We start from the raw sequence: 70,364 nt of genomic DNA, 5'->3' as shown, positions 1-70,364 counted from the left end.
GCTGCTGAGACACCAAACCTAACAGCCAGGGGTCAGTCCCCTTGTTCTAAGACTTGAACTCAAAATGTTATTTCACAAATCTTAAGACATGTAGCCCAGTGGTACAAATACACTGAGTAGTTCTCTGGAAGTTCCTCTTCTGGCAGAGCTGTAACATGAAACACCCACCTCCATCCCCACCAGTGCAGTTTGATATCTCTAGAGGCCTCTCCACTCAGGCTTATTCCACTCAGCCTCAAGGTTACCTATTGTGCTGCACACATGAACTTGCCCAGACTGTTCTTAGTTTGCGCCAGAGAACCTAGCAGAGCAATGAGGGCACGTTAGTGGGAGGAGGAATCTGGATTTAATGATGGTCCCTGAGATGGGCAAAACAGCTGAACTCAGCTCAGGCCTGGCCTTGTGACCAGAACGACAGATGACAAGTCTGGATGGTGAGAGCAGGACAATGCCATGTGTTCCCCGCCTCAGGCCCAGTGAAGTTCTGTCGCTTTTCCCCGATGGCTGCCTGGTTGCCAGTTCCTCCTGCGACCACACTGTACGCCTGTGGGATGTGGGCAAATCCAAGTGTCTACATGTACTGAAAGGTGAGTAGTTGGTTTGGCTGGGAACCACGGTGGCTACTTTGTGGATTGTGTCCTGTCTTCTTTCCCACCTTCGGGCTGGTGTCTGCAGGTCACCAGCGGAGTGTGGAGACAGTGAGCTTCAGCCCTGATTCAAAACAGCTGGCATCAGGTGGCTGGGACAAGAGGGTGATTCTCTGGGAGGTGCAGGTATGAGGATGGGGCCTGGTTTAGGTTTGCCTACTCCCCACAGCCAGTCAAGTATCCCAAGTTTCTAGGCCTCAGGTTCCAGCCTGGATTGCCCTTCCTCCTGCTGTAGCAAGTCCCAGGAAGACATAGGTCAGCAGTAAAGTAGGGAGCACCTGGCTCCCTCCACCTCTGCAGCTCAGACTCTCTCTACAGTCTGGTCACAAAGTACGCCTCTTGACTGGGCATCATGATTCCGTCCAGAGCAGTGACTTCTCCCCAACTTCGGACTCTTTGGTGAGCCTCACCCCGACTCCCTGCATCAGTGGCCAGCAGATAGAGCTATTTCATAGTATTTATCACTGCCCACAGGCCACTGGTTCCTGGGACTCGACTGTGCACATCTGGGACCTGCGGGTGGCAAGCCCAGCTATCTCCTACCAGGAGCTGGACGGTCACACAGGCAAAATCAGATGCTTGTGCTACTCAGCATCTGGCCTCTTGGTAAGCTAGGCTAACTGTGCCCCCAAACCTTCATCAAGGGTGTAGGCTACTGTCCAGTCCACTGAGCTCAGGGATGTCTGTTCAGGCATCTGGCTCCTGGGACAAGACCATCCGCCTCTGGAAGCCCACAACTAGCAGCTTGCTTTTCTAGCTCAAGGGCCACGGCACCTGGGTGAAGAGCCTCGCCTTTTCTCCTGATGAGTTAAGGCTGGCCAGTGCCGGCTACTCCCGTATGGTAAGCCCCTTCCTCCAAACCCCAGCCTCACCTTTCCGGAGGTTTCAGCCATACTAGAAATGTCCATGCACAGCAGAGGCAAGGACTAGATCTGACCTCTGATGACCTCAAGGAAAGCACAAAGAAGCAGACTGCCCCACACGTGGCACCAACACCACTGACCTATGAACTCTTCACATTTCTATGCTGGAGACTATGTGGCACAGCAAACCTTGTCTGCAGACAAGCCCAGGCCACGTCCCGGCCTTGGAGCACACTACCTCCCACCTCTTATGCCTGTTTTTACTCCCAGGTCAAAGTCTAGGACTGTAACACAGGACAATGCCTCGAGACGGTAAAGGTAAGGCACTACGGGTGCAAACCAAACCCCTCACACCCCACCCACTAGAAGGGGCCCAGGAATGGTAGGATCCCCTGACCCTGACTCTGACGCTGTCACTGACAGGGCCTGTTGGATGTGGCCCACGCCTGTGTTTTCACCCCAGATGGCAAACTTAGTGTCAGGGGCTGCTGTGACAAGATGACACGTCTCCTGCTTTAAAGTCTCAAGAACCCACTCCATGTAGCTTATCACAGGCCTAAAGTAACTAAGAAAAAGGCCACCAGATCTCTCCGATGCAGGGGCTACCCTATCCTGTCCCATAACAAGACCTATAGGCAAGTGGTCACCTGGTCCCCCACCTCTCCCTACCGGCCCCAGGTGGCCAGTGTAAAACATGAAACAGAAAGACAGCCAGTTTTGCACTTTATTGTCGTTGCCACCTCAGGCCTTGACTGCATACTTGCGCAGCGGGTATAGCCTCTCCTTCCGCTGCTGCTTCTTGGTCTTCAGCTTCTCTTCGTGCTTGGTGAGCCGGCGGCGCATGGCTCTAGTCTTCTTGGGCCGCAGGTCCAGAGGCTTGTATTTCTTGCCCTGGGACAGAGATGACAGAGTGAATCTGGGCACCAGGGGCTACTGGGAAGATGCTGAAGCACGAGAGCCAGAAGGGACAGGAAGTTGGACTTCTCTGAGCAATTTGTAGGGCATCCAGGGCCTTTTAGCTGGAGGCTCACAATAAGGTTCACAAAAGTTGGCAGGCCAAATATTTGCAGAGTCTAATTTCAAGACTACAGGGCTAAGAGGGAGGCTAACCTTCAGTTTTCCTACACACCAATCACCAGTAACTAAGTAAAATACCACAGCACAGAGTGGGCATGGTGATGCATGCCTGTACTTCCAGCACTTGGGAGCAGAGGCAGGCAGATCACTGTGAGTTTGAGACCAGCCTGGTCTACAAAGTGAGTCCAAGACAGCCAAGGCCATAGAGAAACCCTGTCTTGAAAAGGCAAAAAAAGACACGGCACAGTCTAAAGGACACAAGAGACACACTAGGTCCTGTGGTGGCTACTACTACTTGGCTACAATTAACTGGATGTCTCCAGGGCAGGGCTCATTAATGCTCTAGGTAACACTGAACAGGAAGAAGGCCTGGCCAAGGTCACCCCGACACAATAGCCAATAGCTTAAGACCCTGAGCTGTTAAGGGAACCATTACCCTCCTTTATGTCCTAGTCCTTCCCAAATGCTCTAAAGCAAGGCAGTCCCTTAGGTCCCTGCCTGCCCCCCCCAGCCTATGGGTCACGCCCCTACATGGGGAGGAGCAAAAGCACCACCAAGAATCTCAAGAGGCAATAACCTCCGAAGCAAGCCCCTCAGTTGAAAAGCAGAGAGCAGGGGTAGAAAAGCCTTTAAGAATGTACAGTCAGAAGCTGGACATGGTGGTGCATGCCTTTAATCCCAGCATTGGGAGTGTAAGGATAGCCTGGTCTAAAGAGTCCCAGGACAGTCAGTGATGTACAAAGAAACCCTGTCTCAGAAAACAAAATCACGCTCCATGTACGTGGCTGCTGCTGCCTTCAAAGGGGCAGGCATCATGAGGTCACAACACCACGCATTAAACTCCAGCATGTAACAAGAAGTAATCAGAAAGCTGTGGTCAGGATGGGGCAGGGACACAAAGCCACCTCAGGCCGGCCCTTATCCACGCCAAGTTCATGTATCCATTTAGCGCTCTGCCCACACAGCAGCCACTAAACATCTCTATTCATTCTAAAACCAGGGTGGGCAGGGGTAGAGGGACAGCTCAGAGGTTAAGAGCACTGGCTCTTCTTCCAAAGGTCCCAGCAACCACATGGTGACTCATAACCATCTATAGCGAGATCTGATGCCCTCTTCTGGCATGCACTACAGGCACAACACTGTATACATAACAAATCTGTTCTGCCTGCATGTACACCCCATGCCAGAAGAGCCATCTCTCCAGCCCCTAGTAAATAAATCTTAATGTAAGTTGTCACAAAGCATGATGCCTGTAATCCCAGCACCCAAAGAAGCAAAGACCCTGTTCTCAAACAAGCAACCCAAAACCCCATAATCTGGTTCCTTGTGGCCTGCATGCAGCTCAGTGCTGGTTTTACTCACTTGCCTGATATGTCAGACCTCATGGTTTAAGCCCCAAACACTGCCTAGATAAAAAGCCTACATCTCCAGCCATATCACATGTTCATTAGTGTTGAAAAGCTCTCTGTACCAGCAGTCACTGGGAAGCAGAAGCAATTCCACACAAGTTCCACTGCAGAGCAGCACTGTTAGGCCTGCAATCAGTTCCCTGACAGTTAGCTGGATCCCAGACTCTCAAAAACTGAGGGACACTGCAGACCTGCCCAAGACAAAAATCCCCTCACATGCGAGGCCCTCAAGGGCGCGAGTGCAGCCACACCATGGCAGTTTTCTGATGTGCCTTGCAGAGGTAATGAAAGACTCTACTAGATGGCTTCAATTAAGGGTGACTACCTTAAAACAAGGCTTCCTGCTGCCATGGTCACAGGAGCCAATTCCCAACAAGATGTGTAAAATTGCAGCCTTAGGACAAACCTCTCACAATTATCCCAGCAATGCTCCAATGTCCTGACACGGTTCTGAAGAGAGGCTGTTGGACCCTCAGTTTTACCTACTGTGCTGTCTCTGGGCAACCCAACCTCTCCAACCCTTGGAACAGCAAGTGCTTGGCTGTGAGACAGACACATTTTCACAGTGAGCTGACACCGAACAGCTGGTTTTACCTCATGGGAGGGTTCCAGTTCCATTTTACAGCAAAGCAACCCTACAAGTACCACAACTGAGAAAGCTGGGTTCAAAGCTCATGTTCAGACCCTTTAACACCAGCATCATGCCAGTTCAGGAGGCTGACAACTGGGTGAACTCAACCATAAAATGGGAGCCTTGAGGGCCCGAACCCCAGTCCCATGACATAATGCTCACATGATACAGTGCTGGACAGGGCTCACCTTGTAGAATTTCCTGAGGTTTTCTTTTTGAGTCTGATTAATGACAGTGAGGACACGGGCAATGGATTTGCGGACGACTCGTCTATAAAAACAGATGACAGTGAATACCAGGAAGGCACATAGCGCTCACAACACATGTCTTTTATCTATAGTCTCTAGGAGATCCAGCCCGGGGGTAAGGACAAGTTTGTCAACAGGCTCCCCAGGGACACATGTGTGGAGACTTAGTGCAGATGAGAAGATGAGGAAAAACCTTTAAACCCAGGCCAAGGCCTTAGAGCAAGGGCTACAAGGACTAGTTCAGGTTACAGAATCACAAATTGGAGAAATGGAACGGGCGTCGAGAGAGAACCCCGAAAGACAGGTACAGGGTGAGAAAAGTTGCTTTTAAGCCATGCTGATGGCAGGATCAGTAGAGGTCTCAGAACATGGGTAGCCGATATTTCCCTAATCATCTCAAGGTTGTGTGTGTATGGGGGTGCTGGTGGCATCCATTAAAAAACCCAAGTTGACCCTTCGAAGTTGACTTTCTGGTCCTTACATGTGCCTCCAGTCCCACTACAAACTACCTGAGAGTCCCGGTGGATGGCACTACCATGGCCCTCCAGGAACGCCCAGTTCTTTCACCACAGCAGTTGGCCAAGGACGACCGGGGGAAACGGCACCAGGGGTAAAGGCACGGATAGTTAAATACACAGGTGGGTCACTTTGAGAGTTACCTACATCTTGGACAGCTTGGACGCGGCACCGCCTGTCACCTTGGCGACGCGAAGCTGAGACAGCTCCACCTTCAGATCGTCGAGTTGTTTCAGCAGCTCCTCCTTCTTCTTGCCGCGCAGGTCCCGAGCCTTAATCTTGGCCTGCACAAGAAGAGTTTCTGTGGGTCACTGAGCGGGAACTCCCGTTTCCTCCGAGGCCGCGACGCAAGCAGTGTGAACCGGCCAGAAGCACGCACAACCAGAGCCAAGCCACAGGCCCCGACTGATCCCTGGGTTCCCCACGTCCGCCCCCCGCCCCGCTCCGCTGTTCCCACGTGTTCCTCGCGCCCGATGGCACCCGATTCTTTTGGCCTCACCATGGCTGCGCTGCTCACTGCTGAAGACGCCTGGTTCGAGAGAGAGAGCGAGAGCGAGGAAGGGGCGAGGCCGACCTTTACAACTACTTCCGGGTGGCGCCGAGCACGGCCAATAGCATCTCGGCGTGGAGGGCCCGCCCCACCTGTGCGCAGTGGAGGTGCCCTCCGCTTCCGGGGTATCCTGCCCAAGCTAGATTGGCTGGTTCCTAAGCAACGCATGTGCGGAACCTGAGGGGTGAGCTGAGCCTCACGCACCCGCCGAGAGCTGAGGGAAGCTGTTCATCCTTTCGGTTGTTTTTTTCGGGAAGCCTGACGTTCCCTGGCCTGTGCAGCTCTGCACTAGCCGCGGTTGGTCTTGGGTGCGGAGGGCAGGAAGTGTGAGGGCTTTATTTCTTTAAAAGTTAGAGAAAGGGCCGGAGAGCTTGCTCAGAGGTTAAGAGCACTGGCTGCTCCTTCCAGAGGTCCTGAGTTCAATTCCCAGCAACCACTCGGTGGTTCACAACCATCTATAAAGAAATCTGGTAATGAGATCTAGTGTCCTCTTCTGGCATGCAGGTGTGCATGCAGGCAGAAATTGTATACATAATAAATCTTAAAAAAAGTTAGAGACATGTTCTCACTGGAAATCCCTGGCTGGTCGGGAACGTTCCCAATGCTGAGATTACAGGTTGTCTTGGCAGTGTGTGCTAGAGCGAGCCAGCGAGCATGTTTGGTGGTAAGAACAACCGTGGGAGTTGGTACTCTCCTTCCACAATGTGGGTCTCGGGGCTCGAACGCAGGTGGTTAGGTTCTACCGAAACATCTCGCTAGTCCAGTTTTTTGTGTTTCTTTAAATACAAGATATACATATATATTCTGGGCTGATCTGGGGTGCCGAGGCTGGCGTGGAAAAAGTGCGCCACCACCGGTCATGGTAAGAATTTCAAGGATCACAGTCTCCAGTGAGAACTGATGGAGACAATGGGTTTCCGATTATTGTTCTAGGTGTGAGCACGGTGTCACACTCCTGTGACTCCGGCGCTCAGGCAGTGGAAAAGAAGAATCCAGAGTTCAAGCCTCCTCTACTGGTGTTGAGACCCTATCACAAAAGACTCAAACATAGGGGCTGCGAGTTTGGTTCCGTTTCCCTGACTGCACAAGGTTCTGGGTTCAATCCTCAGCACCAATACACGAATAAATAAAAAACAACTCCAAAAACAAAACCAGATTCTTCTTTTATTGCTTTGTTATCTTGGTAAGTCCATGTGTCTTTGAGGATTAGAGGAACTAACCTGATAACTGGCAAAGCCCTCAACCAAGACCTGATACGTAAAGATCGAGGAAAGAATCGTTGGTATTTGGTTAAAGTGGACACTGCCCTTCATCTGCAATCCCAACAGACCACCAGCATCTAGGCTGGAGCAAAGCAGACTAGATCTGCTAGGTTTCTGTAATACGTGACCAAATGGACTTATTGGAGCCCTTTCTTTGCCAAGCTCCAGTCACACAGCTGCCCTTGGCAGCAGTTTCTCAATTGCTCAGTACACAGTGCTGACCTAAATTGGAGAACAAACGGGGACCCAAAAGGCAGTGTGTAATAAAGGTTTTTAAGCTGGGTGTGGTGCACATGCCTTTAATCTCAGTACTCGGGAGGCAATGGCAGGTGGATCGAGGCTAGCTAGCCTGCCCTACAAAGCAAGTCCAGGACAACCAGGGCTCTGTTACACAGAAAAACCCTGTTTTCTAAAAACAAAAAGTTTTTAAAGTCATCTCTCACCCCTACGAGTAGCAGCCTACCCTTGTATTCCAGGTGTTCTGTACATGCTTTTAAGCAACAAATTGAGTTAAGTGGTGTTTGTGTACCTACCTGTTTCCAGAGTCAGTCTGGAAGGTCTCTGACAGCAGAACTGCTTATCTGGTTTTCTGCTCTCCAGGCCCAGGATGTGGATACTAGCTGGAGAGATGAATTAATGGGCCTTGTCCCAGACCACTGTGAAGTCAAGGAATATGTAGAAATGAGCAGAGGGTGTGAATTAGTTTTAAATGGTAAAGGTGCAACTTCCCAGATGCCCAGAATTCTACTAGAGTTATGATTATGCATATTTTTGGAAAATTTTTGTGGTTCTAGGATTAAACCCAGGATTTCTAATATATTGGAACTTCTGGTGTATTGGGTTCCATTCACAGACCTGCATCTTTATCTGCTAGTTTTCTATTACATGTCCAATCTAATCTAACAGCAAATCCTGTAGGCTCTATATGGACAACACCTGATACATTCCTAGCACTCTCTTTTGGTACCTTCCTGGCCTGAGCTACTATTGCCTACAGCTTACTCCTATTTTTATTTTTTTTATTATTTTTTTTTATTTTGAAACAAGGTCAAGTTGTATGGAGCCAAGTTGTATGTCTTGGAATTCACTATATGGACTATTCTGCCCTCAAGCTGAGAAATTCCACCACGCTCAGCACACCTCACAACTTTGGATCTTGTTCCCAAATTTTTGCTTTTTGAGACAGGATTTCTTTGTGTAACAGCCCTGGCTGTTCTGGAACTCTCTTTGTAGACCAGGCTGGCTTTGAACTCACAGAAATCTGTCTGTCTGCCTCCTGAGAACTGGGATTAAAGATGTGCACCACCATTACCTAGCGTAGAAGTCCATTTTTCATTTCCCTTTAAGAAATTTAAGGCATAGTGGCACACTTTTAATCTCGGGGAGGCAGAGGCAGGTCACTCTCTGAGCTCGAGGCCAGCCTGGTCTAAAGAGTGAGTTCCATGGAAACCAACAACAAAACCCAAACCAAAACTGAGTAATATTCTCCTCAGCAGTTTGTCATCCCTGACATAATATCAGACAGCTTAAATTTTTTTTTTTCTTTTTGGTCTTTTGAGACAGGATTTCTCTGTGTAGCCTTGGCCTCAAGCTCAGAGATCTGCCTGCCTCTGCCTCCTAAGTGCTGGGATTAAGGGCATGTGCCAACACCACCTGGAGTAAAAATTTTTATTATTTTATATTACCATAGTTGTGCCATGCCAGCAGAGCTGACTGGAGGTGGAGTTGCAGAGCACTCTGAGCTGCCATGTGGGTGCTGGGAACTGTACCCAGGTCTTCTTGACAGCAGCAAGTACTTTGTTTTTGAGATAGAGTTTCACTATGTAGTCTTGGCTGACCTGGAACTCATTATGTGGACCAAGCTATCTAGAACTAACAAGAACCCTTTGCTGCTGCCTTCCGAGTGCTGGGAGCAGAGTCATGTGCCAACATTACTAAGCTGTACGCAGCAGGAGATCTTAACCAGTGGGCCATCTCTCTAGCCTGGAATTTGTTTTGAGGCAGGATTGCATTTAGTGAATGCATTCACTAAATGCACACTCTTTATCCTCTTGCTTAGTCTCCTGAGGATCAGGATTACTGTGGTGCACCACCATGTCAGATTTCACATCATGGATTTAAAATCCTTTCTGACTGATAAAGGTGCATGAACACAAGCTAGAACATTATTTCATTATCTAGACTATCTGAGGCTATTTCCCTGTCAAACTCATATTTCGGATATTAAGTTCCTTCTCACCAAGATGTTCTAGGGGAGGGACTGGAGAGAAGGTTCGGCAGGTAAGAGAACTGGTTGCTTTTCTAGAGTTCCATGACGTGGTTCCGTGACATGGTGGTTGTGTAACTGCAGTTCCAAAAGGATCCCACGCCCTCTTCCGGCCTCCAGCAGGCAACACACCCACGTGGTGCCCAAAAATACTTGCCGGCAAAATACTGATACAAATAATTTAAAAAAATTAAAGATGAGCCCGGTGAGGTGGCACATGCCTGTAATCCCAGCGCTTTGGGATGCAGAGGCAAGTGGATCTCTGTGAGTTCAAGGCCTGGTTTACAAATCGAGGCCAGCACGGCCACGCCAACACTACACAGAAACCCTGTCTCGGAAAAAAAAAAAAAGATCTTCTGGGGATATTAATTTCTGCTCTCTTGTGACCTGCTTGCGTTCCATATTTCTTATAAGGAACAGGCAGGAATACGGGTAGGTTTTGACTAGTTCCGTGATTTGAGATTATTCAGCATCTATCTGTCCTCGTGGGAGCCTGCCTTTAGGATCCCAAGGTTAGGCTGCATCAGTCTGGCAAAGCAAACCCATGTTTCAACTACTGGTTTTTTGCTCAAGAGTTCTATTAGGTGAAAATGTAATAAAGTTTCTGTACAATTACAGGAAAGATCCATTTTACCCTACGGCTGAAATAAAGAGAAACCAACGTCGCAAGCGTCCTAGAAACTGCCTGCCTTCCACCATATCCTGGGAATCCTGCAGCTTTCGCCTCCTAAAATGCGCCTCTTCTGTGAGGATCGGTTCAGGAGTACATGTGGTCACGGAATCATCTTTTTCTGGAATGCCCAGATGTACTGAGTCGGTACATTCTCAAGGAAAGATGTCATCAAGCGTCCTGTCAGCCTCTGGGTTACACATTAACGCCTTTCAACTCTTTATTCCTTTAGCAAAAAAGTCACTGTGGTCAATGCGGTTCGCGTTCGAGGTTGCGAGGCACCGGCACTGCGCTCCAGCCCGCTCTTCCCTCAGCTCAAAGGTTTCTTTCTCAGGAGCGGACTGAGGCGCTGTCTATGACAGTAGCTGGTTTTTGCGAAGAAGCAGTAACGGCTGCGTAACCGGACCCCGCCACACCAGCGACCCACTGTCCCGTGGCGCTGCCCCGCCCCCGGGGTGCTTCCGGTTCCGGCGCAGCCCGGAAGTGGGCGGGCGGCGGCGACTGCGCGCGGAGGAGGTGCCGGGCGGCCGCTTCCCGCCCCCGAGCGGAGCCGGTGCGCAGGGGAGCCGGTGCGGAGCACAACCGAGCCGCCTGGGCGGCCGCCGAGCTCCCACGATGGCCCGGAACACGCTGTCCTCGCGCTTCCGCCGAGTGGATATCGACGAATTTGACGAGAACAAATTCGTAGACGAGCAGGAAGAGGCGGCGGTGGCAGCGGGCGAGCCAGGCCCCGACCCCGGCGAGGTAGACGGGCTCCTGCGGCAATATCCTTCCCGGCGCGGCGGCCCGGGCTCGCACCCTTACCGTCCCAGCCCCTGTTTCCCTGTCCCCCGCTGGCTCCTGCCGGTCCCAGGCTCCGCCGGTCAGTCGTTGGTGGCTTCACGCTTCCTCAGCAGTGCGGCCCCGGAGCTCGTCTCACTCCTCCGCGCGGCCACGCTTCGCATCCCTCAGGGTGGCCCTGCATCGGCCTTGGTATCCCTCCATTCCTCCTTACAGTAAACGGGGCCATTCCCGGGCGCTGGTCCTCGGGAGGGCCCGAGGTGAGACTCCTTGGATTCACTGAGCAGCTAGGGCCACTGCCCTCCTGTGCCTGTCTAACTGGCTTTCTTGGGCCGGAATGCAGTCCAGCGCGAAGATAGGTGGGCGGATGGTTGGAGGAAGGCAGACTAGAGGGCGGAGGTGGGAGGTGATGCCTTAAGGCCAGCTCTCAGGTGTGAGATTGTAGTACCACCTTTTCTCACCTCTCGCCACTTTGCTCTGAGCACGTTGGGTTTTCGGCCTTTATGGGCCGAGTCACGTTCAACAAGTGATTTGCGACTCTCCCATTAACCGCCTTGTGCAGAAATCAGGTAAAAAGCTAGTGATTCAGAGCTAAGCAACACGTACAGTGTCAAGTGTAAAAGTGGCTCCCTGCGACTGAAAATGGGTGCTTGTGGTCACAGAAAACAAGCGTTTAGAACAGAAGAGTAAAAATAGAGGTGATTGTCACAGCTGGCCTGGACTCTTAGCAGTTTGAGCACCACAGGAAACTGACTTATTCTCACAGGAAGATTTTTTTTCTTTATTCAAATGGTTTGAAAGGAAGTGTGCACCCCTCCCCCGCACTTTCAGGGTAGGGTTGTATGCCCTTGCTGTATATAAATCAGGTTCTGGGTGTTTAATAGTTGACTAAGCCTGGGAAGTAAGGCCCACTGCTTTTGGGAAGATATCTTTAAAGCAACTCTTCTCAGACTGAACATGTGTTTTCAAATGTGGAGATTTCAAATTTGTTTTTCAAGCATCATCAGATGGTTAAATGGGGAAGATAGGCTTTTAGTATGGTGCAGGGTACTGACTGGTTTATCGGCAGTCACTGTTGTCAAGGCTCCAGAATGATGCATTTGGCCTAGAATCCTAATTATATTGATGAAGAGACTGGGGCTTGTCAGCCGCTGCTTTGGTATTGTTGCTGCTGGAGCTTGTTGAAGGCCCTGGCTGGTTGTTTTTTTTTTTTTTTTTTTTTGAGGCAGTTGAGAGGCATTGGCCTAGCTCATAGAGGAGATGGTTTCTACACTCATGGTAGTGTCAGAAGCCTTGTTACCATGGAGAGCATTACCTCTTGGGACTGGGAGAAGGGAGGTTAGCAGATGAGAAGTGAAACCCTAGCAGATGTCAGGGCCAGGTAGGGAGAAGGATAGAACTAGTAATTGAGTCCCTTTCAGGAGGCAGTCACTGCATTCAGTCTACAGAACCTCCTGTGAGTCTTGGGAGAGAAGAGGTCTGGGAGGAGGGTAAGAGGAGGTTATCTCAGGGCTGTGCTGGGTATTGTCATTGTGGAAGAGCCGAATGAGGAAGTAGAAAGATGGCTGTGCATCCACATAGGCAGGCTCTAACCTGCTTTAACCTTCCATAGGTCACATATCTCAACCTTGGTATTGTTTTCTTGAATGATAGAGACAACTCTGTTGATCTTACTACTTCAGGAGTATTACTGAACAGACAGCAGGTGTTCTCCACAGCGTGGGTCCAGGTTGTAGTGGCAAGGGATTGTGGAGAGGGATTAGATTTGAAGGGCAGCCCGGCACTGTAGTTTTGTGTCCTCTGCAGGTAATTTCCTTTTGACTCAGTTTCATTGTCTCTAAGATAGATGTCAGGTCTTGTCCCAGAGGATTTTTAGAGAAAAGTGAAATGTGACTGCATCTGGTCCTGGGTCCAAGACCTTGGGGAAATTTTTCTTCCATTCTGGCAGTTTTTTTAAAAAAAGTACCACTGTTTTCTTTCTCAGTGAAACAGATAATAGTCCTTGAAGCAGGATTATAGAGCAGTGGTTTTGAGTGATTTTATAGTGCTTTCACCCTACCCCACAGAAATTTGACAATCTTTGGTGACATTTTGGTTATCAGTTTTGGGGTGTTACTGGAAACTTTAGGGTAGAGGCCAGGGAAGCTGCTAAGCATCCTGTATCACTTATCAAAAAGTTAATCTGGTTTAAAATGGCTGTAAAGCCATGCCTGATAATAGTCCAGAGGGTTCTTCAGTTATCACAGCTTGTTTTCTGAAAGTCTGGAGCTAGTTTAGTAAATGCTGTGTGGTTGCCGCCTATTCTGCCCAGCAGTTGGGGGCCCTTAATTGTTAGTGGCTGCAGTGGCTGCTTGACAGACAAGCTGCAAGTGGTCACTAAAGCAGCACTAAGCCTAATATTTTCATCTTCGCAGGCTAATTATATCATTTCTCACCTTCCCATCATTCATTTTGTGAATGGAGTGATTAGTCCATGTGTACTGTTAAGCCTATGGGACCTTGATTATTGCCTGGGAATATCAAGTTAGAAAAGTTATGGGGTGGAGGGGTTTTCATAGAAAAGTTTTCATAGAAAAGTTATGGGGTGTAGCAGGACTAGTCCTTGTTTGCCTGAAAAAAGGAATTCCAAAACTAAAAGGGGTGGGCACCTGTCAACTCTGTAAGGTAAGTCTGATCCAGCACGGCAGGGGAGTGACTTGCCTGGTGGTATAGACCAGCTTTTCAAGATGGCACTCCCTGGAGAAGTTGGGAATTCAGGTTTGCACCAGAGACTAGCTGTTCACACATTGGGATTGCTGCATGGACAAGAGTAAAGACCTGATTGGGCAGAGTCATCCCTTGTTCTATTTTTGAAGCTTTTTGGCTTAAGCCACTGTTTCACATGAGGAAATGAAAGTTGGCTGATGTAATTCAGTTTAAAATAGGTGTAACCTTTGGGGACATAACCTAGATTGTAATTTTCTTTTGTGTGCTGGGTATTCAGAACTCAGCACTGAATGTGAACTTAATATTCTATCTAAGGTTTATGGGGCAAAGGAGCAAATAGCTCCTTTTGTGGGCCAGACTGAGATCTTGCTGACCTGGAAGAGAGACCACCCTCCTACCCCTCTTTTTGAGACAGGTAGCTCTGGCTGGCCTTCAGTCTGCCTGCCTTTGCCTGAATGCTGATTTAAAGACATGCTACTAGGCCTGGCCTGGGAGGTAGACTTGACACACTTGATTTCTTTAGTAGTTTGATAGGAGTGAAGAGTTAAGGCGTGTTTATGTTTAGCCAGTGGTGGTAGTGCTTGCCTATAATTCCAGATTTCTGAGTTTGAAGCCTACAGATGAGTTCCAGGATAGTCTGGGCTATACAGAGAAACCCTACTTGAAAAAACAAAACTATTAAGATGTGTTTATGTCTCTCCTTCCCGTTTAGAATGAGAGGTTGAGTCTGTTTGTGCATGATTTTTCTACGAAGATCCTTTAGGGCAGACAGTGCCCAGCATTGAGGAGGTGCAAGTAGGCTCTGAAGGGACTCTGGCCAGCCTGACCGTGGCAAGCATGGCTCTGGCAGGCCTTGCTCTTCTCTCCCGTTCCCTTTGCCTTGCTAAAAACCATTAGATAATATTCCTGAAGCTAGCTAAAAAAGTCTATTCCCTTATTTGGCCACTTTCTCCTCCTGAGGCCAAGGTCCAGCAATCACCCCCCCTCCCCCATTCACCTAATTAACATGCCAATTAAAATTAAACACTTCATTCTACCTTTATAAACCACCATTTTCCTATGTGTCTGTCTCCTCTCTATCCAGAGGCAGTCCATTGTCCTCTGGGACAAATACCCTTGCCCCCTTTCCCCTTCTCCCTCATTTTCTATCTCCTGTGTTTGTTTCTTATTCCTTGCCTTCTCTCCCTCTGGGGCAAAATATACTTTGCAGTGAGAACTTGGTCTTGGGGATCCTGATAATTTTTCTTTCAGGCTCTATCTGATTTTACCACAAAAGAGGGCAGGTTCCCCCCCCCCCCCCCCGGAGGAAGCTTTAGGGAGATATGAAGGAAGAACTTAGAAGTTGGCAGAGGTGCCCTCCATTCCTTCCTGTGGCTCAGGAAAGGTCAAGGCTATAACAGGATGTGCCTGCCTGAAAGAGGCCAGCAGGAGACAGTGGGTGGTATGGATAAGATCCCTTTGACTATTCTTGAGCTGTTTATGAAGTGAGGTCATTAATGACAGCATGGACATGTTTGAGCCTAGCCATCCTTAACTGGCTTTGATGTACAGGGGACATGCTTCGGGCGTTTCATGCAGCCTTGCGGAACTCTCCAATCAACACCAAGAATCAAGCTGTGAAGGTAAAGAGGTTGTGCTGCAGCTCTGCTCAGTAACAGGACCAGGGCTTTGATTATGTCCTTAGCAGCAGCCTGAACTCCCTGGGGCCTGGACAGTAACTCTGCATCATTGGGAGTGCTGCTACTAGGAATTGCTTTCCATGGAAGCCACCTGGTATACCCCAGATAACCAGGTGCAGTAGGTAGCTTGATAGCTTTGTAATCTGTAGAGTCTGAGGCCTTGCTAATGTATCAAGAGTAGTGATTCTTGTGGCTGGGATGAGCTTAGTGGTAGAAGGCTTGCCTAGCATATGGATGGCTCTGGGTTAAATCTTTTGACACCAGAAAATGAACATTGTATTTACCTGCAGTAAACTACTGTTCTCTCCACATTAAGTAGAATAACTTATTTGTAGAAATATGGGATATAGTGAAATTTAAAGCCAAAGAAGTTTAGCTTATCCATGTAGCTCTACCCTAGATGAATTAGGTTGCTATTTTTGGCATATTTTGTCTTTGGGTGTTCTGTAGCAGTGTTAGGATTGCAGCTCCTGGCCTCACTCACTTTTTCTATCCTCTGTAGGAACGGGCCCAGGGTGTAGTCCTGAAAGTACTCACAAACTTTAAGAGCAGCGAAATTGATGAGGCTGTACAGTCACTGGACAGAAATGGCATTGACTTGTTAATGAAGTACATTTATAAGGGGTTTGAGAAGCCCACAGAAAATAGCAGCGCAGTGTTACTCCAGTGGCATGAAAAGGTATGTGACTACGTTGCTCTACTGCAGCTGCAGTTCCCCCAGGGTTCGCTGGCAGGTCAGACTCAGAACACATGAAGGATGGTCTCATAGGCATTTGGGAGTGGCAGGTCTAAGCTGACAGTGAACATTTCACCTCACCCCAGAATCACCTAACAACCATCTTCAAATCCTGCAGCCATATTTTTTGTTTGTTTGTTTTTTACCTGTTGATTTAGGCTAGGCTGTCCTTGGTATAGGACAGGAGGCAGGTGGCACGGTGAGGTAGGAAGGGCCTTCATGATGTTTCTTCCTTTGTTTGTGGAAGAGAGCTGCTAAAAAGAGGGAGCTGAAGACATTTTAGAAATGTAGGCCCAATCTCACTGCCAGAAGGGGCAACTGGCAGAAATCAGTCATTTAAAATGGCTTTCGTTCACTTGAAGCCAAAAAGGCTTTTTTTTTTTTTTTGGTCCTTCATTAGAAGGATACAGGACTGAGGCCTGTGTCAAACTTTGTCCTGCCTGTGTCAAGTGCACACCCCTCAGCCCTGCAACACTTAAAGATACCTACCACTTAAAGGTTCCAGGCTGTGATGAACACAGTTCTTGCCAGGAGGTTCAGTATGAGATTATTAAGATTCTCATGTAGTTCAGGTTAGCCTCAAATTTTTTTTTTTAACTGAGGATGATCTTGAACTTCTGATCTTAGTGCAGAGATTGTAGGCATGTACCACTCTACTGGGCTTTATATGGTGCTGGGGACAAAAATTTTGGGCCTAATGTATGTTGGGTGGTTTCTCTACTATCTTAACTACATTTCCATCCTGAGATTTTTTATTTTATTTATTTTTTCCCTTATGTTAGAGGCAGAACCAGGGTTCTGGTATGTGTTAGGCAAGTGATCCCTCACTTACAGTATTGAATTTTAAGAATACTGCTCTTACTGGCAGGTCACTTTCCAGCCAAGTGTTGGACTATGGCCTCTGGTCCTGTTGGTGAGGGTGCTGAGCCTCATCTTTGCGTTGGCTCAGAAATTGCTGTTGGTGGTATGGTAGCCAGGCTCTTTCACCCCTGTGAGGTGACTTGATGTCAGTCTACCAGCAGGAAGCAATGAAAATGTTACAAGGAAACTTGGGCTTTGTTCTATGCTTGGGGACAGTGGTCCTAAGCCAAAGCCAGCTCTGTTGCTACAAGAGCTGGCAGCTTTCGGGACCCTAGGCTTTAGGACAGGGCTCTCCCTAGAACTTGATCTTTTGCAGCAAATCTGTGACATGGTGGGATTGAGGTCTGGGAATATGTGTCCTCATCTCTATAGGTGAGTGAAGCTTCCCTCTGGCCAGTCAGGTTCCGTTTGACATGTTTCCTTTTCCTGTCCCCACAGGCCTTAGCTGTAGGAGGACTAGGCTCCATTATAAGAGTTCTTACAGCAAGAAAGACTGTTTAAAAAAAAATTACGTTGAGAAGAATTTTGGATGCCCAGGCTGGTGAAGAAGGGACTGACAATGGACCATCTTCCTAGAACTCCCAACTAAGTACTTCAGGACACACCTGCTGGAATGTATTTTACTTTTGAGGTGGAGGGAGAAAATGTCTTATTGTTTCCTAAATTCTTTGCAGGATCAGAGTGTCTGCCTTTATCTACAGAGTAACACAGAACTGACACTTGACTATCAGGCTGGCTGGCCATGTCAGGTGTACCTTTGTGCACTGTCTGTTTGAAATGGGGAGGGACTATTTGGGCAGGTGCAGATCCAAGGGCTGTGGTGAAAAGGAGAGCTTGGATTCTGAAGTGGAAAAAACCTGAGAGATTGTACAGATGTCCTGTCTTCCCAGAGAAGACAGGCTCTCTTAGGTTCATTGTAAAGTGCCTGCTGCATCAATAAAGCTCTTGGCTTATTAGTCTGTTCATTGCGGTGTGTCCTCTGTATATTAAGTGGTAAAGCAAGGAATGGGGATGAGTGGTAGTTTGGTTTGGAAAGCCAAGGTGGAAGGGGTACAGCTGTCCCTGTCTTGCCCTCCCTGGGGTAGGGAGAGAGCAAGCATGTTGGTGTCACAGCTATGCTACACTTTAACCAGTGATGCTGGATGCTACTGAGAGGCATTTTGCTGAGTGTCTATTTTTCTTAATCCTTTGGTTTGTATGTAATTTTGGAGCTTATTTAATAAAGTGCCAAACCTTTAATGATTGAGGTTTCAAAAGTCATCCGTTTGTATGATTACAGTTGGGGTCTTTATCTCCTGGTGTAGGGTCTGTTGTATTGCAGGATTCTCTGTTTATGCCTTGACAAATTTTCTTTCAAGACTAAACCCCAATAATAGTAGTCAGCTATCAGACATAAAGCAAGTGCTCCTGAATATCATAACTGCAGCTTCAATGCTGGTAGAGGCCCCCATTCATATTCCTGTAGTGCTGTGGCCAAAGTGCCACAGGCCCTTCCCTTCCCAGATCCTCTGCAGATGCTTGAGAGGTAAAACTAGGCTATGGACTTCATTAAATCACATTTATTTATCTCTAATCTGGGGAGCTTGCTTTCTTTTGAAAGACAAACATCTATAATCCCTGAAATACCATATTAAATACAAAGCTGAGAGATGGTAGCGCATGCCTTTAGTCCCAGCACTTGAGAGGCAGAGGCAGGCGGATCTCTGTGAGTTTGAGGCCAGGCTGGTCTACAGAGTGAGTTCCAGGATAGCCTGGTCTATGTAGAGAGGAGAGACTGTCTCAAAAAAAGCCAAAAAAGAAAAACACAAAGGATTAGGGTTGAAACATCAAACACATCTCAACCTTATCAAGCAAAACTCACTGTAGTTGCATCTTGAAGAGCTTTAATCAAAAAGTATTGCACCACAAATGACTCTGTTACAGCAGTTTTCAGATAATACCATCCTTATTTACATTGTAGTAAGATCATCACCGTCCAGTGCTACACATACTGTCTCATCACCAAAGTTTACAGAAGTAAAGTGCATCAAGCCATGTGGAATAGCTACTGCACACTTCTAGTGCTGGAGGAGCTCAACATGCAGCAGGAAAGCCATTCTAAATGAGTGGGCCCCACAGCCACACGGTATGTGTGTATGTGCATGTGTGTGAGAGACCAGCTCAAGGGCCTGAGAAACCTCAGGTGTAGAAGGCTTCTGCAGCTGCCTCTGAAAGGCTGTGTACTGCTCAGTCCTGGGGTTTCTTACCTGGGACAGGAGGAGGGGAAGGAATCATACTTGGTGGTAAAGTCATATAACTTTACCAGTGACTCTGGTTTCATGTACCCACTAAATGGGAAGAGGCATCCTAAAGGGCAACAGCCAAAGCAATGCCATCCTGATTTAGAAGGCAAATGCTGCAAATACTTGGATTTCTGTATGACATATTATATGTATGTACATACATAAGTTGACTTTAAGCTGAAGAACATAGATTTACCTAGATCAGTGGTTACTTTAGAAGCTCCAATTATTAGTTTATTTGCTAATGAAACTTTCATCAAACTCAGTCAAATGGTTTCCCTTGCATTCTGACTAAGTTTCTATCAGCTAAAACTGAGGCATGTGTGCTGTTAAGTGCAGCAGCCAGCTGGGCTTTCTGGGTGCCATGTATGAATGTAGTGTCATCGAAATACTGGGGCTAGGGGAGGGAGAGCCTGCTTCCATTGAATTCAGCAGGTTGTTCCTAAGTAGAAAGAGTGTGATTGGCATGTGCTCAGTGGTAATGTGACAGAATTCAGAGCAAAGCCAGAGAAACTCCTCCATTGCTTCAGAGAGCAGGTGCCATAGAAGGCAAGCAAAATTACAAAGGGGCACAAGTCCTGGCACTAGAAAGACTTGATGCTGATTTTCTTTTTTAAATGGATTTTATAATACAGAAAACATGTTTATAATAGTGAAGAACTTTTGCTATAAAAAATAGTTTAAAATGGTTTACCAGCAACCCATCCAAGACGAGTACATTCATTAAGAAGGCAATTGAGTGTATTTGGTGCTATACGTAGAGATCATTCCGTCTGCTTGCTAGTTTTCTCAGGACTGGAAAGTTGCACACTCATTAGTCCACACTGGCCCCGTTACCTATGAGATGGACACATCTCAAGTTCTAGGTTGGGGAAACAAAGTGAAATGATACTTTCTTGAGAGGCAGCATTGCATGAAAACCCAGACATGCTAGTGGAAGGGGACTTCAAAGACCACCCTTGAGTTGTCTTTTTATACAAGGACTAGCTCCACCTACAATCCTGTTACCTCTGCTTGATAATTGTCACCTGACATGCCACTTCAATCTTAAGTGCTAATGTTAAGAGAGGACTTAATTGCAGCTTGCCAGAGCTGGGATATTAGCAGCACTGGAAATCCGGGCAGTGCCCAGGATTCCTTCTCATGTTTGGTGACCACAATGACAGAATTGGCTCCCCTCTGATGTTCTTATCAGTCTGCAGGGAGGTGGGCCTAAATAAAGTCTTGTAAACTCTCTAGACACTTGTACAAAATATACTGCAGTTACAGCAATTAAAAACCCACCCAGTCTGGTGTGTCAGTGTTCTTTTCACAGAGTGTCAGCCCATGTAGCTCTATCCTTGGGTGGGTCTAGGACCATGGTATCCGAGGGTTGGAGATAGAAGGTCGGATGCTGCCCTTGGGAGCTGGTTTGGATCCAAACCAAGACATCTGCATTTGAAACAGAAAAGGCTTCTGAGTGGAGAAACAACTAGAAACAGTGGGGGCAGAAACAGCCCTTTGCCTTCTGGTCATCCCAGTTGGCCAGAGGAGTAACGAAGAAGCTTCCAGTCTGCAGGGCTAAGAGCCCAGATTCAGGGAAAGAAATGGTAGAAAGACACTGAGTTGATGGAAAGACAGTGAAATTGTAGGAGGGTTTCTTCCACTCTATTACAGTGTTTATGCAGGTGCCTTAGCAATTGCATGGGGTTTCCTGTGCTGGTGGTTGAACCTGAGACCTTGCACTTACTAGGCAAGCACTTTACCACTGAGCTATACCCCAGCCCAGGAAAAACATTGTTTAAGTGTAGGTGCTAGGCCAGAACTGGAGCAGTTGAGAAAATGCCATCAGTGAAAATGCTATGATGAACAAAGTCTAGTGGTGACAAAGAACAGAACATTGGGCTAAAGAATGTTCTTTGAACTGTCTGATCAACTTCATCGTGCAAAAGCAAATAAGCTGAGGTACAGCTGTGGCTGCTGGTCTGGATGACAGTGCCTGGGTAACTGACAATACTGTGTGATAGTGGAAACAGCAGACCCAGGAAACTCACCTTATATTCCAGAGTTTCTTTGAGCATGTTCTCCTCTTCTTGTGAGAAGTTCAGCAGCACTGATACTGCTTTTATGAGATGAAAAGCCTGAAACAAAACCCACTTTTGCTGCCATAGGCCTTGAGGGGTAAGCAAACAATTAAGGGGCTACATGGCAGCATTTCCTGTTTGTCTTGGTTCACGAGAATGAGGCAGTGGGTGCAGTTCCAGGCTTTTGAGTCATCTCTCACTTTGGGGACTGAGCCAAGAGAACATCCTTACCAGCTACCCTGCTCTTCATGCAGGACAGACTTTCTAGGTTTCTAGCTTCAGGAGCATTCAAGCTGGAATTCAGAGGGGAAACCCACATTTCCCAAGGAACCACTTCCCGTCAAGGTATGCTTCGTACTGAGGGGTGAGGGGAAGAAGGCAGAACTGGGCCAAGAGGGAAGCCATGCAGGACTGGCTGTACAAGCCCAAAACCCAAAAAAGCAGCTTGGAAGCCTTTACCTCAGATTCTCGACAGGACATGAATTTTAAAACAACATGTTTAAGGTATTCAAAGTTGATCTCTCGGGCATCAGTCAGGTCAGCATTATTGGTGACAGAAGGGGCCATATTTGGTATTTCAGGGCCTGTCTTCTCCCGGACCTCAAAAAGCTCACTGTCAGGTTTGATTTTCTGAAAAGCAATGGGAGATGTGCCATGTCAAACCCCTCAAGCTAGGTCTAGGATCACAGGGATTCTCCAGCCCCAGCTGTGACCAGCTACTGCTCCTTGACTGACTGTCCACATCACTGGGCAAAAGGGCCCTTGATTAGAAGGAAGTGCCTGAACCTGAGGAAGGCTCAGCAACTCCTCTTGGGGTCAGTGGCTGAGAGGAGTGAACTAGAGCATGTTTTCCTATCTATGCAAGAACACATGGAGATGGTATGGAGAAGGCAGACTCAGACCTGTGCCCAAAGGCTGCATGGTCACAAGAACACTTTTCAAGATCTCAGGCTGTTCTTCCACTAGCCCAAACCTAATCTCTCAGAGAACCTTTTGCAATCAACTAAGAGCACACCAGGCAGCCAAGGACCCCAGGAGGACCAGAGAGTCAGGGAGGCCATGGGAATGGGGAGATGTGGGCTGACTGTGTGAGGGCACAGGTGGGCACTTACCAACTCCTTCTGCAGAGTCTTCTTAAGTTCCAGCATCCTCTGCTGCATCTGTTTCATAACCTGAGGTAATCCCCACCCAAAGCCAGCTGTCAGTGTCATGTTAGGCCTTCAGAGGCCCTCCTGTAGGCTCATTCTCATTGCCTCCTGGGCTTCCTTCCTTCCTGACGCTCTACCCCTTGCTTTCCTAGACCCCAGAGGGGCCACAGTATCATCATGTTCTCTCACAGTATACTCCCCACCCAACTGTGTGTGCTGGGCCCTCAGGCCTGTTGGCAGTGCCCCTATATGTTGAGGGTGCTGCTATCAGTGTCTCTGCAAAATATATTCCATTTTTTAAAGTTAACTTTTTTGTGCATGGGAGTTTTGCTTGAAGATGTCTCAGATCCTCTGGGACTGGAGCTACTATGTAGATGCTGGAAATTGAACCCAGGTTCTCTGGACAACCATGCTCTTAACCATTGAGCCATTTCTCCAGCACCTCAGGTTCCATTTTTTTGGGGGGAGGCTGTTGGATTTTACACATCACCACTGCACTGATAATTTGCAGGGTAATTCAGATAGTGTAAAAGGTCATGACGTTTTTCTGTATAGTCCACCAATACTAGCTTTACATATATGTATATACACATATATGTATATATGTACATATATAATTTTTTCCATATGCATTGGTGTCTTGCCTGCATGTATGTTTGTGTGAGACTGTTGGATCCCTTGGAATAGCAGTTATGGACAGTTGTGAGCTGCCATGTGGGTGCTGGGAATTGAACAGGTTCCTCTGGCAAAGCAGCCAGTGCTTTTAACTACTGAGTCATCTCTCCAGCCCCTTATTTTTGTATTTCAATCAATGGGTTTATTATTATAAGGCTTAAATGTAGTTTATTACACATTCCATCATTCATCTGAAAGGCCGAACTTCATTTAACACTTTATAACTTGCAACAAAGGGGCTGTCCATGCTTTACTCTGTTGACTGGGTTTTCATTTTACTTCATTTTATTTTTGTAATGCTGTGGATTGAACTCAGGGTCTTATGCAGGCTAGCTAGTCTAGTGTTCTATTATTGAGCCCCATCTTAGTCCTTGGCTTTCTATTTATTTGTTTGTTTTTCCTTGAGACAGGGTTTCTCTGAGTAGCCTTGGCTATTCCTGAACTTGCTTTGTAGACCAGGCTGGCCTCAAACTCACAGAGATCTACCTGCCTCAGCCTCCCTGAGTGATGGCCACCATGCCTGAGTTATTTACTTATTTTTTGAGACAGGCTCTCACTATAGAGCATGCTGGCCTTGAACTCAGATCCACCTGCCTTTGCCTCTAGAGTGCTGAGATGAAAGGTGAATACTACCATGGCTGTCTTTCCCAATTGCCCATTTTTGAAAGCAGGCCTCAAGGTTAAGGTGGCATACACCTTTAGTCCCAGTACTGGAGAGGTATAAATAGGTAGATCTCTGGGAGTCCTAGGCCAGATAGGGCTACACAGTGAGGTCTTGTCTCAAAGACCTTTTTTTTCCTTTTTCTTTTCTTTTTTTTGAGTTACATAGTGGACCTGACCTGTCTTCATTTAAAGAGAGTTTCATATAACCCAGGCTGGCTTTATCTCCTGGCCCTTCTGCATCTGTCTCCAGAGTGCAGGGTTACAGGTATGCGCCATTACACTCGCAAGGACTGCAATTTGCACTGACAGAGATGGAAGCAGAGTAGGACAGTGAGTGAGAACAAAAGCTATTAGAAGCCGAGCAGTGGTGGTTCACACCTTTAGTCCCGATGGGGAGGTAGAGGCAGGCAGATCTGAGTTTGAGGCCAGAGCAAGTTCTAGGACAGCCAAGGCTTAAAAAAAAAAAAAAAAAAGCCATGAAAAAAACCAGCACCAATCTCTGGAGGAGAGATGGTAGACTTGGGGGAGGGGCTAATGGCCATGAGGAGGAACAGCTGGGCCTAGGGCCTGAGTGCTGGGCTAGAGCAGAACACAGCTAGTACAGCTAGCCAGGTGCAGTGTCCTTACCTTATTTTTCTCTGTAAGTTGCTGCTCTAAGTCCTGCTTTTCTTTCTGTAGCTGCTTTAGATCCATGGCCCCAACCTCACCATTTGGAGTTCCTTCTGCAGCTGGAAGCTCATACTCAGAATCCTGCATAGCTTTTGAGATGATCTACAGGATAGTGGCAACAGGACAGAAGGCAGGTGAGCCGAAGGTCTGTGGTGAAGGGGTCCCAGCTCATTGTACAGGTGTGGCTTGGTGCAGGCAACTGGGGGGAACTAAGGTCAGACATGAGAAGATTCCATCCAGTGCCTGCCAGTTGGTGATCAACTGGCATACTAATAGGTGTTGCCACAGAGCCATGGCCCTATAGGTCTCAAGCCCCCTAGGCAGCTGAGCACTGTAAAAGTACAGAGCAGGTTCTCTACCCTCTCCCATCCCCCTAGCAAAAGGAAAGCACTCACAAGTGGCTCCTGGCCCTGCAGTGGCAGGGGGTCCTCTCCTGTTGTGGCTGGCACTGCCTCCTGGGCCCTGCAGGTCCTCAAGGCCGCCAGTTCACTCTGCAGTTGGTGCATCTGCAGCAGGGCAGAATTGTGACCTGTGGTGGTAGGAGCATAGTGTGAGCCAGTGATTGTACACTTCTTGTGACAGGCTGGCTCACTAATGACACCTTGCTGGCCGGGGTCAACTCCTCACCTTTTTCCAGCTGGCGAAGTTCCTGCTCCTTCTGGAGAAGCACCTCATCCTTTTCACACAGGCTCTGATTTTTCTCTTCTATGATGGCTGTCAGCTCAGCAGCCTTAGCAGGAAACTCAGCATGAGAGGGGCTGACATAATCCCCTCTCCTACAGGGACTCCGTTTTCCAACTGGAGGATGGGGAGCCCTCCATGACATCTGCAGCCTAGAACAAACCTATGGCAATCTGATCCGTTCTCCTAAATGGCACTGCGCAGGGTGCTTCTCCTCATTGCCCCTCTGGCCTATGCTGGGCCAGCCAGAGTGTGAATGTTCTGGTCAGCCTCTCAATACATCCCTTTCTGAGCACCCATGCTTCACCAGCCTGCTGCATCACCTCATTTTGGAGTCAGATGATTGATTACCCTAAGTTCTTTTCAGAAGTGATTGGGCCTCGGATTGGTCAAGAACTCACTGGAAGCCTCTAGCTAGCAGAACATTGCTAGGTGCTCTGTTTGTCCCCACATATGGTTTCCCTTACACTTCTGGCTGGAAACTTAACTTCCCCTTTGTGAGTAGTGGGAGGTGATGTACCACTTCAGAGTCCACCTGTTAGATCCCTACCTAAGGACTTTTCTCCAATCAATGTTTTATAACTCAATAGCCATGAAAACTTAGGAAGAGGTATCATATGGGCTACAGTTGCTTGGTAGTAGTTTCTCTTAGTATCCCACAGGTCATAGGGCATCTTCCAATGGACTATGTCCCCAAGACCTTTGACATGCTTACCCTGTGCATATGGGGACTCTGATGGCCCCAGCAGGTGCAGTGACCCTGAGACTGCAGGGGAACATGGTTTTGGCCCACGCCTTGGTAGCCAGCTAGGGGCCTACCTGTTTCTGGAACTCTTCCCTCTGTTTCCGCACCTCCTCCAAGGCTTGAGCCATAGCCACACTCACAATTTCTCTTTGGCTCCATTCATCCTAGAATTCAGAAAACAGGTAGGTGACTGAGTCCCAAAATATTTTTTTTTTTTTTTTTTTTGAGACAGGGTTTCTCTATGTAATAGAGCTCTGGCTGTCCTGGACTCACTTTGTAGACCAGCTGGCCTCAAACTCAAGAGATCCACCTGTATCTGCCTCCTGAGGCTGGGATTAAAGGAGTGCGCCACCACGTCCAGCCCAAAACAGTCTATTTTCTTATCTGTTTCTTGAGGCACAACAGAGCTTCCTCTTTTGACCTCCCTCCCCCCCAACACCTTTGCAGGGCCATTCTCCCTGCTTCTCTAAATGCCTCTGATGACTACCTTGTTAGACACTGTATCTATTCTAACAAATGGACACATCAATGAGGGCAGTGGTTCTGGGAGCTCACCATCCAGTATCCAGATGAAACCCACACAAAACATGAAAACTCATGGGCACAGTCTGGTCATAGGAAATGTAATGAAGCAGCTGCTGAGATTTTTAAGAGCTTACTCTCACTGATTCATCCACAGAAGCCCTTTTATAAGATGTATATTATTTATGTGTGTGCAAGTGTTGAGTATAAGTCATGTGTATGGGCACCTGTGGAAGCCAGAAGGGGACCCTACAGCTGCAGATCAGGCAGTTCTGAATTGCTTGACTGGGGTGCTAGGAACTGAACTCAGGTCCTCTTGGAGAGCAGCAAATTCTCTTAACTGCTAGCCATAATACACTCTGTCTAGTCCCCATAAGACATTTAATAATTTAAAGCTATCTTTCTTTCTTCTTTCCTTCTTTCTTTTTTCCTCTCTCTCTCCCTTCCTCCCTCCCTCCCTCTTTCCTTTCTTCCTTCCTTTTTTTTTTTATGTATGCGTGTGGGATAACATGCCACTATGTACCTGTGGGGCCAGAGGGGAACTTATCAGAGCTAATTCTCTCCTTCTACTATGTGGGTCCTAGGCATAAAACTCAAGCCAGAAGGCTTGGTAGCAAGGCCTTTATCTACTTAATCATATCACAGCCCATGGGCCTATTTTATAAGAGTGAAAACAGAGGCTCCAAGATGTTTGGTGATTTGACTTAGGTTCCAGTACTAGCAGGTAGAGGAGCAGACGGAGAGCCAGACCTAGTCCGACCCACATCCAGGGTCTCTGGATGCCAGACTCTCCCACCTAAAGCATCTTCAATATGAGCAGGAACATCAGTGCCCCAGCTGACTGGCAGGACTTCTGCAGCACAGGAAGTCCTCTGAGAGTGCTCCTCTGAGAGTGTGTTACCACTGTCCTTCTCTGAGAGTATGTTCATGATTGTCAAGAGTCACAAGTATATAGTATAACCTTTCAGGTCTTGACCACTTGGTCAGGGAATAACCTGGAGAGAATATGATTTAATATCTGCTGTTTCTGTCTACCCAGAACTCCCTGGATTCTGTGTAAGCACCTCATTTCTGTCCTCCATTCCCACCTTGAGACTCTACATGGCAAGAGTTGGACTGTCCGTAACAATGCCCTAATTTTGTGGCATATGATTTGGGTCTGACCTATCATAGCATCTCTTCCCCTTGATCAAATAAATTCAGCTAGCAGATAGTTATGTTACCAAGATGAACAACCAAAAGTCTTTTGTATCAAGAACCTTCTTTACACTCTGAAGCTAAGTTGAAGAGGACCTCCTGGAATGTTCCAAGATCAGAGCTGACATTATGTCCGTCCCTCCAAAATAGGAAGCTGTCTACATTAATGAGCCAGCAAAATATCACTGAGGGAGAAAGAAGACCATCAGTTTCTCTGGGTCTGTGGGCTTCCTGTGTCTTCTTAACAGTTCTCTCTGGGTCAGCTGGGACATGGCATGCTGGACCTTCCTTACTTGAGTAATAACAATTGTCTTCACAATTGTTATTGTGAGTCTAGCTCTGGCAGAAAAGGACAACTGGTACCTGAACTTGACAGGCTAATGGTGATATCCTGAAGTGCGCTGTGCAAGACTCCTTGTCAGGGTCCCCCCATCATCTCCTGCTACCAAATGTTGGTTCAGGGTGTGGCTGCTGGTACAGGTGAAGGAGCTGCAGATTCTGGCTTGGTAAGAATGCTTTACCTACTAAGGAATGTTTTTTGGGGGAAGTCTAGAGAGATGCTTATGACTGCTAGTGTCTGGAAAGGCAGATGGCCTCAATATATCTGAGAAGGCAGGAAGGCAGCTGGGGCACAAAGGAAACTCATGCTGGGGAACTGTCCTTGGCACTTTTCATCTGTAGCCATGTTTGTTCCTCCAAATAAAAGTCTTCTTGGGGTCAGCGGTTTTAAAAAAGAGAAAATAGACCAGGTATGTAGGCACAGAGCTGTAATCCTAGTGCCTGGGAGGCTGAGAAAGAGAATTCCAAATCCCAGGCTAGCGTGAGCTACATGGAGATTCCCTGTCTCAAAAAGACAAACAAATAAGATGAGGGGTTTCTCTATAGTAGAGCACTCAAGTAGCACAAGGGAAGCTCCAGGTTTCAGGCCCAGTACACAAGACAACAACCTAATACCAAATACCAACTTAATACCAACTGTAGCAACAGCAAACACACAGACACACAGAATGGATTTTTGATAGTGAGTGGTATACATGGCCAGGTAAATGTAGTTATGAAGTGCCTCAGAGTCTCATGCGTCCCCAACTATTAGATTCCAAGTTGATATTCCAGCCTGCCAAGTAAGTCTGGTTTATATCCTGTAGGAGGTATCAGGCCTCCTAGCAGGTAGTTATGTTACCCAGATGAACAACCCAAAGTCTTTTGTATCAAGAATCTTGATACATGGCAGCTAAGTACCTGGGGTTGAGCCTGGTATATGTGGGGAAGTTGTTCCGGTAACAGCTTGTTTTAAAAAACAAAAACAAAAACAAAACAAAACAAAACAAAACAAAAAAAACAAACAAACAATAAAATAAAATAAAATAAAAATAAAATAAAATAAAATAAAATGAAAACAAAGCCAGGTGGTTGTGGCACAAACCTTTAGTGTAAACACTGAGGGAGGCAGAGGCAGGCAGATCTCTGTGAGTTCAAGGACAGCCTGGTTTACAGAGTTGGTTTTAGGACAGCCAAGGCCACACAAAGAAACCCTGCCTTGAAAAACTTAAACAAACAAAAACCCAATTGGGTGTGGTAATGAACGCCTTTAATCTCAGCACCTGGGAGTCCGAGGCAGGCAGATCTCTGTGAGTTTCAGGCCATATGGGAATGTAGAGTGAGAGCCTGTCTTTAAAACAACAACAGACCCTAAATATATGTATGTAATAAGTTACAGTCCTTTAAAAATGCATGAAGACAGAAAGAAGGGAGAAATGCAGACAGAGGCATTATTAGAGATTTGTTGGACTCTGAGTTGGATCAAAGAAACAAGTAGGAAAAACAAGTAAATAAAATACTGATTTTTTTTCTTTTCTCCTTTGGATTTATTTTTTTTTATACACATACACACGTGTATGCGGACACGAACATACATACACACACATACACACACACACACACACACACACCTGCATGCCAGAAGAGGGCATCAGATTCTATTATAGATGGTTGTGAGGTACAATGTGGTTGCTAGAAATTTAACTCAGGACCTCTGGAAATGGTTTTAATTGCTGAACCATCTCTCTAGCCCCAAAACTCACTGATTTTAATAATGCTATCATGTAAAGAAAAGCTCAAAGAGTGTGTGAGTGTGAGTGTGAGTGTGAGTGTGTGTGTGTGTGTGTGTGTGTGTGTGTGTATGTTTTTCAAAACAGGGTTTTTCTGTATAGCCCTGGCTGTCCTGGAACTTGCTTTATAGACTGCCTGTCCTTGAACTCTGCCTGCCTCTGCCTACTAAGTGCTAGGTCAGCTGGGTCTGTCCTCTGTCTCAGGGGCATTCCAGGAAGATGGGAAGGCTGTTCCTTCCTGGGGTCTTCCTGGTCCCCAATAACCTAGGAGGAACTCTCCAATTCCAGATCCTTCATTTACTTTTCACCTGCAGAGCTCCCTTTGCCATAGAAAATGACTGGGCTATGCATAGAGTTAAGGCTGTGCCTTAGCTTCTGCCCCTACCTCAGCCTTTCACTGCTGGGATGTGGCATGTACTACTACACACAATTTCATATAACTTTTAACTTTTACAACAGATATTGGTATAACATTGTGGGATGTTTTGTTGTTATCACTGTTGTTTTACTGAGACAGGGCCTCTAGCCTAGCCCGGCCTTGAACTCCCTAAATAGCTAGGAATTAGTTGTTTATATTTCTTATAATGTTATGCCTATAAGATATATAATAATGTCTCATTTCTCATTCTTGACTTTGGTAATTTGGCCATTTTTTGTGTCATTTCCTTTTTTCCTTGATTCATCTCACTTTGAGTTTTAACAATTTTACTGACTTTCAATGAATCAACTTTAGGGACTGGCAAGATGGCTAAGCAAGTGAAGGTGTTGCCACAAAGCCTAATGATTTGATCAAACATTTGGACCAGAGAACAACTTTCTCAACTTTTTTTCTGACCTCTACAGTCCTATCCAAATAAATGTAATTAGAAAAAAAAAAAAAAATCACCTTTAGGTTTCAATGCTTTTTCTTAATGACTCATATATTCTGTTTTTTAAAGTTATGTGTGTATGTGCACATGTTCTTGTGTGTATGTGTGTGTGTGTGAGAGAGAGAGAGAGAGAGAGAGAGAAAGAGAGAGAGAGAAGGTGGAGGACAGAGGTTGATCTCAACCATCTGTTCTCTTCCCTGTTGAGACAGGGTGTGTTACTGAGTCTGACACTCACTGACTTGGCTTGACTGACTGGCCTCCCCAGTTTTGAAATTACAAGTGCCCAGTACTGTCTTTTTGTCTGTTTTTGAGACAGAGTCTCGTTTTGTACTGCTGGCTGGTCTGGAATTCATGATGTAAACCAGGCTAGCCTAGAACTCAAGAGATCCTCCTGCCTCTGCCTCCCAAATGCTGGAGTCAAAGGGCTGTACCACCATTCTTCTCTTCTCTCCTGTTTTTCCCCTCTTCCTTTCTTCTCTCTCTCTCTTCCTCTCTCTCTTTCTTTCCAAGACAGGGTTTCTCTCTGCATCCCTGGCTATGCTTGAACTCCCTTTGAAAATCAGGCTGGCTTCTAGACTCAGAGATCTGCCTGCCTCCCAAGGCTAGGTTTAAAGGACTGTGCCACCATTGCCAGGTTGCTATGCTGTCTTTCTAATTTATATAATTATCTTAAACCTCTGCACTGACTTCCAGATTTGTCAGTTAAGAAAGTAACAGATATATCCTAGACACCTGTGAATGGTATCTCTATGTGCCCAACCCTCTGGTCAGGTGGCCAGCCCTCTGGTCAGGTGGAATTTTGTTTCCCTAGGGACATTTCTGGTTGTCATCAGTGGGCTGGCTATTGGTGTCTAGTGGACCAAAGTACTCCTAGAATCCAACAGTACACATTTGCTGCAAGGTGCCCACAACAACAAATCTTAGCGCAAATGCCAACAGTGCTGGGTCATGAAACTCTGAATTCCACAAACCAAACCTAGGAGTCACTCCACCTCCCATTCCTCTCATTTCCTTCTTGCAATCAGTAGAAAGTCCTAAATGTTCACCGAGAATCTGAATGTGTCTTCCATATGCTGACCTAACACAGCCATCTTTTCCAGCTTGTGTTATTAAAAGCTTTCCTTACAGAAATTTCTCTATGCATAGCTAAAGAAACACCTTCAAAATAAAACCTCTCCCATGCTTTTCTGCAATGGCTTTCCATTGTACTTCCTAATTCCTGCTGTGTTCTATACTGGGAAGTCCTGTTCTCTCTGTCACTAAGCACTGGCCACATTGGCCTTCCAGCAGTTCTTTGAACAGAACAAGCTTTCACCTCAGAGCCATTTTTTTTTTTTAAAGTCAGAAACAGCATTTCCTTGGAATGTCTACTTTGCTGGCCTCACTGTTCACATCTTTTGCTGAAATGCCACTGAAGCCTTCCTTTCCCTCCCCTGTCCTTCACAAGGCCTCATTTTCTTCATAGCATTTGCTAATTTTTTTTTTTTTTTTTTTTTTTGAGAGAGGGTTTCTCTGTGTAGCCTTGGCTGTCCTGGACTGGCTTTGTAGACCAGGCTGGCCTCAAAATCATAGGGATCTGCCTACATCTGCCTTCCAAGAATTGAAATTAAAGACATGTGCCACCACTGCCCTGCCTGTCTTGTTCTTGACACATCCTAACACCTATCCTGGTATCTTGGCAATTCTGGCACTCAGATATCTGCTGATGGAATGAAAACCAAAGCCAAACCAACCAACCAACCAAAACCCAAAACAAAACAAAACTTAACTTCAGTCTGGGCTTTATGGTGCAGGCCTGTCATCACAGCTACCTGGGAAACTGAATCAGGATGACCACAAGTTCAAGACCCTTTTCTGGGCTACAGAGCTAATTCAAAGCCAGCCTAAGCTGCCTCCTCCTCCTCCTTATTCTTCTTCTTCTCTTCCTTCTTCTTTTTCATTTTTTCAAGACAGGGTTTCTCTGTGTAGACCTGGCTGTCCTGGACTCACTTTGTAGACCAGGCTGGCCTGGAACTTACAGAGATCCACTTGTCTCTGTCTTCTGAGTGCTGGGATTAAAAGCATGTGCTACCACCGCCCAAGAAAAAGAAAATCTGATTGCAAGATACATGCTTTTTGATGTAGCACCTTTGCAATAGTGCCTAAGCAACTCATTGGATATTGTTACTGGGAGCTTGCAAGGGGAAGGCCCTGAGTGACAGGTGTGGATACAGAGAAGGTCTGAAAAGGCTTGATACCAGGAAAAAAGCTTGATACCAGGATCAAACTGGGCAAATATTGCCATGACTCACCTCTCAAAAGTATCATGAAGGACCCAGGGAACCTAGAGGGCCTATAAGAAAGTTGGCATGCCAGGCCTGGAGAGATATCTCACTGGTTAGGAGCACTGGCTGTTCGTCTAGAGGACACGAGTTCAATTCCCAGCACCCACATGGTAACTCATAACTGTCTCTAACTTCTGTTCCAGGGGGTCTAACATCCTCACACAGACATATATGCAGGCAATATACAATAATGTATAATAGAAAAAAAAAGTGGGCATGTAGTTCTATCTGGTGAACAACAGGAATAAGATCTGATTAAAGCACCAACTTCACACATGGGAAAAGACAACACCCAGCAAACTGTTCACTCCGGTATAAGGTCCCCAACATACATAAACATCTTTCTAAGGCCTCCTTTATAAGACAGAGGGTTGCTCTGACAGCATAGTTTTCAGTTAGCTGTTGACAAGGATACAGAGAAAGAGCTGCACTTTGGAGTGGAGTGAACAGCTAGATGAGACTTGGACTGACTGTTCTCAAAGGTCAACAGCATTAATTGCTAAAGGAGCACAACTCTTCCTCCTCCTGGATCACTGAGAAGACTTGAACAGATACCTAACAGAGCACTGGAACAAGAGCAACTTCCATTTCCTCTTTGCTGTAAGTGCAGGACTTTTACCTATCCACTCTGAACATATGTGACAGAGAGGAACTTCTGTAAAACTGATTCTATTAGATAAATACCTTTAGTTTCTTTAGTTCTAATTGGTGCTGTTGTAAAGAACGTTCACATTCATTTCTGCTTTCTTTAAGGGCCACATTTTCTTGCTGCAGTTGTTGCTGTAAATTGAGCAGAGCACATGTAAGAAAAGGTCTTACCTGCCATATTTCCTCCAAGGCATAGCCTGATCTCTCTGACATTGCCCTTTTGAAATGACTTTTCTTGGGCTAGGAAATGACTTATTTGATAACGTGCTTAGGAAGGTATGAGGTATATTTAGATTTCTAACACCCATGTGAAAAAGGCTGAGAGTGGTGGTACACACCTGTAATCCCAGTGCTGGGCAGAGGCTGGTGAAACTCTGGGGTTTGCTGGCCAGCTAGTCTAGCCAAATAGGTGAAATTCCATCTCAAAAAGGAAGGTGGGAAGCAACTGAGGAAGACAGCTGATATATAATCTCTGGCCTCCATAAAAGAAATGACTGAAATACTGAAAATCTCCAGGGGCAGGAGAGTGGCTAGAACATATGCCTAGCAGATGTGAGGCTCAATCTCTAAGTCCTTAAGAAATCCATGCCTTTTAAGACTGTGGGACACATAGAGGGGCCATAGAAGAGAGAAGCTAATATAGAGGAACAATGTGGATTTCAGAAAAACCCGAGTGGACTGCTGGAGAACAGAAAGATGTCCCTGTGGAAAACTCATCTGCTGTGCATTTCTGTAAAACCTGGTCTTTTTACTTCCAGTCTCCTAAGCAGGTTAAGTCCTTATAGAAAAGGTGAACTGCTCTCTCAAGTGATTCCCCAGCCTAGAGACACCATTTTGCTCAATTGCAACGATAAGTGTTCCAGCATGGGCTGACTCCCACTCCACTCACCATTCCATTCTCTGAGGCTATCTGGTCGGCCACCCGTGCTTGTTCCAGAGCTTCAATCTGGGTCTCCAGTGCATGGGTGCGCTCCCTAAAATGCTGCTCCAGGGCATGAACCTGCTGCTGGGAAACACTGCTCTCTTGGTTTGTAGTGATCTGCAGGAAAATCAGAGGACAGTTAGCCCAGACACAAAGATTTCAGAGGAGGGCCTGTCTGTCTAACAGAAACTATCCTCTTTGACCTCTGCTGCCCTGGTGTGGCTTCGAACCCCTGCATGTTCTACATATTACTGTTGGGTCTAGCTCTGCCCTGGAAACTGAAACCAGGCAGTTGTCCAGATGCCACTAGCACACCCTTCAAGGTGCATGCTGAGCACCTCTTTGTTTTCAGATATAGGTCTCCGTCAGCTGCTCACTGGATTTCTATGGCTGAGGTGTTCCCAGGGGAGGCAGGAGAATGAAGTGGTGAAGAACAGGGCTATGCATGGACAGATGGAGTCTCGACACCTCTATGTTTACCTCCTCTACAGAGTGAGTATGACAGACCGTGCCAATTTATTAGGTGTGCTACAAGGACTAAGTGAAAAAGCATTCTGCACAGTGCCAGGGATGTCACAAACAAGAAATCAATGCTGGCTGCTTTTATTTCCCTAGCTCCAACTTATTAGCTCATTCAGGGTGTGCTGAATGTACAAATGCTTCAACTTTTTTTTTTTTTTTTTTTTTTTTTTTGGTTAGCTTTTGAGAGGGTCTTACTATATATTCTGCTGGCTGGAACTCACTATGTAGACCATGGTGGCCTTGAACTCAGATCTGTTTTCCTCAGCTTTGCAAATGCTGGGACTAAAGGAATGTGTCACCATACCCAGCTCACCTAGTAGTTTTGACCTGTTTTCCACACCTCTGACGGAAAGCTAAGCTTTGAACTCTTGAGAATCCACCAACGGGCAGGGTCCTCAGGAAAGGCAGATGTTAGGTAGATACTACCAGTTAGTCCATGGCTCTAGGTAACACTGAGTCCCTGGCGTAATCTCCCTTGCTCTGTTAATGGTGAGTACAGATAAGTGTTGTGCACATCTGGGGCATCTGCAAAGGTGCTGAAGGAGAGCACTGGAACCTGCACATGCTGAACACTTACAAGCTTCTGGATCTGGACTTCCTGGGCAGCCACAACGTCTCTGCTCTCGCTTAGCTGCTCTTCAGCAGCCTGTAGACTGTGCTCTAGGTCCTTCACCTGAGAAAAAACAGAAGCATTCTTTTTTTCACAAGAAGCTGGGCAGGTTTAATGAATGACTTTAAAATTAGAGCTAGACCACAACAGGGCAGGGTGGGGGGCAAGGGGAGCCTGGTGGTAACAGCACATGACTTAAATCACAGGAATATTTCTGAGTTTGAGGCTAGTCTGATCTACAAAGTAAGTTCCAGGACAGCCAGTGCTACACAGAAAAACCCTGTCTCGCAAAACAAAACAAAAAAATAAAACAACAAACAAGAAAGTAAAATTAGAGCCAGAAACAAAGGTATAGTAATCAGAGCAGTCAATAGGTGGAGGCAGAAGATCAGAAATTCAAAGCTCTCCCTCACTACATAATAAGCTTGAAGCTAGCCGAGGCTCTAGGAGACTGTGTATGTGTGAGCACATGCTCTGAGTTTGAGGCCAATCTGGTATATATAAAAGTTATAGGTCAGCCAGGGCTACATAGTGAGACCCTGTCTCAAAACAAAGATGGCTCAGTAGTTAAGAGCATTGGCTACTCTGCTATTCCAAAGACCCAGGGTTCAATTCGTAGCACATAAGCTGCAGCTCAGAGATGCTCAGGACTCCAGTTTTAGGGACTCTTCTGGCCTCTGGCAGACATAGGCCTGCACATGGTGCACAGATATAACACATAGGCAAAATACCCACACACATAAGAAAATAATTAAAAATAAGCAAACATAGAAAACTACCCCTTCAAAAAAAAAAAAATCCCAACATAAAAAAATCAAAACAGAGCAGGTAAGCTCACAGAGGAACTTTGTACTTGGAAGGCTGAGATATAGGGGGATTGCTACAACTTGTAGGACAGCCTGGGAGATTATACATATAATGAAAATAAATAAAATTCAATTATAAAAAATAAGTTCAACTCAGGGACATAGATTTTGCTCAGTGGTAGAGAGAGTGCCTAGAATGAACAAGGTCCCAGCTTCAATTCCATAACACACTTACATAAATCCCTACTTTATAGAACAAGCAAGAGAGTCCCGAGTCTTCCATTATAAAGCAATACCACTTCAATGTTTTTTCTTCAAACCTTTATGACTTCTTTATAGTTTGTATACAATTTAAATAATCTGTCATCCTTTTCCTCCCACTCAGCTCCACTCTGACCTGAGATTCTTATTTTCTCAAAGAGTGCTTCCTGCTTTACTGACCACATGTCTACAGGATTACCTGTGGGTACTTGGATTGTTTTACATTTGTATTTGTTCTAGATTTTCAAATTTTTGATTGTGTGTGTGGCACATATCACGTGGGTTTATGGATGCACACACCAAAGCGTGCTGAAGAGGTCAAAGAACAGCTTTGTGGAGTTGACTGTCTCCTTACACTCCATCTGGGCTCTTGGGATCAAACCCAGATTTGTCAGGCTGATGCAGCAGGTGCCTTTACCTGATGAGCCAACTTGAATGCCCTCTTTGACCATTTTTTCAATGTAAAATAAAGCAGCCATTAATATCGTCACATAAAACTGTCTGATGTGGTTTCAATAACTTTCTTGGGAAAGAGTCCCAGAAGTAGGATTGATGATCACAACATGAATTTTAATCTCACTTAGTCCACAGATTCTGAGATACATACTGCCAACACACTACAGAAATATATCAGCAAAGGCAGAGACAATCCAATGTGTTCAGAAAATCTTAGTATATGCTAAAGTTAGGTCAGTGACAATGAGGAAGGTCAGACTGTTAGGTGAACAGTGCTAAGAAACCTACAGAAAAGGAAAGCTAGGTTCTTACTGAATACAACACACAACGACAGTCTGTAAGTGAACAAGAGCTCTATTATGTGGACAAACGTATACAATTAATTAAAAATATAGAAGACCTCTGTGACTTAGAAATATGAATGGATTTTTTTTTTAAGATGGAGCTTTAGACCACAGACAGAAGTGATAACAAATTTCAGAATTTCTGTCAACAATACCAACAAAGACTGGTTCAAGACTGTAACTGATGAGATTAGGAACTAGAATATGAAACAAAATCCTATAACCCAATTAAGAAAAGCCTGAAACCACCAAAGAAAAATAGGTATAGGATTTGTAGACAATTCAAAAGTAGAAATCCTAGAGGCTAACAGGAAGATGAAGCAATTGGTAAAAACCACAGCAGTAAACACAATGGACCATCACTTCACATTCACCAAACTGGCAAAACAAACAAACTCCAAAACAAAAAACACTGAGGTTGTGTAATACCCACGCTGGGAGATAAGAAATATAGCTAGGGGGCTAAAGAGATGGCTCGGCAGTCAAGAACACTGACTTCAGAGCATCCAGATTCAATTCCCAGCACCCACATGGCAGTTCACAACTGTCTGTAACTCCAAGACCTGACTCCCTTACACAAACATTCATGCACTCAAAACACCAATGAATATAAAATAAATTAATTTATTACAAAGAAAAAAAAAAAAAGAAAAAAATGCAGCTGGAGCCTACAATGGACAGAACAACTACCTCGACCCCGCCAAAAAAAGCTCCTTGGAATGAAGATGCTCTGATCAAGGAGTGTCTTAGCTGGGATTTACACAGCACAGCATATACTGGGAATAAGGTTCAGTACCTGAGTCTCCAGGAGGTCAATGGCTTTGGTGTGGCTGCTTCTAGCAGCCAAGAGCTGCTGCCTAGTATCTTCCAGATTCTGCTCAGCAACTGTTTTCTGCAATTTAAAAGATGAGTAAGAAAAAGTTGTTTCTATATTTAATGAGTATCTATTGATGCTATCACATTTGTGGTAGGCACAAATAGATAAAACCATCAGCAAAATGAGATATATTTCACATATCATAGAGGATACACAAATAAATCTGACAATCTTTTGTTCCCAAGGCTGGAACAAATGACTAACAACACTGGAAGATAGGCATGCATGGTGGTGTAAGCATTTAATCCCAGCGCTCATGAGGCAGAGGCAGACAGATTTCTGTTAGTTTGAGGCCAGCCACATAGTGAGCCCTTGTCTCAAAAACAAAACAAAACAAAACAAAACAAAACAAAACAAAACAAAAAACAAAAACAAAACAAAAACCAAAAAAGAGCTTGCTGTGTTCCAAGAACTATAACTCTTTAGAACTCAAGACTATGAATGTTTGGTATAAGGGTCAGATGATGAGGAACTCTTTAGTGCTATAAAAAGCAAGTTTTTTTTTCTTTAATAAATTCATTCATTTAAAAAGAAAGTTTTACTTTATTTTGCATGCAGAATTTTTTCGAATGTATCTTCCAAAACTTGGGGAGACTGGCTAACTGTGAGGTCTTACTAGAGTAAGGCTAGTGACCTGTTGACCTCTAGACCTATCTAGAGACCTGCTGATGTCAGCATTTCTTAGAAAAGGATTAGAGATACATACTTTAAACAAACTCCCAAGTAATTCCTCTTCACTCTTTAATAATGGTTATAATACTAGTAATGCTATTAAGCCAGGCATAGAGGCTTAATCCCAGCACTTAGAGAGTTTGAGGCTAGCCAGGTCTACAAGGGGAGTCCAGGACAGTCAAGGATACACAGAAAACCCTGTCTTAAAAAACTAAAAAATCAAACAAGAACCCCAAAACTAGCAATGCTATTATTATATACTCCAATTTTTATTCTTATTTCATCAAGTTTGACATAATATGAACCCAAGTTTATAGAGAAAACAATAAAGAGATTAAGTGACTTGCTTTAAGTCACAGTGACTAGACACAAGATACAGATGCTTCCCTCTAGAAAACAACTTAGACATTAGAACCCACCTTATACTCAATGTAGATGTTTAAGGGAATTGTAGAAGATGTTCAAGGAAGTAATATGATCAGAAATACAGTTTGGGAAGATTAATTTCATACGAGTGGAGACTGGTGTTGGGTGGCCAGCCTAGAGACTTCAATGCACCTTTAGTTAGTGCTGTGAGAAGCTCTGAAGTTCTGCAGTACTGCAGTGGCTGGACAGGAGAAGCTTGGCTTAATAGACATTGAAGTCTACTTTAGGGTATGCTCATGGCTTTGTCCACTTTGTCATGATGAGGCCAATCACTGGGCTACAAAGAGGAGAGAAAGTTCACCTCTACTACAGGCAAAATCAGTCTGATCTACAGCTTCCCCAGCCAAGGTAAACCTTGTTGTTGCTCAAGTTAAAGGATTTCATAATTTTCCTTGGCAGTAGAGAGGGAGGAAAGTGTATGGAACAGTACAGCAAGACAAGACAGCCTGGGTAGTATCAGTCATGACATGGTCAGGGTGCAAACTGTCCTTATAGTCCTGTAAACTAAGCTCTTTCCTTCTCCAATAAGCACACAGAGACATCAGAAGGACGGTTTTTGTTTTGAGACAGGCTCTCGTGTAGCTTAGGCTAGTCTCAAAATCACCACCAAGGATGACCCTACACTTCCCAATTCTTTTGCTTTTACCGACTAAATTCTAGAATTACAGACATGACTTTCTTATGCAGTGCTCAGGAATAAGTCCAGGACTTTTTACATGTCAAGCAACCAGTCTAATAATTGGGAGACATTGCCCTGCCCTATAAGGCTATTCCCCTTCCCCCCAGGGGTTTTGGCTTTCTTTCTTCCTTTTCTTTCTTTCTTTCTTTCTTTCTTTCTTTCTTTCTTTCTTTCTTTCTTTCTTTCTTTCTCTCTCTCTCTCTCTCTCTCCCTCCCTCTCTCTCTCTTTTTTTTCCTCTCTCTCTCTCCTTCCTTCCTCCCTCCTTCTCTTTCTTTTTTTTTTGAGACAGGGTTTCTCTGTATAGCCCTTGCTGTCCTTGAACTCACTCTGTATACCAGGCTGACCTCAGAGATCCACCTGCCTCTGCCTCCCATGTGCTTAGGTTTAACGGTGTGTGCATCCAACACCTGGCTAAGGCTATTTTTGATGTCAATCCACAATTGGATAAGCCAGGTGCTGTGGTATGTGCCTATTATCTCAGCTACTTGAGAAATTAGATAGAAAGATGGCTTGAGCCCAGGAGTTTTGTGCCCAAAAGAGCTACATAAAGTTGCAGAGAGCTTTTATCTAATCTTTAGATTAGAAACTCAGAACATATTCAACATCATGCCTTTCTAACACTGGCCAGCATGTGTAGATATTACCTCTTTCAAGAGTTCTTGTGCATGATCTTCTCCTGATAAATTCTGTTCTAGTCTCTTTTCCAAGAATACAACCTTTTCTTGCAAATGTGTGATGACTTTTTCTTTTTCTTGAGTTTCAGCAGTGACCTGGAGGGGAAAGCAGAGTCATTGTTTAAGTCCTCTTTAGACTATAGCCCTCTTACCACTCTTCCCTGCCCTGTTATGTTTCCCTGAAATTCTCTGCTTAATCACATCACAGAAAAACATGCAATCAAAAACCCATCCCTGAAAAATGGGCACAGAGATGCCAGATCAGAACCAGCAACATTAAAGAAAGAGCCCTACCACAGCAAGAAGCAAGCACAAGGTGAAGGAGGAGACCTTGTACAACAACAAGTGTGCATGCTCACCAACTTAAGCACCCAATAATCAGGAGGGAACAAACTCATCACTTCCCTGTAGAGGCAGTAAGGACAATCCCACTAAAGAAGCTCTCAGTGTCCTTGAAATGACCTATGGAATCATATTTCAAAGGCTCTGGATTTAGTCCCTAACACTGACAATAAATAACTCTCCAAAACAGAAAACCATAATGATGTTCTTAGAAACTCAAGAGCTGGATACAGTAAGACAAAGCTAAGATAACAGCTTTAAAGACAGCAAGAGAACTTCTGAAATAAGTGACAAGAACCAACAGGCCACCATGACTCTCACAGCTTGGCCTCAGAACAACAGTGCACACTTCAGCTTGATATTCTATCAACGAATGTAGTGATGATAGGTGACACGATGGGTCCTTTCATCACTACCAATCATCAAATGCTGCTTAAGGTCAGATCCAAGAAGCCAGAAATCTGAATACACAAACATTCAGATCTGTGGTGGTCCTTCATCCACTGAGGATGCCCATTTTCCTATCCCAAAGGGTGCAGGGAATCAGACTTTTAACAGTGGTATGTACACACACCTCACACTCACTCTGCTCCTTTGCATCCCCTTCTTATACTTCCAGTTCAAGCCACAGGCATGTTAAACCTTGGCTAATCTCTCCTCAGGAAGATGCAGTATAGGGTGTTGAAGAAATACCATTCTCAACAGTTACCCAGTGAAAGCAAGGTCAAGTGGGAGGACTCTGAAGAATGGATACACAGCTTCACAATTTAAAAAACTTTGTTAGGCCTAAATATTATATGTTGCTGTCCGAGAATATACAGGTTCTGACTACAGAAGCAACAAGTATGGTCTCTGGAAGTAGAGAGAGAGCTAAGCACAAGTGAGCCTGTATGCATTATCTCCTCTCTGTTTTGGACTATGGATATAATGTGACTGGCACCCTCACTTCCCTCAATCATGGACTATTTGGTGATCTGAGTAAAAATGGCTCATATATTTGAATGCTTAGTCATCAGGGAGTGGAACTATTTAAAAGGATTACAAGGATAGGGAGGTATGGTGTTGGTATAATGTTCTTGTGGAATGTATACAATTTAGCCTTGTTCATTCAAATGCTGATTTCTCTACCCCACTATCCGGTTTCAGTCCAGACATTGTATTGTGATGCTTATTCTAAGCATAGTCTGTCTCAAGTTTGTGTAAATATGCTACCACTTGTTCTCTGTGTTACCAATAAAAACAACCAGCCAATGCTGAGCAATGGAGAGATTAGGGCGGGATATCCAGGTCTGGAGGGGAGGAGAAAGAAAGGAGTGGGAGGAGAGATTAGAGAGGAGAGGATGCGGAGACATTAGGAAAAATGAACATGATCTGAGATATGACTAAAAAGCAAGTATGACGTGGGAAATCTGAATGGGAGGAAGCTGTGTGGGCTTGGAGGTTTAGGATGGAGTAATAATTGCTCAGCATTGTGCTCTAGGTTAATTAAATAAATTCTAGTCTCTGTATGGTGATCTGTGTATAGAGCTGGTTTAGGAATAACTGCTGCTTAACCAAAAGATAAATCAATATTAAATATTAATAATTATTAACAGTATGGCCTTGTTGGAGGAAGTGTATCACTGGGGTGGGCTTTGAGGATTCAAAAGCCCATGACAGGCCCAGTCTCTCTCTCTGCCTATGAACTAGGATGTAGCTCTTGGCAACTGTTCTAGAGCCACCATACTCTTGCCATAATGATAATGGACTAAAGCTCTGAAACTGTAAGCAAGCCCCCAATTAATGGTTTCTTTTGTAAGAGTTATCTGGGTCATGTTATCTTCACAGCAATAGAACACTGTAAGAAACCCTGTAACTTGAAACTTTAAGCTAAAATAAATCCTTTCACCCTTAAGGCTGTTTACTATAACAGATAACATATACAAATAGCTAAAACAAGTTCACCTGGACCAGTAAACTGGATAGAAGACACCAGAAAGGCTGAAGACACACCCCAAACCTGTGGCCCAGATGTTAAGGTGAAGGACAATATTCAGAAACTAAGTAAGACAGGAAAGATGAATATTAAGGCAGGAAGGAAGAGCTGGGCATGATGGCACACACCTTTTACCCCAACACTTGGGAGGCAGAGGTAAGCAGATCTCTGTGAGTTGAGGGCTAGCCTTGTTTACAAAGAAAGATCCAGGACAGTCAGGGCTACACACCCCAAAACCCCATCTCAAAAACTACTCCCCAAAGAAAAAGGAAAATGTTTAAGTTGGGAGGTCGTGGTACATGCCTTTAACTCCAGTACTCTGGAGGCAGAGGCAAGTGGATCTTTTTGAGTTTGAGACCAGCCTTGTCTACAGAGTGAGTTCCAGGATAGCCAGGGCTAAAACAGAGAAACGAACAAACAAACAAACAAAGGACGGGAAGGAAACCATTTTGCCCACACTGATGCATCTAAGACTCTCCCATTATAATGAAAACCAATGTAACAGAAATACTTGCAAGCCACAGCAGCAGCAGTTCCAATATGAAAATATGTATAAGCATTTCCCATTATTTCTAGTCCTTACAACCACTCTTCATTGTGTCTATATTACAAAAAACTGACAGATCTCTCAGTGATACACTAAGGATTCAAGCCTACACTTGTTCTGCTGCATAGTACTCTGAACTTGAGGAATACTATAGTGACCCATTCCACTGTGGATCAACCATCTTACACAAGTTACTGTGTTGGTTAGGTAGAGCATAAAGTTGGGGTCAGAAAAAGAATCAGTTGCCAAGCTCCAGTTACTCTTCTTATGGATCACATCCTACATTGCTTTTGGTCTGGGTGTACTACATCAGGCCTTCAGCACCTGGGGCTGACTAATGGAAATTCCTACCAAACATGATGTCTGCTGCTAAACTTGATCATTTCCTAAGACTCCCTCTTCATCTGTTCTCCAGCCATACCTAAGTCTCACAAGTGCAGGCCTAAAATAAGAGTTACATTGAGACTGGAGATGTAGAAGGGGGGTGTGGTGGTACAGGCCTTTAATCATAGCACTAGAATGCAGAGGTAGGTGAATCTTTGTGAATGGAAGGCCAACCTGGTCTACATAGTGAGCTCCAGGCCAGCCATGGCTGCAAAGTGAGACTGGGTTTCAACAAAACAAAATAGCAAGGTTTAGAATATTTATACTATGATTTCATTTATATGATTCTAAAAAGAACAAATGATGATACTGTATAGGAATCAAATATGATGAAAATATAAAATAAAGCAAGAATTAAAACAATCTATGGCTTGTGCTTTATTATTATTATTATCATTATGATGTTTTTTTGAGACAAGGTCTCATTATATAGAGCAGGCTGGCCTCTTCCAAGTGCTGGGATTAAGGATGTGCACAACTATGGCCAGTTTGTGCTTATTTCTGAAGGAAGAAAGGATGAGATAGAACAGTGAAGGGTGTGCACAGAAGCCTTGTAGATAAACACTGTTTTCCTAGCCTTACACAAGGGAGTCAGCAGTTAGCTACATTTTTTTTTTTAACCTCACCCTATTTTCATAAATCTGTAAAGTTTATAAAGTCATATCTGGGTAGTAAGAACAATAATAAAACCTATTCTAAACTCATAACCTTGTTACTAACTGATCTTCCTGTAGTACTCTGAGTAATGACTGGTAGTATTAGCAACTCAGATGTTCAAGCTAGGAACCAAGAAATTCAATTTTGTCAGTCTCCTCAGTATTTAAGTTTGTCAAACCTCTATTTGCCATTATTCTTAGCAATGCTACCATCACTGGCTGGTCAGATGGCTTAGTAAGTAAAGGCTGCTTAGCCTTACAGCCTGAGTTCAATCCCTGGGAGCCACATAGTGGAAGGAGAGAACTGACTTCTGAAGCTTGTCCTCTGACGTCCACACGTGTGCCATGATGCATGTTCATGATACAAATGCACATATAAATAAAAAAATTACTAAAAAATTAATCCACCATCACTTCACAATTGGACAACAGTAAAAGTTTTCTACCTGTAAGGATTTGTCAGTATGCCCCCTCCTACAGTCAGACAAGTCTCTTCTTCTATGCTGAGGCACCCTTCCAGACTTCCTCTAGGTCCTTCCTATACCAATTCTTTTACTTGTCTCAGGGTTTTTGCTCATGTTGTTTCCTGACTGAGATTCTCTCCCTTCATACTTCCCTTCTAACTCCAGAGAATATCATTGGGTGTCACTATTTGAAGGAGGCATTCAGATCCCAAGATGAGATCTATAAAGGCTCCCACAGCATATCAAAGTCTTCTTTCAGTGCACTCACCAGTTATTAATTATATAGTGATATTACTACTGGTAAAATCTGTGCATTCTTCAAGAATACAAGCACCAAAAAGGCAGGGGAAGTGTTTGTTCTGATCACCATGATATTTCTAATAGCTAAAACATAGCAAAGCATATAGGATTTTCAGAAAGGAGGGAACTTTCTATGACTATAGCCTCAACCTTCCTGGGCCTTGTTTCTTAATTATAAAAAGACGATGAGCAATTGTAGAGGTGTATGCCTTTTATCCCAGCACTTGTAAGGAAAAGTAAGGACAAGCTTTGAGTTCTAGGCCAGTTCCAAGCCAGCCAAGGCAATAGTGATCCAGCCAAGGCACGGATGATTCTACCAGACATAAAGAGCCTCAGGTGGACTTTCTACTATACCATCTACCCTCTGGTATCTTACTTATTCTTGTCATTCCATTTCCTCTGGGCAAATTTCCTTGGCTCTTGTATAGAAATATACTCTCCCCTGACACATCCTATGAGCTTGAAAAATCTACATGACTAATCTGGGACTTGAGGTTGTTCTTTGTGGGTATAAGCAGTTTGAGTTCTATAATCAAACTGTAAGCCTCTGAAGGAAAACAATGAATGTGTCTAGATATTAATTTAATTAAGGATAGGGACTTTGGACCACAGACATAAATCTATATACTATAAATTTACTGTTTTATTTTTCCTTTTTTCTATTTTTTGAGATAGTATTTATGTAGTCGTAGCTGTCCTCAAACTTGCTATGTAGACCAGGCTGACCTCAAATTCACAGAGATCTGCCTGCTTCTGTCTTCTGACTGCTGAGATTAAAGGCATCACCACACTTGGCTGTTTTGGAAACTCCTACATTGTCCAGGCTAGTCTCAAACTTTCTATTCTTCTGCACCAGCCCCTCAAGAACTGAGATTACAGACATGTGCTGTGGTTTACTGGGTGATTTATTTTCAAGGAAACAAAACTCATAAGAACAAGTATAAATTTTAGAGTGAGACTTAAATTAGAATCCAGATCTGAGGGCCAGTGAAGAGGGCTCAGCAGGTAAAAGTGCTTGCTGCCAAGTCTGTTCACCTGGCCTCGAGCACCAGAACTGACACAGTAGGAGACAATTGACTCTCACAAATGGTCCTCTGACCTACATACACACTCAAAATAAACAGATGTGAAAAATGTTTTTGAGGCACAGCTGAAACAGGGTTTCTCTGTGTAGCCTTATCTATCCTGAAACTTGCTTCGAGACCAGGCTGTCCTTGAACTCACAAAGATCCACCTACATCTGCCTACTAAGTGCTAGAATTAAAGGCATATGCCACCACTGCCTGAAAAAAAAAAAATCTTATAAATATATAATATATATAATATATAATATATTTTATAAATATATTATAATATATAATATAATATATTTTATAAATATATTATATATAAACTATATAATATATAATATATTATATATATATATTTTTTTTTCAGAAAAAGAATCCAGTGAACAACCAACTTCCTGAACTGACAGTGTTGGTACATACCTTTAATCCTAGTATTCAGGGGGCAGAGGCAGGTGGATTTCTGTGAGTTTGAGGCAAGGCTGGTCTACATAGCTAAGTTCCAGGATAGCCAGAGCTATATAATAGAGAGACCCTGTCTCAAAAAATAAAGAAAAAGAAAGAAGAGAATGGAGACATGGCTCAGTGGTTAAGAGCACTGACTGTTCTTCTAAAGGAACTGGGTTCAAGTCCCCAGCACCTACACGGTGGCTCACAACTGTCTATAACTCCAGTTCCAGGGGAACTGACACTCTCACACAGATATACATGCAGGCAAAATACCAATGCATATTTAAAAAAAAGTATATAAGTTAAAAAAAAAAAAAAAAAAAAAAGGAATGAGGCCATTTCTTCTACTTGTACCTCTCTGAGTTTCCAAAGTGCCATGCTGGGCCAGAGTATCTGGAGGTTCATCTCTTCCATGGTCTGTCACAGCCACTATGAGTAGGGCCCAGGGAAGAATTTACCATTTTCCATGGAAGACAAAAGCCAGTTGCTGGCTATAAGGACCATGTACCTTGGACCTGGATTTACTGTGCCTTTCTTTATAGTAAGACACAAGCTACTTAAGAAATAAGGAGGCTTAGTTCATCCCTTTAAGAGACATGAAGAATATTTACAAGGAGCAATATAAAAAACAAACAAGCAAACAAACAAACAAAAAACAAAGTAAACTCCTCAATGCTTATACTAGATAAAACTGTAAACAAACTAATGACAGAAAAACAGAGAGAGAAAGAACATGGAGTTGGGCAGGTAGGGAAGAGTAGGCGGAATCTGTGAGGAGTTGGTGAAGGAAAAAGAATATGATTGAAATATATTGGATGGGGCTAGGGAGATGGCTCAGTGGTTAAAAGCACTGGCTGCTGTCCTGAGTTCAATTCCCAGCAACCACATGATGGTTTACAACCATTTATAATGGGATCTGGAATCTGATACCCTATTCTAGTGTGCAGATGTGCATACAGTCAAAGAACATAAAACACATAAACAAACAATTCTTTTATACACACACACACACACACACACACACACACAAAATAATTTATATATATATAAAATGAGAAAAAGGAAATGAATAGGCACATGCCACCAAGCTTTATAACCTAGTTTGATTCTTAGAACCTACACAGCAGAAAGAAGAAATTGACCACTCTGGGTCGAATTCTAACCTAAACACATACACACACGCGTAAGAAGTAAAGAACAGTCTTTCAAATTCAGTTATTATTGTTCATCTATCTATTCTCAGAATTTAGCACAGGCCTACAGTTTTTGCCTACTGGGCAATAAATTTTCTTTCAACAAAAATAAAAAACAATGTTAAGTCTAAATAAAATGTGGCCATATCAGTGACTGTTACATATTCTTGCACTCAAGGTCTATTATGTGTTACTTTCGAACATAATATTATTTTTCTTTATGGTGGTAGGGACTGAACTTAGGGCCTTATACTAAGCAAATGCTCTACAGCTGCACTTAACTCCCAGGCCCTTAAGACATGTGTAGAACAAACAAATGACATGCTATTTTATATGGATACAATGGTACAAACTTTTAATCTCAGCTACTTGGGAGACTGAGGTTGGAGAATTGTAAGTTCTAGACCACCCTAAGCAATTTAGAGTGCCGATCAAAACCAAAACCAATAAATATTACCCTTTGAGAATTCCTGTTACTTTACCCCTTCACCTCTTCCACTTCTTTTTTTTTTGTTTTTTTGAGACATGGTTTTTCTGTGTAGCCTTGGCTGTCCTCGACTTGCTTTGTACACCAAGCTGCCCTCGACCTCACAGAGATCTGCCTGCCTTTGCCTCCCTGAGTGCTGGGATTACAGGCGTGCGTCACTGTGCCTGGCTCACCATTTCCACCTCTTAAAAAAAAAAAAAATGGAGGTCTCACATTGTTTGCAAAGCCATCTCAAATGCCTAAGTCAGTAAGCCTGTCTTCGCTTCTAAGTTCTTAGACTACAAGTATGTACCAATAAACGCGGAAATACTGCCTTTCCTATTAAGCAACTTGGGTAATTTGAGTAGCTGCTCCCCATGAGCGCCATTTGGCTAGAACAGAAAGTAGGACATGTGGTCCATGCAAGAAGCACACACTCCAACAGGAGGAAATCCCCATTCATGCTTCTGTGCTTACCTTTTGTAAGTCAATGGAAAGCTGCTGGATGAACGCTTGGAGTTCTTGTTCCTTTTGTTCCAGGACTATAATCTTATGTTCTGCACCTGCTTTTGAAGCTGTCACGTGATCTCTTCATTAAAAGAAAGCAGACAATGAGCAAATTGTGATATTTCCTGTATGACACACTCTCCAAAGGAAGAATGCACACGACTTCTTACACTTCAGGCTTCAAGTCTTATTACAGCCACATTAAGTTTATCTCCGAGAAAAGGCTCCTTGGCTTTTGGAAGCAGAAGCAGGAAGACCATCCAGGTCTAAGCAATGAACTCTGATCTTGTCTTTGAGCACTCAATAACTTTACAACTCAAATCAGATTATACTGCTTAGCAGGATAGGAATGAACTTGTGCATACACAGGGGAGGGAGGGAAAGCCACTGCTGAGATGGCATGGAGGGCCTGAGGCCTAGGCATGTAAGGACTAATCCAGAAGCCTTAGCCAGCAGAGATCAAAAGTTGTGATGAGCAAGGGGGACATGTGAGCGAGCTTTAGCAATACTACACCAACACCTTTCCCAAGGGCCCCACAGACCAAGCAAGAACCTCTGTTCTTCCAGCGTTGAGCAGTGTCTCTGCAATTCTTCTAGTTGCTGGCTTAAGTCAGATGACAACTGATTGGAAGTCACCAACTCCTCCTGAGTGCGATTAAGTTCCCTGGTTCGTGCATCCAATTCTTGTTCCATCTTCCCCAAGCATTCTTCTTTTTTTAAAAGCTGATAAAAAGACAAAATGTCCCATTAGGCTACTGCTAAGAAACACATTTGAGTAGACGGTCAGACCATTGAGATGGCTTAGTGGGTAAAGGAACTTTCTGCACAAGCTTTACCACCTGGATTCAATCCCTGGATTCCATGGTGGAAGGGAGAAGGGAAATTGTCTCCTGACCTCCACACAAATGCTAGAGCATATACATGCCTACTTTCTGTCTCTGTCTTGCTCTCTCTTACACACACAAAAACAGAAAGAAAAAAGAGAATGACATTTTTGTGAGATGAGAATTGAGCTTAATGTATAGTACTTAAACAAACAGGAGGTAAAAGATACATTTCAAACAGGACTTTTCCACTTTTAATAAATCTGAAAAACATTGCAATGTGGTTAATATCAAAGACTATGAGGGTGTTCACAGTCTTGTGAGTGATGATCTCTTGAGGCATAAGGACTCACTGCTCATTGGTACTATTACTGAACTTCTGAAACAGAAACACCTACCATGTGTTTTATTTTGCTGATTTCCTGTTGCTGGAACCCCTCTAACTCATCAATTTCATCTCTCTTTTGAAAAAGGTTCAAGCTCTGGTTCTTCACTTCTTGCAGCTGAGCTGTTAGAAACCTTTTATCCTGTTTGTAAAATAAAGACACCAACTTAGGCAACCCAAGAAATCTTCATTGTACAAGCAGAACTTCTAAAAATAGTTTTCACGTGTGAGGATCAAATGGTAACTCGTTGGTCCAGGTCTCCAGACTTGGCCACAAGTGCTTTTCCCCATCTCTCCAGCCACCAGACATTGTTCTGAGACAGGCTTCACTACGGAGCAAATAGCTCCCTATGTAGAACAGCGAGCAATGGTCCTTGGATAATCATCTCATCTCTGTCTAGCCAACTACCTCTCTTACCTCCTCAGTGCTAAGCCTTGAGAAATGTTCTGGTTTCCCCTGTTTTGTTAGGCAGCATTCCCAATGTCAATCAGGGCCCACAAGAAAACAGATAGCAGAGCCAACTTAACTGTTAGGCAAAGGGCACTAAAAAGAGGGAGAGGTCATGAGAAAAACTATCTCAAAGTGTTCATCTGAACCACTAGTCCAACAGAAGCTTAACTTTTTAGTCATGGGATTAAGGAGATCCAAGGAACTGCATGTGGACAAAGCTGAGGAATAAACATTTGGATTATACTCTTTCCACCATCATTCTTCTGGTGTTCTCAAGTGGCCACTCAAAGCCAGAGGCATCAAGTGCAGTTAATGCAGCAGCAATCAGCCTTCAGATAAATAAGGAAAAGGATGAGAGTAGAAAGCACTACAGGAAGAGCTAACAAAAGATACCAAGCATGCCCACTATGGAAGAGGAATAGGCAGGATGTTGAAGTCGGTCTAATAATCTAGTATTCTGCTTCCAGGGTCTGGAATTGTAAGCTGGGTACTAGGGAAACAGCCTTTTTTTTGCATAGAATGTGAGATTCATCTTTATTAATGTTTATTATTTGTGTGTGTGTGTCTGTGTGTGTTTCTGTGAACGTGGGCATGTGTGTGCCATGGCATATGTGTGTACATTATAGAATAATTTGTGGTTCTCTCCTTCTACCATGTGGGTTCTAGAGACTGAACTCAGGCATGAGGCTGGGAAGCAAGTACCTTTACACACTGAGCCACCTTGCTAGTTCCCCCTTCTAATTTTAAAAGAATTTTGGGGCAGCTGGCTCAGTGGTTAAGAGCACTTTTTGCTATTCCAGAGAAGGCAAGTTTGGTTCCCAGCACCCATGGCAAGGAGCTCACAACTAACCGTGACTCTAGTTCCGGAGGGTCCAATGCTTCTGGAGTCTATGAGCACCTTCGCACATCACATGTGGCACACAGTCACACAGTTACAGATAACATATATATGATTTTAACAAGCAATCCTTTTCTTTGTTTTGTTTTTTTCAAGACATGGTTTCTCTGTGCAGCTTGGCTGTCCTGGACTTGCTTTGCAGACCAGGCTGACCCTGAAATCAGAGACCCACCTGCCCCTGCCTCCTGAGTGCTGGGATTACAGGCACACACCTTCACACCTGGCTTTTTTAATTTTTTTATTTTTTAGATAGAATTTTACTAAGTTGTTAGGGCTGGTCTTGAACTCACTCTGTAGCCAAGGCAGGCTTTGACTGTGTAATCCTCCTCTTTCAGACTATCAAATAGCTGGAGTTACAGGCCTTTACTAACTAGTTTCTTCTGGCTGGAAAAAGCATTTTCTAAGCCCCAGAGATGATGCCAACGTGCACAAAAGAAAAATGACTAACCTTTTCAAGCTGGTCCATCTTTTCTGACCATTCCTAAAACAAAACAAAAGAAGAAGTACAGTTTCCAGGGAAGAGAATCTGCAACACTAAGACTCTCAGAAAATAACCTCCCCCTAAAAGCCATCAATTAACCAAAAAAAGGAATAATAAACAGTAACATAAACAAACAAAAAATAACCATCAACTAGTTTAATATTAAGAAAACTAAATGTCCTAAAAGAAAAGGAAAATGAATTTTACATAAAATTCTAGAACACAATATAGTCTGCATGTGTCTACTCAGCAGGACATTCAAGCTCTGCTGTTCATCTGTGTCTTCCATGAACACTGCTATTACTTCTTGAGAAGGGCATCTTGAGTAGATTCTGGGAAGTAGAATCTACTCATTTGGGTTACATGGCTGGCTGATGTTTAGATGTCAACTTATTGAAAGTCTCAGGGAGCATGACCAACAATATTTGGTAATTATTTGTTCCCTTGTTTGATTTTCTAATATGCATTATGCCCTCTGGTGTGTGACAAAGAAGAGATATTACATTCCTTGTTCAGGAACCACAGAATGCAAGGAAAACAACATCGGCACAAAAGGCCTAATCACAATAGCTGCTAATCAAAATATACTACGTTTTGATTTTTTTTTCATATTTACTTATATTCACACCACAGTTATCAACTAAGTAGTTGTACATAATGCTTTTACATTTATACTTTAAAACAAATCAACACTTATCTACAGAATTATCACTATAAAACACTGAGGTTTACTCTAATTTAAAACACTACTGACTACATCAAACACAACATACCCCATAGTTACTGTAGTATTATTTTCCTTTTTATTTATTTATTTTTGTTTTGTATTAATTTATTATTTTTCCCCTTTTTTTAGAGATAGGGTTTCATATAGTCTAGGCTAGCCTTGAACACCTGTTCCTCCTGTATCCACCCAAGTGTTGAGATTATAGGTGTACACCACACCTGGCTTACTTTTCTTTTTGTCATTCATTTAGCATTTTTTAGTGGCTGTTTCTATGAAGATCAAGATTTTCACTTCTGTTTATACTTGGTTTTGGAGAAAGAGTCAGAAGGGCTATGTGAACTCCTTTGAGTAATGTGACGGTGTCATATTGGAAGAGGCTACTGTTTGGTAGTGCAGGTGTAGGTTTGGGGACAAATTTTTAGAGGGTAAGATCTTCTCATTTGTAGGATCACTAGTAGATTATGGACATACCACTTCCTGTCTCTAGTTTACAAAAATACACAGAGAATCTCTTTCACATTCTGGACACATTTCATGATTAAAAGTGTGACTTCATAAGAAAAGGTCAAATGAATTCTTAAAGAAGTTATATGCATTCCTTTCCTTCTAGGTCTTATAGACTTTTATCAGGTCTGTGGAAGTCATGATTTTTAAGTCGGGTCTCTAAGTGAGATCTTTTCCTAGCCTTGGGCAGTACCATATTTAAATACCTGGTCCTTCCTGGCTAATGCCAAAGCCAGTCCTTCTGCCATTTTGGCTCTGTTGGCTTGGAATGTTTCATTCTGCTCTTGAAATTTCCGCATGGAAGCTGTTAACAAAGAGGCTCTATTTGAGATATGGAAATACTTCAGAAAAAGCATGACAAATAGCCCATGTGAGTAGTTTACAAATGCCACCAAATGAAAAAGGCAAGATCACAAAAATGGATTATGAGACTTTGAAAAACTCAAGTTTCTAGAACCTTTCTATCCCAGTAAGGGTCCTTACTTTTGCCTTCTGTAATAGTGATGATATTAAATAGTTGCTTTTTGAACAGTATAATGACAAACAGGTATGCAGAAAACACCAAGGCTATTGTGAAGTGACAACTACTACCTCTTCATCAGAAATGATAAACAAAATAAAAATCAATACCAATAACAACAACAACAACAACAAAACAAAAGCTTGCTTTAGTTTTCTTTTCTTTTTTTTTTTTTTTTTGCTTTAGTTTTCTTCTGACTTCCTGTAGCATCTTTTTGGATGACAATACCCAAGGAAAACATGAGTTTAGATAGGTTAGGGTAATTTAACAAAATATAGTCCATTCTATTGCTGGTATAGTGATGTCATAGCTTTCCCACAGTTAGTCAATATAACTGTAATGAAACTACATCGAGAATATTCTCCTTGGTTAGACCCAAGGGCCAGGTACTAGATTATACTAAAACCTAAGGGCAATCAGAAAGTGGGTCAACTAGATAGAAATGAGTACAAAATGATCCCCTTAAGTAGTATGCCCACAAAGCAACAGAAATACGCTTATACTTGATAACTTTTAGTCAAATGTTCCATCAATCTGACTAAGAACACTCTAAAATAGAGGTGAGTTCTGATGGACCATGTAATAATATATGAATTCATTTAAAAAGCTAAAGCCTGAAAAGATTATAGAAAGCAGGAAAAAAAAATACGTACAATCCTGGTGTTTTTCTAATGCAATTTCAAGCTTCTCTTTTATCTTCTGCAAGTTTCGGACCTGTTCAGCATAGTCTTGGGTGAGGAGGGTGATGCACATACCAGGAGTGGACAAACATCAAGAAAGGAAGTTAATTAAACAAACAAACAAACAAACAAACAAACAAACAAAACATGAATGAAACAAACAAAACATGAATGAATGAAAATGGTAATGATTTTCTTAACCTGAAAACCAGTCCTGTTAAGGAAAGCTAGGTAGAAAGCCTCCCATTAACAATGAATGACACAGGCGAACAGGAATAGTACAAACTATCCATGGTATAAATAGTGAGTACAAACAGGTAGATTTGTTTAGCCTTGACAGAGAACAATTAGGCTGGCCTGGTCATCAGAAGTGCCCTGCTATGAAAAACCTACCACCAACTTTATTCCTTAGTTCTAAGTATCAGGGTTACTTTGGAGGTTTGAGTAAGAATGACTCCCACAGGTACATATATTCAAATGCTCAGTCATCAGGGAGTGGTACTATTTAAAAGGATTAGAAGGATTAGGAAGTGTGGCCTTGCTGGAGGAAGTTTGTCACAAGGTGTGGGCTTTGAGGTTTCAAAAGCCAAAACCAGGCCGAGTATCTCTCTCTCTGTCTGTGGATCAGGATGTAATTCTCAGCTATTGTTCCATTGACTGCCTGTATGCTGCCATACTCCTCACTTTGATGATAAAGGCCTAACTTTCTGGAACTGTTAGCAAGCCTCCAATTAAATTTTTTTTAAGAGTTGTCTTTGTCATGGTGTCTCTTTACAGCAATAGAAAGGTGACTAAAACAGTTCCCATCCCTGTTGCCCTTAGTAGTATGGCAGATAAAGGATGTTCACTAAAAAGCTCACTTGCAGACCATGCAACTGAGCAGCAGTGGTTAGGTATACAGCAAACAGCGTAGAACTGCCTTTATGTTGCAAGTGCTTAATTCTGTAGACAAGTATGCTCCCTTTATACACAGGAAGTGGGTGACATATGTCACTTCAAAGGCGAAAGAATATTTGGGGTGCCAAAGAAAACAGTATTGTATAGCATAAAAGTAGACAGTAGTTCAAATCCCAACTTTGTCAGCTCTGAGCTAGGAATCTTAAGTAAATTACTCATCTGGAATATCAGTCTCTTCATATGTTAATATTAATATCAATAACATCTATTTTAGCTAATACTAATAACACCTATTTCTCTTTTTTTTGGAGACAGGGTTTCTTGGTGTAGCCCTGGCTGTCCCGGAACAACTTCTATACATCAGGCTGGCCTCAAACTCAGAGATCTGCCTTCTTCTGACTCCTGAGTGCTGGGATTATGGGTGTGTGCCTAATTACTTGCTGGCCCTAATTACATCTATTTCAAAGGAAGCATTAATTTATTCATTAAGTGCTTGGTACACAGTGATGAATAAAACATAGCTACTATTGTTATTACTCATACAAAGCCAGTGACAATTCCTAAGATGTTAAGTGGGCTGATTAATGTCAACTCTTTGTGGTCCTCTGCCATCATTAAGTCAAGCCCAACCATTCTCCTTTATGTATTAAGGAAATCACATACCAAACTACAAGTACCTTCCCAACATTAAGCAACAGTTATTTATTTCACTTCTGTTACTGGTGTTGTTTATAGATATCAAGACAGAACAACCAACTTTATGGATAGGTATACAAGATAGTAACAACTGACTTTAAGCAAACTATTTGGAGATAGGGCTGAATCTTAGTTTGGATCCCAGCTCTACCACTCACTACTTATGTGCCTTTTCTTGTGGGCCTCAAGAAGCTGATCCTGAAGACAAAATGATAAACTACAGTGTGAACAATGCTATGAACCCTTGATAGTTATACAAATCTATTTTACATAAAATCCAGTGAATTTTAGTTTTAACACCCAAATAAAATCAGCATAAAGTCAAGGAACAAAAGAAGACAAATAAACCATGGAGCACTTCACAAGATGAAGCTATCAAAATAAGTTCACAATATAAAAACTTACAATTCTATTATGAACATGCCTTTATCTGGTAAAGGAAATAATGGGAGCTGTGTAATTTGTAAATTGAATAGGGATTATGGTGGTTTGAATAAGAATGACCCCCATATGCTCATATATGTGAATGCTTAGTCACCAAGGAATGGTCCTATTAAAGAGGAAATAAGAGGCCTTGCCCAGAGTGGGTGTGACCTTGTTGAAGGAAGTGTGTTGAAGGAAAGGGGTGTTCTTTTTAGGTTTCAAAATCCCACACCATGGCCAGTCTCTGTTTTCAGATCAGGATTTAGCTCTCAGCTACTTCTCCAACACCACACCTGACTGCCATTAAGCTCTCCTCCACGATGACAGTGGACTAAGCCTCTGAAACTGTAAGCAAGCTCCCAATTAAATGCTTTCTTTTATAAGAGTTGCTTTGGTCATGGTGTCTCTTCACAACAACAGTAGTACAGTGACTAAGACAGAGCTGTAATAAGAATTACACCTCCTAAAGAAGCAGGTATTAAAGTTAAGGAAACCACTGAAAAGTGGCCCTAAGCAGTGGAGCAAGACTCACACAGGTAACGTGAGCTACATCAAGTGGCAGCCCAGCACTAAAGCCTCTCCGTAGCACATGAGTTCAACATCTGTTAATCATTCCCTATAGATAGGAGTCCCTATAACTTTCCACCTGAAAGGAAGCAATGCAATTGTGGAATGTGGCCTAATGTATTCTACATACACTTTTCTCATTTTTAAAAAGGAACCATCAAACTTCATTATTTTTGTGTTTTGTGTGCACATACAAACACATGAAGATCAGAGGAAAACTTTCAGGAATTGGTTCTCTCCTTCCTCCATTTGGGTCCCCGGGATAAAACTCAGGTTGTCAGACTTGGCAGCAGGTGCACTGACCCTCTGATCCATTTCTCTGACACCCCCCTCCCTCTGCATCTTGCTATATAGCAAAAGACTGGCCTTAAACTTAGAATCTTCCTGTCTCCTTAAGTACTGTTATTAAAGGCCTGTCTGTACCATCATACCTGCTTCTACATGAACTTTAAACACTTTTTACAGCAGTGGCTAAAAACTTCAGGAGCAGGAAAACAAAACAAAACAAAACAAAAACAAAAACCCTTATGTTTTAGGAGATCAAATGCTATGTGGAACTTCCTATAGAGTTATCCTATAAAGCAGGCTCATAGCAGGGGAGGGTCACCTGGCCTGTGTTTGCTATTTATGGTTTCTTAACACATACCAGAGAGTCTGGCTTCTAACTTCCGTATCTGTTCATTTCTTCTCAAAAGTTGGGATGAGAGATCTTCTCTGGAGCTGCTTCCATCAGAAGCCTGTTGGGACAGATGAAAGGAAAGGTCAGTTCACATGGATCTCTGGCCCTGTGAGGCAGCACTAGTTAGAAAAATAACACCTCTTCTTTTATATTTATTACATTTTAGTTGAGTATAATCCCTAAAGACTTCCTAATGCACCTTTAGCTCCTCCTCCTCCTGGAAAGTTGAAGCGACACTACCTTCCTCTGTGACTTGAAGGCCACAGGGACTGTCACACAGATAAGTCATCTGTGGGTGTAGGCTACTACAATAGCTCTTTATGGAATAGTATGAAATAAATTAAGTTCCTTATGATCATATTACACCAAGAATATAATACAAAAAAGAAATAATTTTGTCTTTTAAAGATTAAAATAAAGAGGGAAAGGTCTTTAACAAAGAACCAAAATCTTGTGCATGGCCAAAGCTTTGTCCTGTATTGATAAAGCTTCAGTGTCTCCATTTACAAAACAAAAGGTTTTTAATCCAAACTTCCAAAATGCATCAGACTTTCACAAAAAACTTGCATTCAATAATTCAATATATGAATAGGCATCCGTTTTCCCCCCAACATCAATTATTTTAAAACTTATGTTAAGTTGGGTGTGGTAGTATCTCTGAGTTTCAGGCCAGCCTGGTCCACATAGGCTGTTCTAGGACAGCGAAGATTAGTTAGTGAGACTGTCTAAAAAACAAACAAATAAACAAACTTACTTACTTATGGGGAGCCAGGCATGGTGACACAGGCCTTTATACCCAACTCAGGAAGCAGAGAAGGCATGTATCTCTGAGTTAGAGTCTAGCCTGGGCTACATGGTTAAATCCTGTCCTTAAGTTTATGGGTAGCACTATTATTACTTTGGATATCACCCATTACTGCTAAAATATAACTTACTTTTGGAGGAGAGGGTTCTTTTTTTTTGAGACAAAGCTTCATTTAAAAAAAAAAACTTATTTATTTATTATGAATGCGGTATTTTGTTTGCATGTACAACTGTACCGCCAGAAGAAGCCACAATGTATATACATTTGTGTGGAGGCCAGAGGACAATTTGCAGGAGCCGGTACTTGTCTACCACATGTGTCCTAGGGAGAAAACTCTCATCAGGCCTGGCAGCAAGTGACTTTACCCACTAAGCCATCTCACCTGTTTGGATATACAAACTCTTATCTTTTTACTACTACTACTAGTACTTCTTCTGATGGAGAAAAATGAGATGAAGGAAAGTGTGTGTGTATATGTGTGTGTGTGTGTGTGTATATATATATATATATATATATATATATATATATATATATATATATATTCTTTTTAAATTGGGGCGGGGAAGATGGTTCAGTGGGTAAAGTACTTCCTGTATAGGGACTTAAATTTGGATCCACACACCCACATAAAAGCCAATACTGGGTGGGAGGGAGAAGATAGGTAGATACCATAGCAAAATGGTGAGCTCCAAGGTCAGTGGGCTAGAGTGTTTGCTGGGCAAGCATGAGGACATGAGTTGAATTTCTGAGCACCCAGATAAAAATCCAAGCATGTCTGCATGTACCTGAACCCCAGTGTTGGGGGAGAAGGCTGGGGACAAGTGGATTCCAAGAACTTCCTAGATAGCCTGCATAGCCCAAAGGGCCTTCTTTCTGAGTGAAAGACCTATTCTGAAAGAAATCAGAGAGCAAGAGGAAGATATCCAATGTCCCCCCTCTGGCCTTTGCATGTGTGTTCACCTAGGCACCCACATACATATAACCCCCCCCCACTACACCAAAAAACAAAACAAAACAGAAAGAAAAGAAAAAAGGTAGGGATAAATAGAAGAAGATTCTCAAAGTTGACCTCTGGCCTCCACATAAGCCTGAACAGGTGAATGTACCTGCACATATATGTGCACACTTACGTATACCACACACACTCCAGGGGGCAGGTAAACAAAATTTAAAATACTAAAAAAAAAAAAAAAATTCTATCTATCTGTCTGTCTGTCTGTCTGTCTACCTACCTACCTACCTACCTACCTACCTACCTTCCTTCCTTCCTTCCTTTGATAGACAGATACAATGTTTTTCTATGTAGCCCCATCTGGACATGAATGGAAGATAATCCTTCCTTAGCTTCCCAAATGTTAGGATTATAGGTATGTGTCACCCTGATGACTCCTGAGTCTTTGCCTTTACTATAAGTTTTCAAAAATAAATCAAAGCAAGGAGTAGCCTAGTGATCATTTCCCATTAGCCCCTCAAATGCAGGTTTGTTTTTCTCACATTTGCTTCTTCTATTCTTATTTTGCTGAGGTTCAAATAATAGACATCAGGACCTTTTATTATTTACTCTGATACATATTTCTACATCTTTCATATTGTTTCCTCACTTTATCCCCAAGATGGTTTTATAAGTGGATGAATAATTCACAACCTATTTTAAACATTTATTTACCTGTTCAGCTACTTACCATTCAGCTACTTACCATAATATTTACTGGAAGTCAGTTTCTTTAAGAAAATTCTGTACTAGGGATTGAATCTAGGGCCTCACTTATGTTAGCAGAGTACTCTGCCAGTGATTCTTTTAACCCTCTGAGAGTCAGTATCTAGGACAGGTAAAAGTAGTCTATGGGTTCAAGGCCTAGTTTCACCACTTCTTAGCTGCAAGAACATGGGCTGATTACCCAACCAGCCTGCACAGTTTTCCTTATGGGCAAACTGTGATAGTGATATGTTTTGACCTCATAGAGCTGTATAAGGACTAAATGAAGCAGCGCTTGTCAGTCCACAAAACAGAAGCTGCCACAGACTTACTTCTGTTTCATACCATCTGCTACTAGTTATCTTCTCTGCTGCTATAACAGATACCATGAATCAGTGGCTTAGAGATGACAAAAATGGACTTCTCAGTTCTGTAGTCTGAGGAGTCTAAAAGATCAAGGCTCAGGGAAAGTTTATTGTTGGTAAGGGCTCACTTCTTATTTCATGGATTTTTTTTTTTTTTGGTAGATTTTGTTTATTTATTTTGAATGCTCTATCTGCAGGTACACCTGCATGCCAGAAGAGAGCAGTAGAGGGCATAGATGGTTGTGAGCCACCATGTGGTGTGGTTGCTGGAAATCGAACTCAGGACCCCTGGAAGAGCAGACAGAGCTCTTAACCCCTGAGCCCTCTCTCCAGCCCCGGATGGGCACCTTTTGTCCATACCCTGCATGGTAGAAAAGGAAAAGCAGTGTCTGGAGCCTTTATAGGGATACGAATCCTAAATACCCATGGCTCCTGATTTACTCCTCTCTCCTACCTCCTAATGCCAACAGTGATGAAATGTGGGGGAAATAAACAAAACAAGTTGTTTTATTACTATGAATGAAATATCCTAGGCTTTCACATTGTGCTAAACATTAGGAACAATGGAGAAACAGGCTTCCCTAAAGAGCAGTAGCAACAACAGAAGCTGATTATGAAACGTCTACTAAGAACCAGGTCCCACAAAATTATTTATTTATTTATTTGTTCGCTCACTCACCCACTCATTTACTTATTTATTTTTTGTTTTTCTGTATGTGATTTTGGCTGTCCTAGAACTTACTCTGTAGACCAGGCTGACCTCAAACTCACAAAGATCCATCTGCCTCTCCCTCCCAAGTGCTGGGATTAAAGGTATGTACCACCACTGGACCAATATTTTGGTTTGTTAACACCGGGATTTCTCTGTGTAGTTTTGGCTGTCCTGAACTTGTTTTGTAGACCAGACTGGCCTCAAACCCACAGAGATCTGCCTGTCCCGGCATTTCTGAGTGCTGGGATTAAAGGTGTGTACTGCCACGCCCAGCTCCTATAGGATTTCTCTAAGAAATATGTATTTCCTATGTGTTTGGGGGTTTTGCCTGCATGTATGTCTGGGCATGTATGTGTACTGCACCCTCAGCAAACATTCTCCATGTACTGCTACAGCTTAGCACTTGGGCAACAGAGTATAATACTGTAAAAATTAGAGATTCCACCAAACTTTGCTCCACATGTCTCTCTCCTTTGTTAACTGTGCTTTACATCCCTTCCCTGTAAATGATGATGGCAGTTAAAAGTGTACACTGAGTGCTCTTGGCATAGCATCCTGCCTGGGGGATAAGTTGGTAGATCCCTGACACATACTTTAATAAAGATAGATCCAGTTTAATAAAGACAGAACCCGTTTTGCAGGTATGGGAACTAAACAAAGATAAGTGAAGGAAGCTGTCCACTGCCACATAGTAAAGATGCAGTAAGAGATCAAATTCAGCTTGGTGAGGTCATGTGCTTTTAGTCCGCAGGACGTAGAGGAAAGGAAACTTCCATGAGACTGAAGCCAACCAGACTGAAGCCTACACAGTGGGTTCCAGGCTACCCAGGGCTACGTAGTGAGATCTTGTCTCAAGAGAAAAAGAAAAATAAGTCTAGGTCTTGGTTCTGTAATTAACCTCTGTGAGTTGTTAAGTCCTCCACTTTGCCTTTCATGGAATTCCTAGTTTAGTGGAAGAGCCCATCAGGTGAGTCAGCACCAGGAATTCAAAATAACAGGGGCTCCTACAGAGGAAAGATAAAATCTGCACCAAACCCAGGAGAAGGGAAGGGTCAGGCTCCAAGGGGATCTCTAGAGTGCCATGTGAGGAGAGTCTCTAAAAGATGACCAAGAATATTTCAGAGGATCATGAGTATGAAAGAGAGACATAAGACATTCTAGAGAGAGTAAATAGCACAGGCAAGTATTTGCAGGCAGGAAGCAATGAAGTCTGTTCCAGGAAGTTCAATAAATTAAATATGGATTTAGCATATGGTGTAGGAAAGCTGAGTAAGATGAAGTTGGGTAGGTAAGCTCTGACAAAACCATCAGTTTATAAAACACAATAATGAGTTCCTGAAAATGAGGAGAAAGCTACAGGGTTTTAAGCACTGAGAGACATGAATAGATTTACTTTTAAGAATATCACGGGGGCTGGAGAGATGGCTCAGAGGTTAAGAGCAGCGTCTACTCTTCCAAAGGTCCTGAGTTCAATTCCCAGCAACCACATGGTGGTTCACAACCATCTATGAGATCTAGTGCCCTCTTCTGGGGTGCAGGTGTACATGCAGGTAGAACACTGTATATATAATAAATAAATTAATTAAAAAAAAAAAAAAAGAGAGAATATCATGGGGGAAATCTACTGGAATCAGGGCACCCAGAATGGTGACTTTCATCCAGGAAAAACAAGGAAACACTAGTAAGTGTACTAGTAGTCTGAGAAGAGAGGTAAGTTTCAGAGACATTTGGGAAATAGAATCCAAAATATCTGTTGACTGATTAGACACTAAAAAGTCAAAAGAGGGAGGATTCTAAAAAGCCTTTACAGCTTCTGTTCAAGGACTTGGGCAGATGAGATACACATTTAAAGATGGAGTTAAGGAATTCAATTTATTCATTTTGAATCTGAGGTGACACAGGGAAGATGTCTGTTTATAGAAATATACTCAGTTAAATGTAAGGGTCTAGAGAGAGGGAGTGATGTTCAGACTATGTAATTATTTAAATTTAAACACGTTACTGGAAAAGTCTCAAGTCAAGTAGTCCCTAAACTCAAGTCAATCTCTATGTCTACAACAGATTCTAGATGAGAGGACTTCATTTATAATCAACATGAAGGGAAAGCAGGTCTTTCTGCTGCAGAACTCAGTGTTAAAACTAAATTCTTCAGCTAGGCAATCAAACTGCCACTCCTATTTCTGTAAGTTATAGGAGCCAATGATAATCTTGATCTTGTAATTTAATTGCTCCACTCCAATAACCTAATAGCTTTTGCCACGTAATATGACCTCAATTCAGGTAGAGGAAGAAAAGAGAAGGAAGACTCAGCTGACCATGGAAACAATTCAAGTGTCAATCACCAGAAGAAGAAAGATAAAACACAACCATTTCAAATAGCAGAATTTTAGCAATGTTAAAAATAAATGAGCCATAGCTTCAGGGAACATAGATAGATTTAGAAAAATGTTGAGTTAAAGAAAAGAAAAAGGTAAGTCTAAGAAGACTATGACATACCATTTTTTTAAGTTCAAAAATAAAGTTTTAAATAACAGATTATTTATGACTGCTAAGAGATATTTTAAATCTTTTAAATAAAAAAACTGCTAAGATATTTTAAAAAGCAAGTGAATGATAAACACAAAATCTAGGATAGTGCCTATCTGGCACATCTGGGGAATTTGGAAGTAGCACATAAGTGGCTTTAACAGTATTAGTAATATTCTGTTTCTTAAATGGGCACTAGATTTGTTTCATGACTTACACTTTACATATGCATTGTTTTTTACATGCTTTCTTTCCTTGTAGAGCTGGAGTAAGTCTGCTTTTATGTTATATACATTTACATATAAGAATATATATATACATATACTAGACACTAAATGCTTAGTCATTTAACTTAGTATATCATTTAGCAGGATTCTTTCCTGATAAAGCAGCATACTGTGAAATTTTACCAAACACACACATGCACGCACGCGCGTGCGCGCACACACACACTCACTTTATAAACAACATAGGACACTGAATCCATTACAGTTAATTTTCCATCAACTTTCCCAATAAAACTACACTCTGGCTAACTCAAGACCATAATTTACAGACCCTGCTAAATAACAATGACTTAAAATGTATGTGCTTGCAGAAAAACAAGATATGTATGTGTGTCTGTATGTATGTATTTGGCTTTTTTGAGACTGTTTCTTTGTGTAGCTCTGACTGTCCTGGAACTCGCTCTGTAGATGAGGATGGCCTCAAACTCAAAGAGATTCATCTGCTTCTGCCTCTTGAGTGCTGGGATCAAAGGTGTGCACCCCCACACAGGGCAAGATGTACATTTTAATAAACTAAAACATAAACAAAGATGCACAGGTTATATAAATGGAAAAACAGAATAAGAGGGTAATGCACAGAATACAGGAGAGAAAAATGGATAACAAACCAAATGCTAAAAGAATGGAAAATGAGGAATGCAGAGTTTTCTACCTCTATAAACTAGAAAAAGCATAAAATAATCATGAAATCTAAAAACTTTTATTGGAAAGATTTCTTGCAGTAGTATTTAGAAACTCTATACTGACTTCATCAAATATTCAAAGCAAGAGAAGATACTTACAAAGTCATCTCCTGAGTCAGCTCCCATAGAGGCCACAGACTCCTTGCTCACAGATCGTGGAATCCTAGCAGTGCCGCCTGGCCTCTGAGCAACAGCAGTCTCTTCTGCAATTTTCTTCTTTAGTTTTGCAAACATTTTTGCTGTGTGGCTATATTGCAGGGTAAAGTAACCCCTGAACTTCTCAGTGAATGAAATTCAGACAGAGTACCTAAAAAGTTTCACACCTCCAGGCTAGATGCATCCCACTTAAATGTGGACCAAAGAATTTTGGCAACACAGTATCTATAAATCAGATTAAAGAGATAGTTCCAAGTTAAACACTGGAAAGATTTTATATTTCAGTCATCAAGTTAAGCTTCACATACATGTATACACACAGATATAATAGAACATAGTTATTAAACATTTAAAAGTGCCAGGCGCAGTGGCACACTCCTGTAATCCCAGTACTCTGGGAGACAGAGGCAGGTGGATTGGTGTCTGTTCTAGGCCAACCTGGTCTATAAAGCGAGTCCAGGACAGCCAAGGCTACACAGAGAAACAAAAAACATTTTAAAAGCACTCATGTGCATCATTTGTATATATGGGTAAGAAATATTTGGTCTGAAAGAGGCAGAATAACCTCTCAAGGACTATGTGGCTAAGTCATAGAGCTAGTATCTACACTTGGTTGACTCATAAATCTCAGCTTTATGTTTTAGCAATGGTGTATGACACATAGTAAAATTTCCCAGGCCACCAGCATGTAATCATGACTTAATACTTTTGAATGTTTCTTCTAATAGTATGTTACTAAGAATTTAGTGCTTTTTCTCTTTAAGTCAAAGACACAAAAGTCAAAAAATACAAAATATGCAACACAACCACTCGTTTTCAATCGATGCTTCCTGACTGAAAGTCACAATGTAGAAAAAAAACAAAACAAAACAAAAAACCACAAAAAAACAAGCAACAAAACCAACCCCAAACCCAAGAAATCCAGTCTAACTATCGTCATCTGATAGCCTTTAAATTTTCCCATCTGTGTGGAAATGCGTGGTTTTCTTTGTGCTTGATAATATTACCTCAAGCCATTAAGTTCTTCCCAAATGAGATTTAACATGAGATTCAAAATTTCTTTCCTCTCAATGGTATATAAATCACGACTGGGCAGCTGCAGAGTTGGATGCAGGTCTTTAATCCCAGTAGAGGCAGAAGGATCTCTGTGAATTCAAAGCCAGTCTGGTCTATGGAGCAAGTTCCAGGCCAGCCAGGGCTGCATAGTAAGATTTTGTCTCAAAACACAAATAAAGCAAAAGACTACCATTCGGTTTCAACCTTAACTTTTCCTGTCTTGTAAAGGATACACTCTGCTGTAAGATGACAGATGACTCCTTGCCACATCAGATTATCCATTAAAGTCTATAAACTCCTTCAAAACTTTACTCCCAATCTCTGTAAACCACTGGAGTCACCTGTCTTTATCTACTATATTTAAAACAGTCTGGAGGTCAAAGTTACTGCCCTGTGTTGAACACAAAGATAAAATAGATTGGATATTGCAAGTGCAAGATCAAAATGTTCAGTGGGAGTGGGTCGAAATAAGCTGGGCAAGGATGATTAAGGGGGCGAATACACCTTGACACTATTGTACTGCTGTCAATGGGATGGCCCCCACTCCCACTGAACAGCCTAAGAATTTCACCTATAAGCAGAAACAATTTCCAACAGCATTGGTGTCTACATTCACTTCTCCCTAGGTGTTCTGAGCAAAACAGCTTGAATTAGTTGAAGGTTTCCCAGTGACAGTATTTATTTCTCAGCTGATTCTCCTACATGTAAGTGTTTACCTGGTCAGGCTTGGTGGTCTGGTCCCGGAGCCCTTATTCTAGCGCTAAGTCGCTAGAGCAAACGACCAACCGCAAAGTTCAGACAGATGCTTAAGATCCGAAGGTGCCGACACCGCAACTGAGCTCCCACTCCCTCTGGCTCGCCCTGGAGCCGCGTCCTTGCTAGAGCTGTCAAACAAGGGAGGGGACCAACCTCTGACAGCAGGGGACTGCGCCCCAGAGAAGAGTGGTGGCTTGGCTCTGATAGCGGAGGGCGGCTCCAGACCCTCAGGCCAATGGGGCAGCCTCCGCCCGGAGTCCCCTGAGCACTCTGGCACCGCCCCCACCCCTGGGTCGGGGTCCAGCTTGTTCCCACCTCACGGTGGACCGCCGGAGGCCCCAGGAGGTAGGGAGTGAGGCCTACTTGCGTCCCGGGGCTCCGGTAGCGCACTTGCTGCTCTCAGGGCACAGCCACGCCTCCGCGGACTCTCGAGGGTGCTGGGCCCCCACCTCAGGCCGGCAAGCCGAGCACCGACCCGGAACCGCACGTTTGCCGCGCGCCGGAAGTGGCTGCGCGTCGGCTGTGTTCTCCGTACGCGCATGCGTCCGTGTGGGACTCAGCGGCACAAGAGCGCGCTTCCTGGGCCGTTGAGCTGGAACGGCTGCAGGTCGCGGGCGCCTCTACCTGTGTTGCCCGGCCACTGCCACGTCAGCGAGCTGCACGACGGCGGACGGCAGTCCGGCTGCCCTCGATCACCGCCTTCCCTGCTGAGGTGGGAGGAGCCCCGTGGCTGCCGCGGCCCCGCGGCGGGCCGTACTCGAGGGCCGGCGTCGGGGCTACCGGAAAGCCTGTGCTCCCAAACTACAGCTGACACCTTTCCCGTTGTGACCCGGGTTTTAACTTTGGAGTCTAAGTTCCTGTCGATCATCCGTTTCATACAACTGAAAGAAGTCTCTAGAACCTTATTATTCTTGTGCTGCCTAAGATTTCCATATTCCTCAAGCATTCCACGTTAAAGACACTTCAGTCCTTCCCTAGAGGTAACACCAGCCCTAGCATTTGTTGATTCCACCTATTCTTCCAGTTTTCTCTTGTTCCACCTGACAAATACCTTAAACAGTATTCTCAAAACTACAAAGTAGTAGTATTATAAGTGTAAATCTGTAACTCAAGACAGCTAAGAGCGCCCAAGTTAATATCCCAAAGAAACAGCTGTCAATAATACTAAAGAAGTACACAGAACTTTAAGCAAATAATGTTTATTTTAATATTGATGATACACTTAATATATACGTGATTCAAGATACAAAATTCATTTACAAGAGTTCACACTTGATGAATGTATTCACATTCCTAGAGAATATTTATCAATGCAAAGTTCTTTATTACACTGACCACAAAACCCCAAATATTCTGTAATCTTGTTATTTAACAAACATCAAAACCACAACGTTTTATTTTTCCATCCTCTAGTATTTATGTGCCCTCTATGCGATAGGCACCGTGTAACAGAACAGTTAACGTTGGAACGCCTACGGAATCTGCTCTGCAGAATCACAGTGTTTACTCTGAAATTCATGTAGTGAAGAAGTGAAAGGCTCACATTATTTATGACAAATCACACAAGAGTCAAGTGATCAAAGCAGGAAAATAAAATGTTCAAGAACTTGTCAATTTCTAAGGTCTATAAAATGTTAATTGTGACAGACAAAAGCAGAAATGACTGCTGGAAAGGAACAAAACGAAATAAAAACCTTAAGAGAATGTATAGTTTAAACAATTTAGAAACGCCAACAGACAAGACTTTTACAACACAAACGTTGAGGTCAAATCATACAATATAATTTTCCCTTAGTCACTGTAGTAAAGTCTCTTCAAAATTCACCAGTAACACATAAAAATTGTGAATCCGAACAGTTTACTGTATAACAGAGCTTGGCAGGTTTATTCTAAAGTATTAACTCACAATACCCAAATGAACAAGACAAGTCTCAAGGATCATAGTGATCTGTGAACAACTAAATAGGCAATCAGCTTTGTTATTTTCACGACAGAGAGCACTTGGATAAGGTTTGTTACATGAATATTGTGCTTCAATCTGTTGAGCTAATATAACTCTATAATCCCTACAGTGTTACAATTCTATAACATCTCAGTTACAGACAAGCACATTTTTTTTTTAAAGTGTTTCACACTACTAGAAAGTCAAGTATAGTTTCTGCTATGATTTCAACAAGTGCATTTCTGCCTAACATAATGTAGACAACAGGTTCACCATTATTTTCAGGGTAAAAAAGATCAAACAACTTTTAAAAAAATCTTACTTGATTAAATTAAAACTTCAGTGATACCTTGAACAAAGCTAACTGATGCTAAGCCTTAAAAAACGGAAACTGCTCAGAAAATAACAAAGTTCTCTGAAATTATACTAATCTTTACAGCAAAGTAAATGTTTTCTAACTACTTCTGATTTAGTGACAAATGCAACTACTACTTATATTGGTGCTACAACATAGGGGTAACTTATTTGGGTAGATTTCTCTTGTAATCTCTACAAAGAATATGTTAGGACACTGTATCTGCATTTCTTAGTATGTAAGACCTTTCTGCCTCAATTGTAAGAATCCCACAATATACAGGACCCCAGTTGAAGAGCAAGGCTCATTAAAATAAAAAATAAAAGTTTGGAAAACTAGTGATCATAGTCTATGTGGTGAAAATAATGCTTCTAGGTAACTACAAAAGGTCACATAAATCAAATTCTAAATTACTGTGTTGAACCACACAAAGTATTTTAATGATGATATCATAAAGAATTAAAAAAAAAAAACTCCTTAGCAAACAGTAACAAAACTTACTATGCTAAAACACCTTAAGTAATTTTTTCCTGAAGATTTTTAGATACATCACTGTATACTTTTAATTTAGGAAAAAAAAAATCAGTGGCATGCAAAAGAGGATGGGAGTTAAGGTTTTGAAAACATACAGTGGCATTTCTCTGTGGTTTGGAAATGTTTACTGGAGAAAAGGGTAACATCATTTGACATTTTATAATGGTTATGCTGGTTTCATGTATAAGAAAATTCATAGTTCAAATTCTACTATAAATCTCACTTTTGAACCAGGAACCAGTGGACATTCATGACAATTTTAAATGGAAAAAAAAACCCGTGATATATTAAAAAATATAATAATTTAAATACCTTTCACTGCAGACTTATAACTAGCCATAATTATCTTTAATTTGAAAGTGATATAACTCACTCCATTACTTTCATTTCATAAGAATAAAAATTTAAAACGTAAAGTCTGAGATCTGAGAAAAGTAAATTTGAAATTAGTGATATTGCCACAAACAATACTACAACTAAAAAGATGATTGTCTTAGGATACAGACTAGAACTGTCCACTTAAGGGAAAAATATTTGCAATTTGTAGACTGTTCTGTGACCAAATTCAGACTGAGTCTGTAGGCAAATCTGTCAGATGCAATGGAATATACCTTATTACTGTTTTTTAAAGTATACTGACTATACTGTCAATAAACAAAACAA

At 43.1% G+C, this 70,364-nt stretch overlaps 4 protein-coding genes and 1 pseudogene across 8 annotated transcripts in view; 3 read left to right on the top strand and 2 right to left on the bottom strand.

The window, feature by feature from the left end:
• Wdr38 (WD repeat domain 38) overlaps nt 1–2,029 on the top strand; it is a 3,542-nt gene extending 1,513 nt beyond the window's left edge. The window contains 8 exon segments of the mRNA XM_055599726.1: nt 472–492; nt 495–587; nt 676–773; nt 966–1,046; nt 1,122–1,253; nt 1,339–1,488; nt 1,781–1,828; nt 1,934–2,029. Coding sequence (XP_055455701.1) covers nt 472–492; nt 495–587; nt 676–773; nt 966–1,046; nt 1,122–1,253; nt 1,339–1,488; nt 1,781–1,828; nt 1,934–2,029 — 719 coding nt within the window.
• Nucleotides 2,030–2,220: 191 nt separating this feature from the next.
• On the bottom strand, nt 2,221–6,042 carry Rpl35 (ribosomal protein L35). Its single transcript, XM_055600841.1, has 4 exons — nt 5,891–6,042; nt 5,539–5,675; nt 4,816–4,897; nt 2,221–2,401 (listed from the first exon to the last, which is right to left on the bottom strand). Exons 1-4 carry the CDS (start codon nt 5,891–5,893, stop codon nt 2,252–2,254), a joined length of 372 nt encoding a protein of 123 aa, XP_055456816.1. The 5' UTR covers nt 5,894–6,042; the 3' UTR covers nt 2,221–2,251.
• Nucleotides 6,043–10,635: 4,593 nt separating this feature from the next.
• On the top strand, nt 10,636–17,857 carry Arpc5l (actin related protein 2/3 complex subunit 5 like). Its single transcript, XM_055600661.1, has 4 exons — nt 10,636–10,904; nt 15,176–15,247; nt 15,807–15,983; nt 17,340–17,857. The coding sequence occupies exons 1-4, from the start codon at nt 10,755–10,757 to the stop codon at nt 17,400–17,402; spliced, it is 462 nt and encodes a 153-aa protein (XP_055456636.1). The 5' UTR covers nt 10,636–10,754; the 3' UTR covers nt 17,403–17,857.
• Nucleotides 17,858–18,767: 910 nt separating this feature from the next.
• Golga1 (golgin A1) lies at nt 18,768–67,315 on the bottom strand. 5 transcript variants are annotated; one of them, XR_008719319.1, is made up of 24 exons: nt 66,831–67,315; nt 66,066–66,256; nt 65,002–65,283; nt 57,796–57,886; nt 54,540–54,614; nt 53,573–53,670; nt 52,103–52,135; nt 50,319–50,447; nt 49,650–49,819; nt 49,067–49,178; nt 40,716–40,841; nt 38,213–38,308; nt 35,517–35,612; nt 34,385–34,534; nt 33,532–33,627; nt 25,902–25,991; nt 25,029–25,131; nt 24,797–24,930; nt 24,360–24,503; nt 22,359–22,418; nt 21,706–21,876; nt 21,217–21,303; nt 20,468–20,614; nt 18,768–20,045 (listed from the first exon to the last, which is right to left on the bottom strand). XR_008719319.1 is itself a non-coding variant. In XM_055599826.1 (24 exons), the coding sequence occupies exons 4-24, from the start codon at nt 65,134–65,136 to the stop codon at nt 20,534–20,536; spliced, it is 2,277 nt and encodes a 758-aa protein (XP_055455801.1). In that variant the 5' UTR covers nt 65,137–65,283; nt 66,066–66,256; nt 66,831–66,998; nt 67,234–67,314; the 3' UTR covers nt 18,768–20,533. The 5 variants fall into 5 exon arrangements, 3 of the variants coding, with proteins under 3 accessions (XP_055455801.1, XP_055455800.1, XP_055455799.1); XR_008719320.1 differs by having other exon boundaries at nt 18,768–20,020; XM_055599826.1 differs by having other exon boundaries at nt 18,768–20,614; nt 66,831–66,998; nt 67,234–67,314.
• LOC129671177 (cytochrome c oxidase subunit 7C, mitochondrial-like) lies at nt 47,307–47,498 on the top strand (annotated as a pseudogene).
• Nucleotides 67,316–70,364: the final 3,049 nt, after the last annotated feature.

Source organism: Psammomys obesus, unplaced genomic scaffold, assembly GCF_907164565.1.
Source record: "Psammomys obesus unplaced genomic scaffold, mPsaObe1.curated_primary_1811, whole genome shotgun sequence".
In the NCBI taxonomy this organism is placed as follows: Eukaryota; Metazoa; Chordata; class Mammalia; order Rodentia; family Muridae; genus Psammomys; species Psammomys obesus.
The sequence above is the reverse complement of the archived record's forward strand: the minus strand, read 5'-3'. Positions and strand labels throughout refer to the sequence as shown.

Excerpts from the sequence above, each read along its gene's own strand:
- Rpl35 (XM_055600841.1), bottom strand. Across the intron at positions 4,898-5,538 it reads GCGTCCAAGCTGTCCAAGAT|ACGAGTCGTCCGCAAATCCA; the intron begins GTAGGTAACTCT and ends CTGTTTTTATAG. Across the intron at positions 2,402-4,815 it reads ACCTCAGGAAATTCTACAAG|GGCAAGAAATACAAGCCTCT; the intron begins GTGAGCCCTGTC and ends TCTCTGTCCCAG.
- Arpc5l (XM_055600661.1), top strand. The coding sequence starts at position 10,755 with ATGGCCCGGAACACGCTGTCCTCGCGCTTCCGCCGAGTGGATATCGAC. Across the intron at positions 15,248-15,806 it reads CCAAGAATCAAGCTGTGAAG|GAACGGGCCCAGGGTGTAGT; the intron begins GTAAAGAGGTTG and ends TATCCTCTGTAG. Across the intron at positions 15,984-17,339 it reads TACTCCAGTGGCATGAAAAG|GCCTTAGCTGTAGGAGGACT; the intron begins GTATGTGACTAC and ends CTGTCCCCACAG.
- Golga1 (XM_055599825.1), bottom strand. The coding sequence starts at position 65,136 with ATGTTTGCAAAACTAAAGAAGAAAATTGCAGAAGAGACTGCTGTTGCT. Across the intron at positions 49,820-50,318 it reads TCAGCAAAATAAAACACATG|CTTTTAAAAAAAGAAGAATG; the intron begins GTAGGTGTTTCT and ends TCTTTTTATCAG. Across the intron at positions 33,628-34,384 it reads TAGCCTCAGAGAATGGAATG|CAACAACTGCAGCAAGAAAA; the intron begins GTGAGTGGAGTG and ends CTCAATTTACAG.